Source organism: Castanea sativa, chromosome 1 (assembly GCF_040712315.1).
Source record: "Castanea sativa cultivar Marrone di Chiusa Pesio chromosome 1, ASM4071231v1".
Taxonomy (NCBI): Eukaryota; Viridiplantae; Streptophyta; class Magnoliopsida; order Fagales; family Fagaceae; genus Castanea; species Castanea sativa.
Genome location: NC_134013.1, coordinates 64,470,650 through 64,534,564, shown reverse-complemented (window position 1 = coordinate 64,534,564; position 63,915 = coordinate 64,470,650). Strand labels below are relative to the sequence as shown.

At 33.0% G+C, this 63,915-nt stretch overlaps 4 protein-coding genes across 9 annotated transcripts; 3 read left to right on the top strand and 1 right to left on the bottom strand.

Moving 5' to 3' along the window:
• Nucleotides 1–4,329: 4,329 nt before the first annotated feature.
• On the bottom strand, nt 4,330–12,144 carry LOC142621569 (AUGMIN subunit 6). Its single transcript, XM_075794860.1, has 13 exons — nt 11,830–12,144; nt 11,675–11,731; nt 11,475–11,569; nt 10,880–11,030; nt 10,154–10,279; nt 9,876–10,032; nt 8,909–8,969; nt 8,506–8,827; nt 7,546–7,671; nt 6,523–6,684; nt 6,159–6,411; nt 5,507–5,983; nt 4,330–4,989 (listed from the first exon to the last, which is right to left on the bottom strand). Exons 1-13 carry the CDS (start codon nt 12,049–12,051, stop codon nt 4,949–4,951), a joined length of 2,250 nt encoding a protein of 749 aa, XP_075650975.1. The 5' UTR covers nt 12,052–12,144; the 3' UTR covers nt 4,330–4,948.
• Nucleotides 12,145–16,885: 4,741 nt separating this feature from the next.
• On the top strand, nt 16,886–22,994 carry LOC142621533 (plant UBX domain-containing protein 1). 3 transcript variants are annotated; one of them, XM_075794810.1, is made up of 8 exons: nt 16,886–17,127; nt 19,263–19,359; nt 19,516–19,584; nt 20,056–20,123; nt 20,272–20,401; nt 20,544–20,648; nt 22,495–22,726; nt 22,830–22,994. In XM_075794810.1, exons 1-7 carry the CDS (start codon nt 17,044–17,046, stop codon nt 22,707–22,709), a joined length of 768 nt encoding a protein of 255 aa, XP_075650925.1. In that variant the 5' UTR covers nt 16,886–17,043; the 3' UTR covers nt 22,710–22,726; nt 22,830–22,994. The 3 variants fall into 3 exon arrangements, with proteins under 3 accessions (XP_075650925.1, XP_075650924.1, XP_075650923.1); XM_075794809.1 differs by having other exon boundaries at nt 22,815–22,994; XM_075794808.1 differs by having other exon boundaries at nt 22,495–22,994.
• Nucleotides 22,995–38,546: 15,552 nt separating this feature from the next.
• LOC142611608 (glucose-6-phosphate 1-dehydrogenase 6, cytoplasmic) lies at nt 38,547–47,672 on the top strand. 4 transcript variants are annotated; one of them, XM_075783699.1, is made up of 16 exons: nt 38,547–38,693; nt 39,411–39,637; nt 39,954–40,039; nt 40,429–40,495; nt 40,702–40,888; nt 42,335–42,492; nt 42,612–42,680; nt 42,945–43,003; nt 43,332–43,368; nt 43,798–43,869; nt 44,204–44,351; nt 44,551–44,646; nt 46,102–46,172; nt 46,893–47,008; nt 47,133–47,178; nt 47,261–47,672. In XM_075783699.1, exons 2-16 carry the CDS (start codon nt 39,464–39,466, stop codon nt 47,426–47,428), a joined length of 1,554 nt encoding a protein of 517 aa, XP_075639814.1. In that variant the 5' UTR covers nt 38,547–38,693; nt 39,411–39,463; the 3' UTR covers nt 47,429–47,672. The 4 variants fall into 4 exon arrangements, with proteins under 4 accessions (XP_075639814.1, XP_075639838.1, XP_075639830.1 ...); XM_075783723.1 differs by lacking the exon at nt 38,547–38,693 and adding an exon at nt 38,763–39,148; XM_075783715.1 differs by lacking the exon at nt 38,547–38,693 and adding an exon at nt 38,764–38,904.
• Nucleotides 47,673–53,751: 6,079 nt separating this feature from the next.
• On the top strand, nt 53,752–56,469 carry LOC142621601 (F-box protein SKIP14). Its single transcript, XM_075794897.1, is given in 3 exon segments — nt 53,752–54,730; nt 55,494–55,997; nt 55,999–56,469. Coding segments are annotated over 3 exon segments (1,428 nt in total). The 5' UTR covers nt 53,752–53,899; the 3' UTR covers nt 56,092–56,469.
• Nucleotides 56,470–63,915: the final 7,446 nt, after the last annotated feature.

The following is a 63,915-nucleotide window of genomic DNA, read 5'->3' as shown; positions in this document are numbered from 1 at the left end:
GCCCATATTCTTCTACTAAAGGAAGGCATGTCATGCCAATGAACTAATATACTCTTACCAATATAAATAAATAAATAAATATATATATATATATATATGTATGTTGCAATCTAACATCTCAAACTGGCAAGGCCACACCCTCTACCTCACCCAACTCGATGGCCAATAGCCTATAAATTTATAACAATATTAGAGATAAAAAAAATACTTTGTAATGGATTAAAATGTTAAATTGTAATTGATATAACATTATTTTATTACTTATAAAAAAAAACATTATTTTGCTATTTTTGCTATCCATGTATGTAACCCAATAATTACAAATGTTTTTGAAGAAGTAGTTTGTTTCCAACATAAAACCACACGCACGTGAGACTCCATCCATCTCTGATCTCTCTGTGTGAAAAGACAAAAAGAATGTTATGGGAATATTTATAATTAATTGCTTTAACATAATTTTTCTTTCCAGCTTGATAGCATACTTTAGAGACAAATTAGGACTAGTGAATCACGGAAAAGAAAATCAATATAATCTAGCAATGCATGTAACATTGTTACGAGGATATGAGGTGGAACATTAAAAAGATAACAAGGTATGAGGTGTAACAATGGGACGAGAGTTGTCGGGCATGATTTGGTAAACAAAAACCACTTGTATTCTCTGCAAATATATTCAACTCAATGACATTTTCTCATTAAAGATTATTACTCTTTTTGGAGAAAAGTAGATAACCAAAACCAACAGCCGGTTTACTTCACAATTAAGAATTTATTTGTTATGTCTAATCATACATATGGTCTTATATCATTAAAATAAAATTAATGATGTGATATTAGATACACATTTAAATAAGTCAATAGTCTTATAGATTAACTGGTTGACACTTTCTGATGTTTTTAACGAATAACATCTAAGGTTCAAATTATCTATCTCCCATTATAACTATTAAATTATCAAAAAGTGTATACCTTCAAATATGTAATATTGAAATGAAAATAGTCTTGTTATGCTGCGAACATGATATGTCAAAACATGCAATATAGTGTTTTTCATTTTTGGCAATGATGAACAATGAAATGTGTTTATCGTTTTTCTTTTTTCTGTGTGTAAATGACACGATTTAATTTTATATTTTATAATTTGATAGTTACAATAAAAATAAGGATTTGAATCCTAAATGTCTCTATTGAAAACATGATGAGATGTCAACCCTAAATGGACACTTATCTACAATTTAATTGTATATCGATACAGAGTTTGTTTATCGTTTTTTAATGTCCCTTAATTTAATTTTAGCTTCACTAGTAATGTGGTTCAATTTCACTAATACAAATAGGTCAATTTAGCAATTTTCACGTAATGTCATGTTGATTTACCTTTATGCAAAGTTATTTTTCATTCAAATTCATTTTATTTAACAATTAATTATGGTCAATTTAATTGTTCTCAATATTTTATCACATTTAATTATCATACCTAGATTATAACTATCTTGATTTAGACAATACTAAATCCTCGGTTTTTGATTCCTTGGCTTTACCTTCTTCAGCGAAGGATTTAGAGGCTCTAGCAGCATGAAGGGCAACTCAGTTATTGTTGAACTATGCTTGCAGCATTTGGTCTTTGAAGGGGGGATTCATAACTGGTCTACAAAGTTCTCTCAACTGGCCCCTCTCCTCGCTCGATTATTGGTCATATTGTTAAAAACACATTGTCTATTGTGAGTTACGAGTTCTCTTAAAACTCATTTATTTTTCATACTAGGAGGCATGGTAACGTTGTTGCCTATGCCTTAGTTAGGAAAGCTAGATTATATTTTCCTTTATTACACTAAATGGAGAATGTTCCTCCAAACAATTTTGATCTTGTAGTTTTTAATTTTCCTTCTAATTAATAATATTGCTTGTTTTTTTTTTCCCTCAAAAACAAAAAAAATCAATAACACATAATCAAAGCAGGAAAAGGAATATAGGTACTTTTTTTTTTTTGTTGAGAAGATCCTATGGAGTACATGACATCCTTGAAACATTATCTACATTATTAGGAGAATTTGGGCTCTAATTAAGCAGCTGATGTCTTCTAATCATCATTCCGAGGCAAAATAGAAATTACCTTAAGTATGAATAGAAATAGTTGAAAGAAATTACCCTAAGTAAAATCCATGTAGTTGTTGGGACGATCACATCATATAAGCACGCAACCAACTCGGGATTTGATGATCGATATGCTAGTCCAACCATTCAGTGGGCCATGGACCCATAAAAGTCAATTTCTCCATATCCAATGATCATAGTCAATTCTCAACACCTCCCTATATGTACGCTAAGCTAAGCAGAATTTTAGAGTCATAGTAAACAACAATTTCCACAGCGCACATGCAACTCTTTGGCTACCCCATATGGCCATGTTACTTCATGTTGGCTTTAGTGAAAAAAGATGGTCTAACAGTATAGAAGACAACAAAATGTCACAACATTTTTATCGACGTTTCTAATTTAAAAGTGTTATCAAGATTTTGTTGAGATTGTGATAAGCTCATGTATGAATCAACATAATAATTTAGGAATGTTATAGATTGTTGTAGTAAGATTGTGATGAGTCCATACATAAGTCAGCATATTGTTTTAAAAATGTTAAGAATTGTTATCGTGTGATCGTAAAGAGCTTACGTGTGAGTCAACACACTAATTTAAGAATGTTGCAAATTATTATCCCTCTTTTTATGTCATGTCTTAGCATTAACTTGAATGAAAAATCATACACATGCACACAATAAATTACTAAGGTTGCATTTGTTTCAGCTATAAAGGAAGTCGGGAAAATATTATACACAAGGAAAAATTAAATCATTTGACTGTAAAATAAGAGGGCTTCAAGTGTTAAATAATTTATACATTCAAATTACCTTCAAATAGAATTTTACAGACTGAAAACAGAAAAGGAGAGAGAGAGAGAGCGCAACGGTAGTCCAGCCTCCAATCCACCCAAACCCATTGCTAGTCAGATCGCGTTGCTCAAATCCATTGTCAATTTGATCACGCTACCTCAGCTCCTCCGTCGTGCTCAAACCTATCTTCAATGAACTCAGCTAAACCCACCCCGATTTCACCACATCCCAGTCCCCGACCCACGGCCTCGTCGTCGTGTCTGCAAGCCCCTCTGCCGGTGAAGGTAGTTTCTCATCTACTTCATTTTCATCCTCTCTTTCACTCATCAAACCCATCCTTCTTCCACCCATGTCGCCACTGCCTTAATTTTTTTTTTTTTTTTTAAATTGTAAAATAACATTTTTGCTTGGGTTTTGGAGGATTGGTGGTTGGGGTGATTCATGGGTTTCAATGATGGTGGGTTGGGGGTGAGTTTAAGCATTGATGGTGGTCGATTGGGGGTGGTGGATCGTTGGCTAAGGTGGTTTGTAGGTTTCAATGGTGGTAGATGATGGGTTTTGGTAGATGGTTTGGTATTGATTTTGAGATTAATGAGTTTTGATTTTGATTATGATTTTTCAAATTAATTGGTTATGTGCTAGTTGATGATGGTTGGGTTTGCAGTAACCGGTGGTGGCTGGGTTTATAGTGGTGATTGTGATTGTGATTGTTGAGTTTTCTGAAAATTGATTTTTACATGCAATACCAAACACTAAAAAATACTCTTCCAACAAATTTTCCAAACAAACAATTGAAAACATTTTCCTTCTCGTAAAATATTTTTAATATATTTTACAATTAAAAATATTTTACATATCCAAACGGGAGCCTAAATTTTCTTAAAGTCCGGTGAAGTGTGGATCACACACACAGTCAGACTTACACATTTTACCACACATACGCGCCCCACACACGCACAGAAAGTAAACGAAGGCTGTTTTGTACATTGTACCTACTAAACTTATTGAAGTGTAGAACAAAGTAACTTCAATTGGGCCAGGCCTCTGAGTCTAACAAGAAGTCTAGGAGACTAGGATCACGTTTTGTCATTCAATTTGACACGGCTTGCTTTTGTGTTAACCGTGATTGAATTAATTTTCACCAAGCACTGATAATGAACTCATATGTAAGTGACATAAGCCGATCATAAATTAGTGTCTATGCAAGTCCTGATCAAGCATATTGCAAAAGATTGTATCTTATAAGACCGTTTCATAAAGATAAAATATTCCCGTATAAGGTGAGCTTGACTTCTCTTGTGAAAAAATAAATTAAAAGAAATGGTAAAGTCAGTTGCGCCTGCTGGAAAACTGGGAGAAGAATTAATATTTAGAAGAATCAAGTGGAGTCTACATGGTTAAGCTTAATTAACGAAACATGGCCTTGCTCAACAAAATAAATAAAAGTAATCCAACTGTTACAGACAGTAACTTCTCATTCCTGATGAATCGCAAAATACATTATCAAATTCATGTGATACACATCTATCAAACACATAATAATCAGTCCATCAACAATCATTCTTGACAGTTAAAAACAGGATGCTAAGTGAATGTGGTATTGCTGCCAGAAACTTGTCAGGCTAGAAACCAACCTTCACGTTCTATTTCTAACCATGGGATGCCGCATTTCTCTTCTTGAGTAACATTTTATGAACCGGCTGTCAAGGGAAGTGTTCGAATTCGGACTCTATTGGTTGGCTGCAGATTTTGGCCTCTAACACCCAGGTCAGCATTCTGATATATTACAACCATCTCAAGTTCCAGGCATCTGTCAAGCATGTAAAAAGGTGCTGCCCAATGGCTCATAGTTCCCTCCACAATAGGATAAAAAATGTGCCGAATATGTGGGCAGAATATACAGAAGATGAAGAAGGAAAAGAGATATCCTACAAACACCGTGTCATACAAAAATAATGGGGAGGAGAGAGTATGCCCACTGAGGAATGAAAACAAAACCATCACAGCAACCAAATTATCTGGCTCAAGAACACAAGAGCAAGGTTGCCCAAACATCTGTTTCAATGCTCCATCAAGGCTGTTTCAGTTTCTGACAGTGGAGCTGCAAGACATGGGCAAAATATTTCAGAACGATACAATCTACCAATTGAGAAAAACATAAGGAAAAGTTAAGTTCTCAATAAGGTTGTTAGTAAAAGAAAGTTCTCAATAAAGTTAGGCAGTGGTACAGAAAAGGAATGCAGAATATGTTAATCGTGTATTTGTTGTGAAAGGGCAAAAGTATGTGATGCCAGCTTATATTGTTGGAGGAGAGAAACAGTGAGAGGAAAGCCCACTGAAGAGACAAGAATCTGGAACACAAGTTCTTAAACTTTAAATACCTTTCTCTTGGCCTTGATAAGATACACAAGATTGAGGCTAACTAATTAGGGTCCCAACTCCCAAGTAAGATCCACATGGTAAATCTTAAATGATTTGACTGTCTAAATTGTGACAGTACAATACAGATATATTACACACTAAAAGTAAAGCATTCAACAGGAATGAGATTATCTAATAACAAGAAACCAACATGCAAATGCGTACAACTGGAATAATTTGTGGCCAAACCAACATACCAAGTAAGTCTTCATAAGAATCTGCTAACAGGGATGTATCCATTAGCAAAGGAGGTGAGAAGACCTGCTCCTGAGATTCCTCAAAGTCATAAAACGATCTTTGAGCATCAGAAGCTGCACCATTTGAGCTGGTAGCCGAGAGAAACCCATTTACACTATCATACTCATGAAATGAATCCAAATCATTTAACATGTCTGGAAATTCATCAAACTTGCTCCTGACATGACCATCAGGGGCACAATTCTCAAGCAAAGAATTGTCTGATTGAGATACAAACAGCCTTTTGCTCCTTAAAGAAGGCACTTTGTTTTCTGGGCTAAGACGAGAAAACCCAGTAGTGGAAAGAGGTACAAAAAAGTGCTCTGAGCTTTCATCAGAATGACCGTCTCGTAATGTTCCTGGATTGCAGGATTGCATTGACAGAGCAGCTTCTCTTACAGATCTCTTCAAATTCTGAACATAAGAATTATCACTACCTGCAAAAACATCGATATTTAGAGTCAATACCTCCACAAAAATTTAAAAGTTGTTTATAGACCAAGGTCTGGTCCTAAACTCCTAATTGATAAAAATAGAACCCCTTTTATAAAGCCAACAAGCTTGTATTGTAGAGGGCATTAATTATGCAAAGAGCAGGGCAGACACAGCAACCTTGTGGTATGCTTTCAATTTGATTACTTGCAAGAGGCTGGTCAAAAGATTTTCTTTCAGAATAGTTTTCTATTTGGTTTGCTTGAGGAGCTGAAGTCTGTCGTTTTAGCATATTTCCTCCTTTTCCAGAAGAATTTGGCGTCAAGCTAAACAACTGTGGGAGCTTTAAAGCAGGAGGACTAGCTGAGACCTTGTCAAGCTGAACAGTAGACATTTTGCTGGTAACCTCAGCAACATCATCACTGCTGCTTTCCTAAATATTTCCAGAAGATAAAAGAAGATCAGTTCTATACGTTGATTAGCCAAGGTTGAGCATATCAAAGTAGGTATTGAGCTTTTCGTGATGTACTCGTTGAAGAATTACCAATGTCCTTCCAGTGCTCTGAGCCTGAACAGGTGAAGATGATTGACCTCGATGTCTGGTCATAGGAGGCAAAGTGGAGGATATACTCTGAACTTTATCTGTACACTCTGATATGGACTTTTGTATAGCCGGAGCAACTTCCTTCAGTTGGTTAATCAGCACCTGCATATGAAAGGTATTTGAATTAAGAAAATTTTTCAACATGGTATCCAGTGGTATGCAAACATACTGATATTTGATCACGTATACAAGTTTTTCCCCCTTTTTTTGGTGTTCTAGATACAATCTAGAATGAAAACAACAAATCAGGAGAGACATGTATCCCTCCATCCACGATTGTCTTTCTTTCATTAATTCTGTCTCATTATGATAGTTCATTATCAAAGACGTAAAGGAATTATAAAAATTTCACTTTCTTGCAATATGCTTTACTCTCAAACATTATCTAGAATGGTAACGATAAATCAGGAGAGATACATAAATCCCTCCATCCCATGGTTGCCTTTCCTTCATTAATTCTGTCCCATCATGCCAGTTCACTAAAAATAAAAGTAACAGCATTTTAGAAGTTCCCTTTCTCACATTACGCTTAACTCACAACATTAGTTACCAGTAAATAGGGAAATAAAGAAGCACTATGAAGCATCAATGATAGAAGAACAGTTCCTAATGAGCAAAACCCAAAATGGTGATGTGTCAGACACAAATTGCTACTCCCCAATAAGTGGCCCCACACAAAGAAAGCACTCTTTAGGCCACCCATATCTTTGTAATATAATGGGTTACTTTCAAGCTGATCCATAATTGATCATAGCAACCATTAGTCAGAATGTTTTGTGATTGGTCAAGGCAACTGAGTGGACACATACCTCTTCCAGATTCCTTAAATGGGCAAGGTTCAGAGTCTTTCCGGGAAAAAATTTATACATTTGTAAACCCAAGGGAGGGGAGGTTCCCAGCCACCGAAGGCTCTAAATGGCATTAGAAGGAGAATAGCATGAAGAATATGTGATTACACATTACCTGAAAGCTAGCTAAGTGCTGCTGATGCTCAGCAAGAGTGGCAGCTAAAGACTCAGCATGGCCACTTGTACTACCATCCTGTGTGTTTCGTAAAATTTCTGGACCTTCTCCATCGTTAGCTTTTGCCTATGAAACAACATAAAAATGACAATACTTCACTGAGACGAGCAAATCAATCCCTTATTTCAAAACCAAAAACAGTAACAAAACCACATTAAACAGGATGGGGTTCTCTAATTTTTGTTTTTAAATTGATGTAAATACCAAATCCATATTATATACAGAACAAAATCACTAAGTACGGTACAGCATGAAATGGAAGTGTTTAAACTTTAAAGCAAGAGGATTGTTGATCCATTCTGGAAAAACCAAAAAACCTAGGAGTCACTATAAATGAAGTTTCTAAGGCTATTCAAGCATGCAGGCTAACAAGGGTATGCCCATGTGCCAACAAGCTCTGGCTCAAGTGGCACTTCATCCTCCCACAAGAATGTCGACAGTGAAGTCGTGGGATCAAAGCCCACGGGGAATGTGTAACTTACCAATAAAAAAAAAGGTCTGCTCATGTTTCAAAATTAAATCAGCAAAAAAATTCCTTGGAGTAAATACCAAAAGCCATTTCCTTAACATAAAAGCAAAAGAGAAGGTAGCCGTATAGAGGCTGGTATGAGTGAAATACAATAGTGACCAAAGTACATCTTTTATGGTTGTCACCTCATTTATGAGCACAAAATCACCTATCAAACCAAACTTTGAAATAAAAACTAGAGAAACAGCAGAACAATAACATTTCAGGGATAACAATGGAGGTGTTAAATTCAATCAAGTTCCAGAACTAGTAATTTGAATCACTAAATTACTCTTGTCTCAACTGCAGCCAAAATCTCAAACAAGCCATTGCAACAATGACTAATAAAGAATTTTACATCTTAAAAAACAGCTTTAAAGAAAAGAGCATACCAGATGAAGTGACTGCTTATGAATACGCTGTAAAGCATGTGTCCAACGCCTGATGATTTCAGCTACATCAACAGTGGGCTGGACTCTTCCACTTCTATCATCTACTCGAGAAACTGTTTCATCATTTACTTGTGAATGGGATGAATCTAAGTTCTTCTTCAGCTTTTCCCTATTTACATTGACATGTGATCCATCACTCTGCTCTTTGTCATTCATATGTGTTGTAGGTAGGTCACTAGGCTGGACAGATAAGACATCTGAATAAGGAACCTGAGAACTCTGATCCATAGCTGCAAGCAAAGATGATCCAGAGATGCGGTACCTAAAAAGGAAATTTATGCATGAGTAGGTGTGTTGGAAAATGGCATCTATGATACTAGAAAGACATGGGATGCTAAATTACCTGTGTTCACGGTGAGCTATCAAGTCCTCAATAGGGCCTGAGGCAAGAACTTCATGTTGACCTGTACATTAAAATAATCGGCTTTAAGGTCATCAGAGTATAATCACAAGAAAGAAAAGAGGGAAAGTAAGCCAAAGAAGTACAAAAAATTCTCAGCTATTCTTGTTCATTTATAAACCAAAGCAACATCAATTATTTTCCAAGAAACATGTCAGCCTACAGAGAAAGACAGCTCAAGTATTTCTCAAAAATTTTCCTTGGTAATTACTGCAAAATCTCAATGATATAATCAATCTCAGAATTTCCCTTGACATAGAGGGCGTTTGGATTGGCGTCCATGTCCACGTCTGAGTTTTGTTTTTTTTTGTTTTTTCACGCGCGTCTGTCACTGTTCATTGTCCATGAACAGTGATTTTAGGCCAATGAACAGTGATTTTAGGCATGAACAGTATTTTTACATATTTAAAAATTATTTTGCTACAGTGTTTTCAGTTTTTAGCAATAAGTTCTATCCAAACAGACCCATAATATGACCTTAAAAAATAAAGTTACATCCAAAACTAAAAAAATAATAGCCTTAGAAGGAGACTACAATAATTAGGAGAGAAAGCCTTATGACCAAGCCACTTGCACATACTACCTCAACCATAGAATTGATGTATTGTACTAGTCTACACTCAAATTTTTATTTTTTGTTAAAAGAGACACACGACAAGATTTAAATTAAAGGAAAAGAACTAAATTTCTACTCTCCCAAGTGTAAAATGCCTAACCACTGTGCTAGAAAGAAGGGAACAAAATCATGGAAGGCATACAATCTTAAAAAAAAAAGCACTCATCCTTCCAAACTTGGTATTAATCCCTATATGATATAGATTACCAACCTCAATAAATCAAGGAGACTAAAATGAAATAATTTGGATTCTGTAAGAAAATTAGAAAAGAACCACAATGCTCCTACGCTTACTTTTACGAGCTAATATTGACTCCCACAAGCGAGTAGCCTTTGAAACTAAATGGGAATTCTGACTTGAACTAGATACAAGGTCATCCCAGAGCTCCCCTTCTGACTTCACTTTATTTCTCAAGTCATGCAGTTTTTCCAGCTCTTGCTGCAAATAAGCCTAAGTCCAAGTTTTCCAAGAAAAAGCATAAGAAAAATTACAAAGCCACGTGCAAGAACATAAATCTTCTAGTTATTTACCAAAAGCCCATCCCATGAAAGTTGATGAGTCTGCACAATACCTCTTCAGCACAAAGACCACGAAACTCTGCGGTCATTTCGTGAGCCAAATTTGACCACATAGCTTGCCGTTGTACTGCTGTTTCTGCATTCTTAAGAAATCTCCTCCGTTCGAGCGCTATTCTTGCCTGTTTAAGACATGAGGCTCATATCACTGCTACTGAATGTCAAGTAGATTTGAAAATTGATGCTAACAAGAAAACCAATTAAAAATGTTTTTTTTTTTTGATAAGTGAAAACCGATTAAAAATGTAAACAAAAAGGAGAGGAAGCAAGACAAGTCAAAACACACACTGACATGATTTAAAAAAATAAAAAAAACACGGTAGTAACTATTATTAGCATTACACTTTAACATTAAGTATTAGAGAACACCAAGTAGTAGTCAATACAGATCATATTAACATTGGTGCACCCAAGAAAATATGTGGCCTTGAAACAGCAATATTTGTATGCAAGGCTTTTTATATCAAAAGAAGACAATTCAACGTCAAAGGGAGCATCATATTAGAATCAAGAAACTTAGTTCTCTAAAAGAAAGAAAGCAGCGAAACTAGAGAACTATGACTGTCATTCAATATCAAGAATGTCAAACACCTCATTTTGACATAAACCCCAGTTCAGAAATTTACCATTTTTGGCACCTTCTATCACTAACTTCAAATAGTTACTTTGCTACTATTATTCAAAAGTGAAAGGGAAAAAAAAAATCATAAAAACAGTACTACCTTTGTTACAGGAAGTAATGTGGCTGCATGGGAAAAGGCTACATCGGTCAGTGATCCAGGCAGTGGATTAGAAGCAACATCAGCTGCAAAAGTCCGTCTATGAACCTCCCGCAAAGCATGCAAAGAAAGTTGCCACAAGAGTTCTACAAATCTGCAGTGAACATATAAAGCTTATAATCTACTTCAGTTACATCAACAACCACCATCCTAAAAATGCAACTTAAGGACTTTGAAGTTCATAAGTGTGGTCAGAAAAAAAAGAAGCACGAGTGTTTATTTGCTCGTTCGCTCCCACATTTCATGAATTAGAAAAATGGGGGCTTCTAACAAATACTATTCAAAATGCACCATTTCTTAAATCCTTAATACTCTAATCTTCCATAATTCCCAAAACTAAAGAAAGAAAGAAACTTAAAAATCATACAGTTTCCATCTGGGAACAATATAAAGAAACTTAACCAAACCCAACACCACCATTTTGGCTTTTACTCAAGATCAGATAATAAACTTCCATTTTCTTTTTTTTTAACTTTCCTCAGTTTTCTCACAAACCAAACACAATTGTACTAAACCCTCAATATATAGAACAACCAACCTGGGTCCACAACAGGTGGCGAGCGAGGAAACCCTGGAATTGCTTCTGGGAAGAGCTCCTTGTGATTCGAGCTCACTAATAATCCCTTGCACAACCTAAAACCAACCAAAATCCCACACAAAAATTTCAAATTTCAAACCCCCAAAAAACAAAAACCAAAAAAAAAACCCAAAATCCCAATATGAAAAATAAAATATCACCTTCCGAAAATCCCTCGATTGCGCCGAGTCGAAGATTGGCCAAACCTTGTCGAAATCCTGAAGATCCCCAAAAAAAACCAAATTACAGAAACTGAAAAGGAAAAAAAAAAAACACCAAACCAGATCAAAGCAAAAAGAGAGGGTAGAATGGGTACTTTGGAGGATTGAATGGGTCCACGGAGAGAAGAGAGAATGAAGTAGAGAAGCTGTTCGCCCAATTTAGGGTTAGAGTGGCGGAAGTTTCCGACCCGAGGAGGAGTTCCGTTGGAGCCTCCGACGACACCGAGAATTGTCGGATCCAGGCCCAATAGCAAACAGTTGGTGTACATTGCACTCTCTAGCTCTATCTCTCTCTCTTTCTCTCTGTCCATCGTCATCACCAAACCTGTGTGTGTGTGAGTGAGTGAGAGAGAGAGAGAGAGAGAGAGAGATTTGTTTCTGTTTTCTCTGTGTGTTGTTCTGGTTTGTGTTTTACTTGTTCAATTTTTTTTTAATTTTTAATTTGGATTTTTTTTTTTTTTGTTTTGAAACGAAGGTCCTTGGGGAAATATATAATTGTGGAAGTGGGTCTGGAAATTTGAACGGTTAGGGGTGAGTTTGTAAATTTGGGAAAGTTGTTATTATATTTTTTTCGGTTGTTGTTGCTTGCTTGCTTGTTGTTTGTTTGTTTATAATGCTGTGTGAGGAAAAGGGGTGTGTGGGGGCCCATGACGATGATAAAAGGAGTGATCGATTCGAAGAAGTCTCTCACGGTTAATTTGGGATTTTTGAAAAGTGGGGGCGCAGAGGGTGAGTGTGGGCCAATACTAACGTGCGCCGGAACAACTGTTACCGGCCACCTTTCATTTGGTCGTTACTAATCTTTTTTTTTTTTTTTTTTTTTTACACTCATGGTTGGAACTTTGGAAGATATAAATAATTATGACATGCTGTAGATTGAAAATTGATTTTTTAAAGTGAGTTTCAATTAGTTTAACTGGTAAAGTCTTTAATGGTTGAATAAGTGATTTAGAGTTCAATTCCTATCTACACCAAAAACTTATTGATGTCTTCGTCTGATGATAAAAGGCTATTATCAGAAGCAAATACCATAGATTAAAACTATCTCAAACAAATTTATTTTTAAAATAATATATTTTATTTACCACTTAGGTGTGTCTTTGTGACAGTTTGGATACCACGTTTTGCGTCTGCGTCCAAAGCTTTCTGCGTTTTGTTTTTTTTTGTTTTTTTTGTTTTTTTTTTTTTCTTCTGCTGGGGGGACAAGCGCGCACTGTTCATGTACGTTTTTAACAATTTTTTATTAAAAATAGGTCCCGCAGTACTATTTACACATTTAAAAATTATTTTACTACAGTGTTTTCAGTTTTCAGCAATAAATTCTATCCAAACGGACCCTTTGTAGTGGGAGTCTTTGTATCATTTTACATGATATTTAGAAAAAGTTGAGTGGTTCAGACAGTTTGGAAAAAAAAAATATTTTATTTATATTTTATTCTTTTGTGATGGTATTCATTTTGTTATTTTATTATTATGGACTAAGTGTCCATTTGACAATAGCTTATTTAGCTGAAACTGAATTTTTTTTACTGAATATACTATAGATAAAGGTAAAAATAGCTAAAATAATATAGTGGACCCATGAATAGTACAAAAAATAATAGAATAAGATGGTTTTTTAAGTCAATGCTAAACGCAACCTAAAAGTGAGATATAATTCATTAAATGGAAAGCATCATTAGGTTCTCTAATTGAATTCAAACATCTAGTTGTAATGATCAATAAAACACAAATATTGTTTTCATTCCTAAGAACAATAAAGTTCAAGGAGAAAGTTTAGATCTAAATCAATTTGATGCTATTTTCTCTAACTCACTATGTGGCGATTTATAAAACTTATTTAAATAATGTACATTGATAATCTTGTACATAAAATGCTACATATTGGGTTGAAGGAAGATAGTTGCAAACTAGTTTGGAATTAAACTTTTTCATAAATTCAATGCAACTAGATTATTGTGCCTAAGTTTTACCTTTATAAACTCTTCAACATAATGTAAAGGAAATCATGAGTTTCTTTTTTTGGTTTTATAATTTAGCTCTAAACCAATCTAGAGGAATCTCCTTTATTATATGATGATTTATAAGATTATTCATGTATATTATTTAAAAAAGTCATGTGACTAAAACTACACATTAATAGTTTTTTCAATCATCATGTATTAGGCTTAAAGAATATTCTCACTGGTTTGCAACTAAACTTGTTTGAAAAAAAATATCATTAATCTCTTTCTCATTTACCTTTGTCGAACACATTTGTGTCCCCCTCTTTTGAAACTCGCATGGTTATCTTTCATTTCCCTCCTACTCTCAGTCTCACTATCTTCAATGCCGCCACCACTCTATTAGAGATGGTAACATGTTATTATCCTAGCTTGAATTGACTTACTTTATCCTAACTAGGAGATAGGATATTTATCATTTTGCCCCAACCCACCTTGTTATCATCCCTAGTAATAAATAACGATCGCTAAGTTTTGTGAAGAAAAAATTATAAGGGAGGATAAGAAAAAAAAATACTTAAAAATTTTAATTCCATAAACTTTTTTTTGTTTTTTTGAGAAGATGATTCCATAAACCTTGTTTGTTGTAAAATTAAAATATCAGTAGACAATAGGCCAGTTTCATAGATAAGTTATAACTACAGAATTCTTTTCTGTATTTGCTATTTATTTATTTATTTGTAAGAGAAGAGAAATGAAAACACAATGGAAAGTCCTATTCCTATGGTACTCTTTTACCAAATTTGCTAAAACCTAAACTGGATCTCTCCAATGCTTTCGCAAAAAATCTAATGCTTCCAAAGCCAGTTACTGGGTTGTATTCGTTGCTTAGCTTGGTTGCCAATTATTTCTCAAAAGTTAATATAGCCAAATAGGTTCAAAGTGCAAAGAATGAGTAAAATAGAATGGTATATACGACACTATGATATGATTGGTTATTGATGGTGATATATATATAATTCAGTTTCCAATAGAAGCCATTGATTTTATCTCCCTTTCATTGCTTCATCCAGCACAATTATGGAAAAAGCTGATCAGCCAGCTTTACATGGCCTCTTCATATTATTTTCGTGTCTTTTTTTTTTTTTATTATTATAAAAAAACTGTCTTTTGTATTTATTATAACTATTTCTTTTGCGTGTGAGAAATAAATGGCTTTTTTTATTTTTCAATATGTGTGTGTAATATTTTTCCTGACATGTTCTTTATCTTTTCTTTCTTGTGAATGCACGTTGTTTCAATTATTATAATGACCGTCTCTCAAAAAAAAAAAGTTATAATGACCAAACTTGTTACACTAATGATTATATGATTAATAAATTCATAATTTATCATTAATTTTAGCTTTTAAGATTAGTGATGGATTATTTTGATATCATAACCACAAATGATACTAAGTACAAATATTGTTTCCACTTCATATCTCATCTATCAAGAAAGAGTCTAATCTGACACACGAGGGAGTCTTTGTGCCTAAAATTTTTGTATCAATAATAATCCATGATTAAGTTCAAGGAAGACATTCTTATCTATTTTTTATATATATAATTGGAGTAGAATGATTTTGTGTCTACTTTCCAATACTTCAGAAAATGACCATATTATTTAATTGAAAGTGATTTAACAAAGATGAATAAAGGACACAATAATGAATTGAAAAATACAAAACTCTCGTCAAAATTTACACTAACTAATTATTTCACATACATGCACACATTAAAAAAAAAAAAGTAATCTCAAAGCAAAAGATTAAATGAAAATAGGTATAAAAAGTAAATGTAAATGTAAAACATTAAAATTCATTAAATTAGGACATTTTTTTTTTTAGAGAGTTTCAACCTATAGTGTCCGCTCCTAATGATACCTCTTTATCATCAGACCAAGACATTAATCAGTTTTTGGTGTAGGCGGGGAATTAGAACATCCATTTTTATACTCAAACTATTAACTATTTGTCATCCCAACTTAAAATTGTCATATTTATAATTAAAAGGAAGAAGATACCCTAAACACGCTCATAGTCCACCTAAAATGTGGTTTCAGTTTCCATAACTTATCACTCAAAAATCAGAGAATTGAATGATGGAAACAAAAACTAGAAACAAAATCCAAACGGACTTCTCAGCCATGGGTCCCACCATTTTTGAGTTATGAGTTATTGAAACAGAGTTATGAATTATGGAAACAGCAAATCCAAACAGCCCCTTAGTGTTTTGATATTCTCAAAACATGATCTTGAATAAAATAGGGAATTTTTTTTTTTGATAAACAGAGAAATAGTATAACACTAAAACAAAGAAAGCTCAGAACAAAGCCTAGCTAGACACAGCCCATTGGTATCTTCCTCAACGAAGGCTACAATGTCCATGGGTGGACTATGGAAAACAGAAAAATCTAAAGATTGGCTAGCCCCTATCCTAGCAAGCTTGTCAGCACACCGATTTGCCTCTCGATAGCAATGCTTAAAGCAAATTCGTCTAAATCGAGAGACCAACGCCCTACAATCATCCAAAACAGGCGACACAAAATTAGTTGAACACCCAGGATTAAGAAACACATCTAAAGTTGCTTTAGCATCTATCTCTACTTCTATAGAATCAAGATTCCTATAGCAACATAATTTCAGCCCATCATGCAGCCCCCACAGCTCAGCAGTGAGGCTATTCGCAACACCAATCCTCCTGGAGAAACCTATAATCCACTACCCATGCTCATCTTTAATGATGTCTCCACAACCCGACCTGCCTGCACTTGTCCCAACTGCCCCATCAATATTAAGTTTACACCACCCAGCCTGAGGCCTTTCCTATCTAACTTGCTTCACCACCATGCACCTAGGATTAATAGGAGAAGCTTCACAAAAGGTAAATAAAATAGGGAATGTTTGACGCTTGAGTTATATGGGTTGTGAGGGCTTACATATTGAAGGGTCTAAAGTTTTAATGGTTACAAGGGCTTTGTTTGTTGGGCTAGTTGGGCTGGCTTTGGATGATCGAAAAGCCAATGTTGGTTTGGACTGATAGGCCCATTGTGAATGCAATAAATCTTGATCTGAGAGGCCCAAATTCTGTGTCCCTTTACAGAAAGTATGGCCCGGCCCAAAAAAGGGCCTTAATTGAGAAACTTACACACGTGTGATTCCCACGTGTAGTAAGAGTAACTTTGTAAGAAAAGGAAAGGAATAGAATTATTGACAAGTCCAAGAAGGAGCGAATGAAAGAAAGACCAATCCGGAGACTACAAAATTCACAAGAACATCAACAATAAGACATATTTACGTACGAATCGGTTTGCTTTTATTCTCTGATGGTTGTTGATGCTCCTTTTCCACTAACTTTGAAAAGAAGAAAGCTCACAAGCATTGATTCCATGGAGGCTGAAACTGCTAAGGTCTTGTTTTTTTTTTTCCAAGAACTTCACCCTTTGCAAGATTTTCTTGATTTTTAATATATGTACTTGTTCAAATCTTTGTTTTTGATATTGGGTCGATCTGGGTTTTGTCTAAGATGGTCTATTTGTGCTTTAATTCTTGGATATTGGAAGATTCTAGTTGTGGGTTTGATGCCAGTATTGTTTGTGGTTTTCAAATTGGTGTGGTTTTGTTTCTACTCTTCAGATTTCTGGAAAGTTCAACGTTGGCTTCTGAAACAGAATCGAGTGGTAGTTTTTTCTTTTCTTTTTAATAATTAAATTGAGTGGCAGAATATAGGAATTTGTGATGGTTCAAATTGGGGCAGACAATAATGGATAATATTGATTGAAAGTATTGCAAATTTAGTTTATGGATAATAAGCTTTATAGTGTATAGGGAATGTAGGAATTTGTGATGGTTTACATTGAGGCAGACAATAATAGATAGTTTAGATTGAAAGTATTGTAAATTTAATTTACGGATGATAAGCTTTGTAGTGTTTGGGTGGTATGAAAGGCTCTTTCCTTTTTTGCATATAAAGTTTACAATTTGTCATATTGTCTGGGACAATCTTTTATGGTTTCATTGGTTTGGCATATTAAGTATCGTTATTGTTGTTGTTGTTGTTTTTTTTTTTGCTGGCACACTCTTTTATGTTAATTCAGATTTTGTTTGTGTGCTCTCAAGCCTCATCAAGTTGCATCTATGTTCTTCAATTAGTCAATGCAATCTTATGTGCGTGCTAAATGAAAATCACATAACCTTGACTTTGAAAATATTTTGGGCTTTAGAAAGATCTCCAAACAAATATTATGAACAAAGAGAACCAACACAAAAGAAATATAGATGCAAACACACCAAGAATTACATGGTTCGGCAACAGCCTATGTCCACAAGCGACAACAAATAAATTTTACTAACAAATTTGGTGTAGAGATACTCTCACACAACCCAAATCCCAAATATGCCCAAGTAGCTCTCACACAAATAGCAAATAAATAGAGGAAATTCTATTCCTATTGTAATATTTTCTGTAGCACCACACTCTAAGAGAGAACTCTTTCAATTTGGCCGAAGGCCTGAAAGTAGCATATATATATAGAGAGGTAAAAGACTAATAAGTTGGATAAACAACTTCCTAAAAGTCAAAGTCAGCTGTTAATTGATTGCCCACATGAATCTCCAAGCCATGTTAACAACTGATGCTTATCTAGCTCTTTAATAGTTTGAATTGGCCAGTAGAACTAATATTTGCTACTTTGATTTCTCTCTATGTGCATTGCTTTCCCCAATATATGGTCATATATCTTGTTGAAATCTTGAAGAAAGTTGTTGAGTGTCTTCTCATCTGAAGGAAGCTAAATAGGTTTTTTTTCTTCTCTTTCCTGCTTTTGCGAAGGGGGGGGGGGGGTGGGGGGGTGGGGTTGGTAACTAATAACAATTTTATTGAAAGAAAGAACAATTAATTACACATGATCATCAAAATACATCCTCTCAAAATTTACAACTAAAAATTCAAAACAGCAATGAAATCCCAGAAAAACTAAATGGTTATTGAAAGGTTTTATAATTCTAGAAGAAGACATGAGTATTATGGCGGCTTGATATAAGAGGTTATGGAATTTAACTCCCAATTATGCTACTGCCAAATGACCTTTTGGTCAACTGGCACTTCCTAGTGTTTCCAACTAAGATGTCAAGGATTTGGATTTTTTTTATAAAAAAAAATCTCAATTAAGCTGCCTGTTCTTGTTACCAACCAATTTCTCTGTCAATGATGGTTCTTCCATGAGAGATCTATTAATGGAAGTTTTAAATATCATATTTCCACCATTGTGAGTCTTAAGGTATTCCAGGTAGCATTATAAATACATTATCATAGTGAGAATCACTGTATTTTTGTTTCTCTTTGTTTAGTTAGTATCTACTCTTTGTTGCCTCAAGTCACAGGTTGTCCAGTTTCTTGTACGATCTTGAATGGTGAAAGTTTAATTACCAATCTCAGACCAAGATTGTTTCCTTTTCAGTGTTGTATGGTTTGTAGTCTATTGTCCTGCTGTGACATTATGTTGATTTTTTTTTTTTTTTTTTACTTTGTTTGGAATGGTATCAGGCCAAGTTTGCAGCTATTCAAGGAAAATTAGGACGAGAAATTCGTGTGTTTGAAACATCAGCACTTTCTCCATCCTCAAATGAAGTGTCCAACAGTGGTATGAAGCATTTTAACTTTTGCATATTCCTACCCTATTCCATAATATGCACAAAGTCCTACAAGTTACCTGTCAGGCCTGTTATGTTTCAGAAGATTCATAAAACTAGTTTTTTGCATACTGTGATGATTATATCTTTTTGGATGTTTATCATAGAGGAGACAGATGACTTCTATGAGTTCACAGCAGAGGATTATTATCGCATTTTAGCAACGAAAAAGCAAGGTAATATGAATGATGACCCTATTTTACTAGTAGTAATGTTAAATGACAAGGCTCTTCTTGCACTGCACCATTTCTGAAGTTGCAGTTTTCAGAAAGAACTAAATGTAAGTCTTATTGATAAATATTATCTTATTGGCGGTCCTGTAAATGGTTTGATTTATGTTTGGCTTGCAGTTGTGGAATTTGGTACCTTATATTAGGACTCATGTCCATGGCTTGCTATGAATATTAGCAAGGAATGGAAAACCTCCTTTGCTCTTATTTCTTGAAAGTCGTGTCCCCATATATGTATTTTCTTGTTTTTTATGTTTCCCGAGTATGGACATAAAAATTGAACAATAGAAGTTGAACCCATTCAGCATGTTTAACACATCTTTATACACATGTAGATACAAGTGTGCAAGTGTGAGTGAATGTGCATGTGTGTGATGTTGGATACTTCTTCTAATGCGTTAATGGAATAAACAACAGATAAATATTTGAAAACACGAAAACTTCGAGAGGCAGAAGAGGCAACTCGTAGGTCAAGAATAACAAAGGTGCTCAATGGACCTTTTCTTTTTTAGACTTTTTTTTTTTTTTTTTTTAATCGTGCACATATAACTATGATCAAGAAAGCCCAACTTTGGATTGATTCAGTAGAGTATTAGCCTTTTCATTGAATTTTTTCTGACTCATGTATTGCAGGCTGTAATTAGGATTCGCTTTCCTGATAATCACACGTTAGAGGTCACATTTCACCCATCTGAAACAATTCAGAGCTTGATTGATCTTCTCGTGAAAGTTGTTGCTCGACCTGAACTACCATTCTATATATGTATGCCTATGGGAATCAAACTATTTACTTACCTCCATACACATGGGTTTTTTTTTTGGTTAATAGTTATCTTAAAGTAAGATGTAAATAGGGATTTCTAAAACTGAAGCAATTAAAGCATTAAATTTTGGTTATGTCGCAGATACTACTCCTCCTAAGAAGCAGATAAAAGACATGGCTCAGGATTTCTTCAGTGCTGGCTTTGTTCCTGGGGCAATTGTGTATTTTTCATATGATCTACCAAGAGGTTAGTAATTATTTTGAATGTCAAAATTCAATTAATATATTTCTGGCTGAATGTTCATGTCTAATTGTAACTGTTTCTTGACCATATTATTTGTATACCTACCATAAATCTAATTAGTTTTTTTTTTCTCTATGATAATGCCTTTGTCCTATATGTGCTCACTAGGCTGAGGATTTTATTCTTCTTGGTCCTTTACGATTACTTTCTTTTATGTGTTAGACAATGTGACTGATTTTACCTTGTTAATAGCATGCTTAACTTTCAACATGGCATTGATGTGTATGGTGGAGCAATTGTATAGTGAAGCACTTAATTACATTGACATCCAAAAGATGTATTTTTTTTTGGAACTATGTTAGCCAATAAAAGCTTTTTCCTAATCTAGGAGCAACTCTTGCTTGAATGAAACTGTTGACATCTAACTCTAAGAGTCTACCATGGAAATCACTGGATAATGGTACTCGTGCAGTGAACCCCTTAAGAACATTGTCTTCCAAAAGATGGACTTGTTTTTGAAACTTTGTTAGCCAGTAAATGCTTTTGACTATCTAGGAGGGCAAAGTTTGGCTACAAACTTTGCTGTAGCCAACTTTCCCCAAAAAAAAAAAAAAAGTTACATATTTTGAAAATCTAACTGTGGAATTGCATGTTTTTTATGTTCTTAACACGCATGTCAAAATTTGTTCCAATTGGATATTGTATATTATTTGATTCATAAACTTATTTTTTATGCATAATTTTAGACTATAAAAATTTAAAATTTAGACATTTGATTGATGACATAGCTATTGATCTTTGATTTTCTGAAAATTTTGTAAGCATGGAGGATATAAAAAGAAAATGTTATTTAATGGTGGATTTGTCAAAATTCACATCTAATAAAAAGATGATATTGAGTAGAGTTGTAGCTAAACTTTGTCCAATCTAGGAAGAATTTCCAATTTTCTGTTGACTATTGAGGTTTAGGATCTTGGGCTGGTTCCTCTGTTCACAACTACTTATGGTTCAGAAGAGGAAATCTATGTTCTTTTCCTTCATTTGGACATCTTAGTGGCTTGTCTTGGAGAGAAAGATAGAATTAACTTTCTTTTCAAAAAAAAAAAAAAGGAGAAGGATAGAGTTAACTGACCTATTTTTCTACCACAGGTTATTTGCCTGATCCATTAATCCCCTCTTCCTCTGAAAAAAATCACTTTGAAATTATTTGGTAGGCTGTTAATTATCATACGATTAACTTAGAAGACCATTTGGAGCTCAAAACTGAGACAGAGATCTTATAACGTCCTCTGAATTTTAGATCCTAGTTTTACTTTTTTGGGGTAGCTCTTGTGTACATCCCACATATTAGGGTTGCACCATTATACAATATTTCTTATTACAAAGAAAAAAGTTGGTCATATTAATTGAAGTAAATATTCTAAAATGCTAGGACATAAAGCAATGAATTTAGTCACCCAATGCACCTGGTAAGCCTGATGAGTGTGCCTGTTAATCAAACACAGAACAAGTGTATATCCACGAAACTGGAGTAATATGTAAATGACATATACTTCAACAGTTCAACTATCAGCTGTACAAACATAAAATCTAGAGTAATATGTAAATGAGATGCACTTCATTGTTGACTGCATGTGTATTTAATTACTCAATTTAGATCATGTAATACAATTTCATAGCTTGTACAAGTGAAAGAGTGATTTACTGTGAAAAAGTGTCCATGAAAAAGTACTTTTAAGTTAAAATCTAGGTGGTCCAATTCCAAAATTGTAATTTGTATCACTGACAAAGAATGCCAGCCTCTCTCACATACATTGTAGCAATAACTAATGTAATTTATCTTCTTCAGGTGATGGTGATGATACAACAGGTGCCAATTCAGGTCCCTTCCTACAAGAAGAGATCATGTCTTTGAAAGGGTTGGAACTCATTATTGAGCAGGGGCAGCAGGCAGAACCTGCTCAGTCTGTGCCGGAACCTGTAACAGCAGCACCCTCCCCCGTGGTGCAAGAACGGAAGCCTGCTGAGAAAAAACCTGTTAAGCCAAAGTGGCTGAAAATGTGATGTGGCTGACTCTGGAGGTCAGCTCCTTGTTCCTTTCTAGAACTTTTCTTTCATTTTCAAATGGGGTGATTTCTGTTCTTCTCATTATGCTGATTCTGGGTTTAGGTTTGGTTACTGCAGGCAAGCTTCAACATGTGACCTTGGTAGTAGTTGATGTAATTATCATCACCCTTGTCCTTTTGTTAAGGTTATTTATACTCATACAGTGGCAGTGTTGTTGGATAATGGATTTTCTTTTTTCGTTTTACTTGTATCTTTGAAATCAAGTTTCGTTTCGTTTGTCAATGCGGGCGAATCCCCTTCCCGCTTTCTTCTTCTTGAAAGCAATCCCCTTTCCTGCTACTACATACATTGTACATGAACAAATAAACTAAATAAGCTCTAAAAGAAACCAAACCAACAAGGATGTTGTTCAGTTGGATTACAGGTAGAGGCAAGTTTAGGAAAAAATATTTTATAAGACAATCTCATGAGAACTACCTCTCACGATATGTGTGAGTTCCGTGGTTTCCGCCACACACGAAGATCCCACATGTTCTGAGAGTGGTCTCGCGGGATAATTCTATGCCCTTTCTTGACTTATTCAGCCCTCTCATACTGGGTTTACCTTTTAGAGATTACCCTCTAGACCGTGTCCTATAAAAACCAGAAATTTTCTATATTAAATAGTCATGATATTGAGGAATCAACCCTCAAGTTAAAAGGTCCTCAACTCAACTTGCTGCAGGGATGGGGTTCAATGGTCGGATTAGGGTCATTTTATCAGAGTTAAGAAATTGTATTCTCATTTAATTATTTAAGTCCATTAGTCAATAAATGATTGCAAGTTGTATGTTTGGGCATTGGAATGACACGAGGAAAGAGTTAAGGATCGGACATATTAACTAGTGTTAGTAAAAAATAAATAAGATATATATATATGGGTTGGTCTACTCATGTTCAAATCTTTGTCAATCCCAAACAGTCCCAATCCAAGCTTTAAAAACAGATTAGGATCAAAGTCAACCATTAGCCCATAAAAGACCAATCCAAGAGTTTAGATTGGATCAAGTTAGGCTAAGTTTATGGGCTGAATACACACCCCTGTCCTTGAGGTTCGGTGGCACAGTTTAATTAATCATATTCTTGCTTTATACCCTCCTCATATTTTAAACATGCATTACAATCGACTGCTAGTGCGAGGCCATGGAAGGTCCTTCAACCAAATTTAAGGATAAAACACGGATTATTTGGGGAATGAACAATGAAGACTAGTGAGTTTGTGGAAGAAAAAAGACTTGATCTCCAGTTGATTGTGCTGCCCGTTGATGTTAAAAAGAAAATTGAAAATAAAAATTTGGCCTTTTATTTTAGAACATAGCCAGTTTTATTAAAATTCTTACTCTTCTCCTCTAGTTTTTTTTTTTTTTTTTTTTAAATTTTATTTTCTAATGATTGCCGATGTGAAGGGAATAATAAATATGAATCCAAGTTGCTAAATCGTGTTTGATATATAGCCTTGCAATCTCTACAAATCTTTAAAAAAAAAAAAAAATACAAACTAACCTTAAACACTCTTAAAGGTAGTATATAGTCTACTTCACACTTAATTTACAAAATTCTCAAAAATAGTAGATTTTTATTATTTAGATAAGTAGTTAGGAAGCCCTAATACCAATAACATAAACACAAATAGATATCTAAAAGAGAAGCTATGGAAGAAGCAAGAAATCTATATTTTTTATTGCCTCTTTTATATGGTTAAAGTAGATGCAAGATTACAAAAACTAAAGAATCACGTAACATAATAAGTGTCTTAGATGAATAGTTACAAGCTAAGAATGAATCAGACTATATACATATGTGTCTAGATTCATGATAGAATAAAATAAAAGTTTATACATTAGGTAATTTAGGTGGCATGGGTAAATAGTTACATACATACATGGATGTATATTTTTTGTTTGCAAAGGTTCAAAGTGCTTCTCATATGCTTATCTTATCCAATTATCTCTCCATCTAGTTAATAAGGTTGTGATATTCTTCCTCGTCTAATGATGGCAAAAAAATAGGATTCTGACTGTCGTCAATTTGACGTAGTACTTCAATGTTTACCAATAAAGACAACTTGTATGACTCATGGATTTTTTTTTTTTTTTTTTCCTGGTAGCTAGCTCTACCATATAGGCCATTTAGGAAAATTGCCTTTGGCCTCTTAAGTTTAAAAGAGTTCCCTAATTTTGGTGACAATATTATATTCTTATAAGATATTAAAATAGAATATATCTCATATATATCCTTTTTTTTAAGTGATCAATGTCTAATCTAACTAAAATGGGAAGAAACCCATATATTCTTTTTGATCTCTCTATGTAGATGTATTTTTTTAGAATCATTCACCATTAGACCCACTTTTTTTCTTTCTTTCTTTTACCTCTAAACTGATTCTCACGAGTCACATTTAAAATAAATAAGTTTAGTTTATTTATATACAACTCTTTATAAAAAATTCATGCAAAAAATTTTAGAAATGATTATTTGATATAAGAAAAAAATATTACTTGAATTATCGTCTGAGGCCTTAAATTTATCAATTTTGGCAAAAACTGTATCCATGTCTTCTGGCAGCTTTTCTAGTTGATTTGTGAGATGAACTGAATAATTCAAGTGATCGGTTGGAGTTAGAGCAGAAGAGCTTTCACGAACGGATTCAGATCTTCTAGAGTTCTTAGGGTACCCTATCAAATAGAGTTCTTTTAATCTTGACCTCTCATTTAAAATTCAATGGTTCAGATTACGCCATGTCATTAATTCTTAAACAAAACCTTAAAAATAAATTTCACGTCAGCTATTACAATGGACATGTCACATTTTGAATTTATTTTTAGTTTAAAACAATTCTAAAAGTCAGATCTGAATCCAATCTCTCGGCCATGCCAATACCAACGACACCAAACTTTTCTCCGGTGAAGAATGACAGATGAGGAGATTTTGTTCTTTAAGGAGGCACGAATAGCAGAAGAAGAGGCAACCGATCTCAAAGGGAATATACTGAGAAAATGTGGAGGTTCACGTCTGGCAATTCTCAAATTGCAGAAACTTCAATCTCTCTGCCATGCCAATTTCACCCAGTTCTCTATTCATTCCGGCGCTCAGATCTCGCCGGAGAAAAGTTTGGTGTCCTTGGCTCTTCTTCTGCTTACATCTTCACGTCATTCTTCGTAAGCTGTGGTGGTTATGTATTCTTGAAAGAATCCAGTTCATGTTTTAATAAATAAAAAAAATCTTTGATTATTTCATTCTGATTGATTTATTGATGGAGAGGTTTTCAAGGCGTTGGTGGTTGGGTTTTGGTTGGTGGAGCTTTTGGTACTCTTGTTCAGATTTGACTTTTAAAATTTTTTTAAGTTAAAAATAAATTTAAAATGTGACATGTCTATTTTAATAGCTGATGTGAAATTTATTTTTAAGGTTTTGTTTAAGAATTAATGATATGGTGTGATCTGAACCATTGAATTTTAAATGAGAGGCCAAGATTAAAAAAACTCAATTTAATAGAGTACCCTAAGAACTCTACAAGATCTGAATCCGAACAAAACCTTATCCACCATGTCTTAATTGCTCTTACATCACCTCCCTAATATGTTAGGTCATTGTCATTAAATTCATTTAGTTCCACTTCTGTGATGGAGTGGACATTAATCATATAACATTGATACGTTGCCCTCAATTGTTTAACTCAGACTTCACCAGCGTGTCTACTCTTGATTGGGATATATATATATATATATATATATATATATATATATATATATTTATATCATTCCATTAAAACAAGGATATACTCAAAAGGTTCCTTTTTCAGTAGGTGAGAGAGATTCGGTCAATATCAAATTGCAAAATGGGATATATAATTGAAAACTTTGTTAATATTATCCACACCAAACCCAGCACCTGGTTCCAAATCTACGATGCCTGTTTTATGGATAGGACAAAACAGTGACCCTGTAGGATTTTATTATTGGCTGAATATGTCATAAAATTAGATGAAATTTTGATGCGTGTACCGAGACTAGCCAGGTAGACAATAATGTAGTTATTATGTTTAATTATTAAGTTTGATGGAGGTTGAAATAGTATGGTAAAGTGTGCACCCGTGACAGAAAGGAAGTTACAGGCATGAGTAATTTTAGTATTATAAAAAAAAGTCACAATTTTTACAACAATTATTCTATGTGACAAGTTGTGATTGACTACATATCACTTTCACATGACCCACCACTTTTTCTCTATTAATCACAGTCTCTCGCATAGACATTTGTGACCAAGTTGTGGTTTATTATGTGATTTTAGAATTTTTGTATACATAGGTGGTGACCCGTATTTAGCCATGCAATAAGTCAAATGGTAGGATTAGACATAGTACAAGCTTTAATGCTAAATTTAGCACTAAAAATAGCCCATACAAAGTTATTTGGTGATAGAATATTGCTTAAAATTATATTAGATATATATTTTGATCCTAATTTTATATATCTATGAAGAGTGATGAAAGCTTATACGTTGAAGAACCAGAGTCTTAAAATTCTACACCCTACATGCCTTCCCTCAAATGAATCGAGCCATAATCTGACCTCAATCCCACTTAAAAATTAGAATACGATAATTTCGGATTCAAGCGATGAAAGTAAATATTTTTTGAGCTGAACCAGCATCATGTGCCATCACTCTTAAATGTTCAAACTCAATTTTTATTTCATATCAACGCCCCCAACCAACTATTAGACAATGACCCTAAATGGTATATAAAAATTCATTTGTAGTCTTTTGGTATTGTTTAGTTTCATTGGTTTAATTTGCTTTATATATATATATATATATATATATATATATATATAATATGGGAAATATACAGTTAAACCTAGAAATGTGATAAGCTTATGTCATGGGTTGACAACGATTTCGACAAATTCCTTCCCCAAATCCAGATCCTAGAAACAAAAAAGTTGCTAATTCCATCATCTCCAAATTGGTCTAGACTCGTGAAGTTTTTTGGGAGAAAATTCAACTTTGATGCAGCTTTTATCAGTTGGGAAGGCTTGTATGGTAGTTTTTCCTAGAGACCATAATAATAATGGTTCACTCATATTAAGGCTTGGACCAAAATTCTATAGTAGTTAAAAGCCTATTCTGCTTGTTGAGCTATAATCTTAGCGTTGAATGTAAAGTGAGCTATGATTGAAGGTGATGCATCAGAAGTTGTTGACCCCTTAAAACTCCTGCCAAAAGACTTATTAGAGACGATATGAAGTTGTCATCAAGTTACTCCAACTTTAGGAGAAAATTTATCATGTATATGATATATGTATTTACTCTCTTATATGGAGTAAATGAATGTATCGAATACATATAATGATATAATATCATTTTCAACTTTAGAGTGTGAGTTCCTTTAATCGGATTAATTACGTAGAATTGTAATAATGTTGTTCATATTTTAGGAGCATTCCACCATGGTGATTTGGGACTCTCCTCCCTGGGAATTTCCCTGAGGTCTGAATTTCTGTTGCCAATTGAACTTTTGTATGATTTTGTTGTTCAATGATGTATTCCCTTTTAGCAAAAAGAAAAAATAAATAATTAAAGAGCAAAGTAAATAAACGTAGTTAAAAAAAATTTCCAAATAGTTTTTAAAGTACGAAGATACAAGAAAAAAGTTTTGACCTTGAAAATTGAATGCGGCTTGAATAATGATTTAGAAACAACTTTTAAGGGAAGACTTTAATGACGTGTATTTTAACAAGCTCTTTTTTTTTTTTTTTATAAGATAAAAATTATATTCGAGTATAATCTATGTGTATATGTGTGTGAAGCTCTCTCCTAGAGACTTGAACCCCGTCCTTTACCCCACACTCCACAATCACTTATATTTATAGAGTGACCATCACATTAAAGATGTGCACCAAAAATGTGCGGTGGTGTATTTTAACAACCTTTGTCCTGAAAGAGTTGTAGTTTGTTAGTTTGTTTTAATGAATCATCCTTTTAACCCCAAAAAGAAAAAGAAAAAAAAAAGAAACAACTTTTATAGTGGAAAAACTTGTATATGACCTTTCTCCTTTTTTAAAGTCCCATTTTTCAAGCTGGGCTTTGACTTCTACGGTTCTATGTTGGTATGCTAATCTGAAATACACTTTTCACCCTTGAAACTTTGAATGGAAGGAGAAGACAAACAAACAAGTGAACAAAACAACTTGAAAATATCTCCATAAATTTTATTGCAAAAAGTTTTTAATTTTGAAGTATCATTTTTATTTTAAATATTTTTTTAATAAATAAAGTTAAGACTAAAATGCTATGTTTGTATTATCTAATTTAATGTCTAAGAAACTTGTAGATCAACTCATTGGCACCTTTTGATGTTTCCATTGGAAAGAATAGCTCAAATCTCCTTTCTCCAACTATCAAGGGCCCCTTTTAGTACATGTATTTAAACAACAGTTTTCAGTCTTTTTTAAAATATGAGTGAGTGAAAAAATGTGTGAAAATACATGTAATGTTGTTTAAAAACTGACAACATGTGTTTAAATATATGTACCAAACAGCCCTGAGTTATTAAAACAAAATACAAAAAAAATCCTTAACATAAGTATTCACATCAGATGACATGTTTTTATTGTGTAAGCGTAACAAACTATTTACACATTAATTGTATTAACATAGTTTGATCTACGTGAAATTGTATTTAAAAAGTGTTTAGAAATTTAAAATATTAATTAAATTAAAAATCAATTATCAAAAGTCTCAAGAAATTTTAAATAAATTTAATTTTTTATTTTAAATTATTTTAATGGTTTAATACATTTTTAGTTTTTTTTTTATATAAAAAAATCATATACATTGTGAATTGCCACATAACTTAAAGTTTTTTTTCTTTTATTATTTATTTTATTATTTCACTTTCAATTATTGCTATGTCCATTTGATTTAAAATGTTTTTCTACATAAAATATTTATAGTGAAACATGTTTTATGGTCTTTAAAATCGTAAGATGTTTTCTATCATTTTTTATCTAATTTTATGTTGACTGCAAAATCATTTTTCATTTACTAAAATTTTCAATTGCACCAAATACAAAGAAGAAAAAAATTTATCATTTTTCAAAAATATTTTGCACAGAAATAAAATAGGGCCATATTATTGAATTATATATCTTTTATTCACAAAAAAAAAAAATTATTCTTTGGTTTACATATGATTCCTATTAACATGTTTATAACACCGACAAATGTTGTTATTTTTTAAATGAGTTAGGGGTAATTTTTCTTTTTTACAATTTTAACACAACAGTAAGTTGTTAGCAACAAATCACAATTTGTTGCTTCAATAATTAAGATTATATATATATATATATATATATATATATATATAGAGAGAGAGAGAGAGAGAGAGAGAGAGAGAGAGAGAGAGAGAGAGAGAGAGAGAGAGAGCTTGTGGAACACATTAATTACCTGCGACAATGCTACGTGTCTTCACAATAAGGAAGACCAGCCAAAATGTTATCTCAGCCAAAATGTTATCTTCGCAATCATTATTAGTTAACTAGAATTTAACCCATGCAAAAGCATAGATGCATTTAAAACTAAACACATTTTTTATTATAAAAATATAAATAATTAGTAAAATTATTGAAAGACTAGCATGTAACACATGCATATATATAGATACATTTAAATTTAAACACAATTTTTATCATAAAAATATAAATAATTAGTCAAATTAATTTTTTTAAAGTAAATGTTGTGGGGGTTAAAGGTGCTTGAATATACGTTTGGGCTTTGAGCCTAATTAGTTGGTACAAATCTGTTCAATCAGGGTCTTTAGGCCCATAGGTCAGTCCGCACTATAGTGGTCCGATGAGTTGTCCGAGGAGGAGTATCTCCTCGGACAGGCCCAGCAAAGGTCCTGGGACTTGCTAAATGGTTTAAATACAGAGTTCTGGAAGATCTATTGGGTAAATGTGTGATCCAAGCACCCTTTAGAAGCAGAAACGTGTGAGAAATATCTAAGAAAAAAGCTGCTACTACCGCATTAAAGGCCCTGCATCTACCTCACTGTCTGCATTAATGGAGAAATGACATCTGAATAGTAAAATTCAGCATTCCAGCTATTATTTGAAGACTTTGAGAAGGTGATGGATGGAACAAGTATCTGAGAGGAAGATTTGTGTTACACGTGAATGAAACATGGAAGAAGAAGAAGGATATAAGAAGACGAGAGAGGAAAGAAGAAAGGGGCTTCTGCTGGATGAAAAACTAAAAATTGTAATCTTTTGCTGAGAAAAAGAAAGACTATACAAATTGTCCTCGGCTTACGTCCGAGGAGGGTTTTCTTGTCATATTCATCTATCACTTGCCTAGATTGCGACATTCTAGCCTGTTGATCAATTTCCAACATCCCAAACCTAGGTTTCAAACCCATACTCTACAAATTTCATTATATAAGGCTCTTTGGGCCTGAGCCCATCACTTGTTTTTGAGCCCGGGTACAAATTGTACACTTACAAATGTAATTAGTCACATATTAAAATTCCTACATAAATTTAATAGTACTTATGATTTTTTTAAGAATGTGTGGTGATCTTTATTGCGTGTTAATTTTTATCGAGTATATGTGATTTTTTTTTATATTTAATTTTATAGTTTATTAATATTAGATTCTTCGTATTTTGCACTCACTAACTCACTTGGCACAAAAATTAAAAAATTTAAGTAGACACATGAAACAAACTTAAGTGGATAATTATGGTATGGTTCTTACATAAATTTAGACATATGGTACAAAATTAGATTTTAATTTCAAATTCTAATAGAATTTTGTCTAAGTTTTGGCTATTAACACACACACACACACACATATATATATATATAACTAGCCTCTAAACATGCGCATGAGGCATGAGGCATGAGGCATGAGGCTCTTCTATTTTTTTTTGGTAAAAATTTAATAATTTGTAACAATTATAATTTGGAATTACTACATTTTTGGGTAAAGGTTTTTTTTTTTTCTTTTACACAATTTGATACTTATCCAAATTGCACAATTTGTGTTCTAAATTCAGTCTGTGTTCTACTGTAATAGTAATCAAAGAAAAGCATCGTACTATAGTAATCAAAGAAAAGCGACGGGTAAAGCTTTAACCAACAAACACATTAAAAAAAAGGGAAATCATGGAAAAATAAAGAAATGAAGAAGAACCAAAATCCAAAGAATTAGAAGGCTGTTGATTTCTTAATAAAAACAAAATAAAAAATTAGTATATTTTTTCCTTCAAAATCAAAACAAAGAGATTTGAGGGGGGAAAAAAAGCCAAATGTGAGATGAGATTAAGGAGCAAGGGAAACTGAATATTTAAAAAAAAGTTGTCTTTTTTTTTTTTTTTTAATCCAAAAAAGAGAGTTAAGTCTTGATAAAGGAAAAAAGGGGGGAAAAAATAGAAGAAGAAAAAAAGCAATATTGTGGAGTAATGCTTAGTTTGAAAATCAACTAGAGTTAAACGTGGGAATTAAACATTACCTATTTTGTAGGCATGGTTATACATGGAAGTTAAAAATATATTTTTACTATGTTATCTTTAAATTTTATTCTTACTTAAATAAATATAGAGTGTATGGATATTTTGAAAAAAAAAAAATGAATAATAATAATATAATAACATTTTTTTTTTTGACAGGACATTAGTACAGTACATCTAATCTGAATATGAATCAGTTTTTCCTCCAAAAAAAGAAAAAGTCTGACTTTGTGGATCCCACCTAACCATAAGTAATAATTGTAGATTTGTAGTTGAAACATGCGTTTAACTAACACTCATTCCTATCCCAAAAAAAAAAAACTAACACTCATTCATTTCTTAAATAAAAAAAAAAACACTATTTCAAATCTGGTTGAATTAAAAAATAAAACATGAACTATATATGTTTCTAGGAGTACAAAGTACAAACAACGATTGGCCCCCCCACTTACACATGAAGTAATACGTTATTAAATTGAGAAATGGATTTACATTTCTAATTCTTAAGAATAACATAATACTCAGTTTATTAACGTCAAATGCAGAAAATGAAATTGGTTTTTGGATTAAAATGTAAGCAACTAATAAAGCTTTTTCCCTGATCCAAAACGAGGTCAAAAGAACCAAACTACACCAAACACGTAGTACCAACCACTGAACCACATCATCATACCTAGAAAGTTTCAAAAATAAGCCAATTCCTGAGATCACATGTGACCTCACCATCAAAGTGTTCCACAGTTTTGTGATAGATAAAGTCTCCATAGCCATTGCTCTATCCTCTTTGAGATATTATACTCCGCTTGGATCCATCCTCTCTTTGGTTTCTTGTTTGCCGACTACATAATATCAATTACTTATTTACAAAAAAACTTGGTTTCTTTTTTCTAGTCATTAATATAGTATTTTAAAAATAGAAAATGTTAACGGATGTCATAAGGTATTGATTTAGGATATTTTTTTTAAAATGTTTTATAGAGAAAAGAAAAAAGTAAGTAATTTTTTTGACAGTTTTTATATTTCTCATTAACGTGGTGTCAAAATTTTCCTATAATAATTTATTAATAATTATCCTAAATGCACCCGTTAACGTAACTCTTTTAAATGAGTAATTATAAATACTCTCAGAATACCATTAATGTATACTTTCTCCTTTCACATAATAATGGATCTAACTAATTAAGTTCATGTTTTTCAAAAAAAAAAAAAATTAAGTTCATAATGGGCCAACAATTTTTATGTGAAGAGGGAGTACGAATTTATAATACACCCGAAGTATTCATAATTTTTCATTTTAAATTGGAGTATTCAAGAAATAAAGTGGGGTTTCTAAAAATAATAATAATAAATTTTCATTTTAAATTTATAATGTTTGCTCTACGCTGATTACTATTTATTATCAAGCTAAAATATCTTTCGATCTTTAGTGTAAACAGGTGAAAATTGAATTTTATATCTTTTATTTGAAAGATAATAAATTTTTTTAATTGAGTTAATTAGAACCGACAAATTAACATACATTTTAAATATAATCATATAACCTCTTAAAAAATATATATGTAATAAGACAAAACTTGTGTATAATCTAGTGGACCCCAAGTGAATCTTTTGCAATGTCCGGAAAGTCCAGACTGGTGACGTGGCCATATGGTGAGGGAGCATGAGACTCTATATATATATGTCTCTATCAATAATTAAACGTGGTCCAAACAATCGTGTCAAACGCTGACTTTCCTTTGGAAGATCAAAAAAATATGATTCGATGAGACCAGCCATTTTCTATGGTCTTCGAAGCACCAAATCAACAGTTTAGAGAGCCGGGAGTCTTTTTCGCGGTTTCCATTCGTTATTCGTAGTAATTCAACAAGCAAATTGTAGTTTGTATATGGCAATTTGTATAGCACATCGTAATTCCACGCTAACCACTCACTTAAATTGGCCTTAAATAGCTTAATTGAATCTCGTCTTCACTTAATCCATGCCGTTGGCCAACAAAAAAAAAATTGGGTGGAGTGAAAAACCAAAAACCCAAAAAAAAAAAATGTGAAGATTTTATATTTTTGAAAGAGAAAAACAAAAAAAGAGTTTAAAAAAATTAGGATCGTAAACGAGCTGATAAATATTAAAAGTTTATATTTGTTCATTTAATTTAATTTAATTGAGTTTGAGTTCATCACCAAACAGAATTACATGTTCAAACTTGGTTTATTTTACTATTAAAAACTTGTATGTACCTTGAAATTGAAGGAATCTCCTATATTTATAGAGGGAGAGAAGCCTTGAGTTTAGAGAGTTGGAATGAGTTTAAAACTCTTCAAAGCTTTCATTTCACTAAATTAGTCCAAAGAATTTGGAGTTGTGGGCTGGGAAATTGAAAAAAGTTGGAGAGAGGTTAAAAACTGAAAATTATTATTTGAAAATATTTGTGGAAATGCGTGTGGATAAAAAAATGTGTAGAAATACGTGAAATATTGTTTAAAAACTGAAAATGGTTGTTTGAAAACATCAACCAAACACCCCCTAAGTTTTGGAGACTTTGAGTTTGAGTGCCAATTCGGCACTTGGACTCAGTTCCCCATTTGTGTTATGTTTTGATTTTAGACTACTTCTCAAATTTACATTTTTAATAATTTCTAAGAGTTTGAGTACATTAGAGAAATGCTAAATTTTGGAAACTCTAAGTGTTTGTTTAAAAACAGTTTATTTAGTTTTTTATTGATTTTTTTTTTTTGCTAAAAATGTGTTAAAGTATACTTATACCTTAAAAATGTGAGAAAAAATAGGAAAAATAGTTTAGAGATGAAATTAAAGGACAAGGACGGCTAGGGTTTCAAGTGATATTGATAAATGGAGGGCGAGGGCAATAAGAGCTTGGCATCACAATGACAAAAGGGTGACAGTGGCTAAGAAAATAAGGTAAGGTGAAGTGAGGTGAGATGAAGGTATGATTTACATGAGTGAGAGGTAGCCATGGGGCTCAGGAGCAGGGACGGAGCCAGACTTGGAGTTAACAGGGCTGGCTTTATTGTTCGTTGTGTGCGGCGGCTTTGACCTTTAATTCTACTGCTTAAGCACTGCAGATTTTTGTTTAAAACTTTTTGAATGGTCAGGTTGTTTGTTTTGGATAAAATAGGTTAATTAGGCTTAATTTTTTAGCTTTATTATTGGTAAAATTTTTTTGTTGGCCTAATTTTTTTGGGCTTGTATATTTTGTTTTAAATTTAATCTATTAATTTTTTATAGCATTTAAAAGGTGAAAAATGCTAAAACTACAAAAATTTTACAAATTGTTAATGTAGTGAGTAGATATTGGTAAGTAAAAAGTGATGCAAGTGTGCGAACCAATAAAAATTGCTACTTCAATAGTTTGTAAAAATATTGTAAAAAAGTTTGTAACTGTAACATTACTCTTAAAAGAATTGATAGCTTTGTTAAGAGGGGCAAAATGTAATTTTATTGAAAAAATTGCTAAAATTAGTACCTATTAATATACTAATATTTATAAAAAAAATTGGGGGAGAGGGGTGGGGGCACTGCCCCTCAAGTCCATACGTAACTCTGTCCATGCTACTAGGAAATAAAATAAGTTTATATATTTAGGATTTTAAAGGGTATATTAATAAAATAACATTTAGTTAAACAAATTAGATGAGTCAAACGAATTTTGTGAATTGAATATAAATACAACACATTTATTAAATGAATTAGTCAACCCTAATATGATATAAACTCGTTAAGCCTTAATCTATAATCCGCTAACTTTTTTTTTTATAAAGAATCCATCCTGACGTTATTAAGAATCACGCTAGAAAATTGACAATTACAAAAGAAGAAAATTCTGGAGTAACAAACTCCATCTAAACAATTAAAGGGAAATAAAGTCTAACTCTCCTAGCTAAAGAATAGGCTACAAAATTACCTTGCTTTATTATATGAAAGAAGGAGTGAGCTCTAAAAGAGTTCAAGATAGATTGAATGTCTTTAACAAAATGATCATGAAGAGAGGGATGGGGAATAGCCAACGATAATGCCTTAAACACAATTTCAGAGTCCCCTTCAAAGCAAACTTGATGAAAGCCAAGTTTAGCTGTGAAATGTACTACTTTCCTTGCTGCCAGCAGTTCAACCAATTCCACCGAGCAAGGTATAGGGATTTTCTCCGACAGTGCAGCCATGACCAAACCACTATCATTTCTAATCACCACCCCCAATCTTGCCTTGTATGAGTCCGTGAACATCACGCCATTGTAATTCACCTTCACCCACTCATGGTCGTTTCAGATTTAATGTCTGTTTGAGATCCTCTTATTTTACTAAAATTGAAAACTTTTTGTTAAAAATGTTATAAATAAATGTAGAAGTTAGCTGAAATAGTATAGTGAAACCCATGAATAGTACCAAAAAGAGCAGTGAGACCCATGAATAGTAGCAAAAATAAGCCAAGTAGTAAAATGAGCTGACTTTTTAATTTGGAGCCACACGCACTACACTTTTTTGTACTATTTATGATTCTCACTACATTTTTTGATACTATTCATGAATCTCACTGTATTATTTAAGCCAACCTTAACATTTATCTACAGTATTTTCAGCAAAAAAATTTCAGTTTCAGTAAAATAAGTAAATCACAAATAAACTCTTAGAGTAAATATATATATTTTTAGCAACCCCTTAGAGTAAATACTAGTAATAAAATTCGGTGCAAGAGCCGTCCAAATCAATATCAGTTCCCCTGTCTTGGTTTCCATTTTCGAACGTTTTAAATAAAAGTCAATAGGGGATTGTAAAAAAAATCCCCCATCCCCCACTTGAATGGGGTTGATATTTCATGTCTTGTCGTATCACCCATTTGTATCTCTTTTTTCTTTTTCTTTTTTATCTTTTTATCTTTTATCTTTTTTAAATATACATCCCATGGTCTCTATCTTTAATAAATAAATAAAATCCCAAGTGGAATTCGGATGGTAGACTTATTGGTTCAAAGTGTGATATAAATCTCTAATTATATCTTAATCTTGAAAAAATAAAGGAAAAAAAGAAAAGAAGAAGCCAAATAATTATAGGCTCCTATATATATATATATATTTTTTTTTTTTTAATTCAAGAAAATGGCAAAAATGCAATTTACACCAACTAATTTGACCTAAAAATCATATTAGTTATAGAGTTTGAAGTTTGTCATTTTAGTTTAGTAACTTTACCGAAATATCATTTTAGTCATTTAAGTTTAAAATTAGTAATTTTAATCCGGTAACTTTTCTAATTCAACTGAAAATGATGTTATGTCAACGTATTAAGAATTAAAATATTATTTTATTAATTCATCAATATAAAAAGCAGAGAAATTGGAACAAATTGTTCTAAGGATGTCTTCTATCTACTTTGAGTAACATAACAAAACAAAACCCTTAAAAAAAAAAATAGAAATGCTATGCTCATAATATTTTTGCAACACTTTTACAACAAATCTTAAGTGGTAAGTTGTTATTGATGTACTAAAAAATGAGTTTGGTGATGAGTTTAAATTAGTTACAATAGCAACTTAACATTAAAAAAAAATTTTCCTAGCATAGCAAAGCTAAAATCTCCAATTTTTTCCCCTAGCCACAATTTTTGGTGAAAATTATTTTTTGAGCAAAGTTACCAAACTAAAATAACGGATTGAAACTCAAAACAATGCAAAATCAATATATTAAGAATTAAAATATTATTTTATTAATTCATCAAAATAAAATAAAATAAAAAATAGAAAATTCTTTTTATCTCAAAATTTTTTTTCCTTTCCCATTTTTAGCAAAAATTCTTTTTTTTTAACAAAGTTACCAAACTAAAATAACCGAACTCATACTTAGTATGTATTTGACAAAAATTAAAAAATCAGTTTATTTTACTATTCAACTTATTTTTGCTATTATTCATGAGTCGTCTCACTGCATTTTTGGTACTATTCATTGTATTTATGGGTTTCACTATACCGGTTAACTTTTACCTGTACTTTCAACAAATTTTTTTTCAATTTTAATAAAATAAACGGATTCTAAACCCAACTTAAAAGCATTAAAATGACTTTTTGACAAAAGTTTCACAAAACATAGTTGCATTTTTGGAAAAAAGAAAATAGAAAAAAAATTAAAGGAGGAGTTTGGCGTGCAGTGAGAAAGTCTATTACGGTGTCATATATCTGAATGTGATAGTATTTCCTATACGTCGGTAGGTAATAGAGTATAAATCAAGTACGACCCGAGAGAGTTTCCAAAAAAAAAAAAAGAAAAAAAAGTACGACCCGAGAGTCTGTGAGAGAGAGAGAGAGAGTTGGTGGAGAAGTTGAAGTTGAACAACACAAAACTGTAAGATAAAAAATCACAAAAAATAAAAAGCCCACCATTTCTGCCTCAATATTTTCCAAAGCTCTGCATCAAATAATAAAAAGGTACTACTTTCATTTAATACAATTATTAACACGTACGTGAACACACACACACACACTGACACACACACCACCACTTTCTCTCTTTTTCTGGAGCTGTCATTTCTTATTATAGAATTTGCAAATTCTTGGCAAATCAGCCAAAACTTTTTTTTTTTTTTTTTGCTGTGGCATCTGATTCTGGTACTTGTCTTGATACCATTTTCACGATCCGGTTCGTGATTCTTGATTTTCTTTTCATTCTGTTGTACTGCTTTTGAATTCCATTTTCATTGATTTCGAATTCCCAGCTTGGATCTGTCAGTTCATGCGTTTTTTGGAGTTTGGGATCCGTTTCTTGAGTGAAATTCTTTAGTTTTTTTTGTGTGGGATTTTTAGTTTTTATTTTCTTTTGTCTTTTGGCTGTCGAGAAATCCGAGGAGGAATAAAAAATGTTGAATTGTCCACTGTTAAAAGCTGTAAGTTTGGTTGTTCCAACGGTCAGGTAGGTAAATCACATTTTTTTTTGGGGGGGTTCTGATTCTATATTTTCTGAGAAACCAAACTGAAAACTAGTGGGGTTTGAGTTTGACATTCAGTTTATATATATATATTTCTGAATTTTGAGAGTCTGATGGATCTGAGTGGTTAAAAAAGTAGTTGGGCGTGAATTAAAAATGGGCAATTTCAGTAGCTCTGTTTCATAGTTCATGCTTGTATTTATTTATTTATTTGTTGCAGATTACAAGCAATTGTTAAGGTAGCTGTGAGAATTTTCTGTTCAGCTTAAAAAGATGGAATCAGGACGTTGGCACGTTGAGAAAAGAGCTGGTTTAAAAAGCGATGGGTCCCCGAAAGTCAATGAGTATGTCCTTGAAACTGGGTGTCTCTCTATAGTTGTGCTTGGTGCTTCTGGCGATCTTGCCAAGAAGAAGACTTTTCCGGCACTCTTCAACCTTTTTCGACAGGTTTGGCTGGACCCCTTTGTAGCATTTTGTATATGGTTTTCTAGGATTATGGTTATTGGAGGTTGTTAATCAGTTTTAGAATCAAAGATTGAAAATTTAATGTTTTACTTGTTCTATTGGAATTTTAATATAGTTGGTCATGAAAGTGTATAAACGGAACGATTTCTAGTGTTCTCATTTGATGGATTTCTCTTGCAACTCTGATAGACAACTGAGAATTCTGTTTGTTAAGACTGTTTAGGAACTAGAGTTCATGGTTTTTCTTAGGAGCTGTGAACTGTTATACTCACTTTGAAATGCACTGGGTTGTCCCCAGGGATTTCTACACCCTGATGAGGTTCACATTTTTGGCTACGCAAGGACGAAGATTTCAGATGATGAGTTAAGAAACCGCATACGGGGGTGAGTTATGTTTCTGTTGTCTGTTTCTAAATATTATATCCTAATCAAAATGAATATAACGAGTAGAACAACAATGTTTGATGTCATCATCCATAATTTGTTCCCTGCTTGCAATAATTTCAATAAATTAATAAATATAATAAAGCTTATTTTCTTACTCAATACTTAGAAGGAAGAACAGAAATGCACCTGCTAATTTTTCCTTGTTTTGTTTACTTTCATGTTTCTTTGATTGTTATCTTATGTCTGTTCACTTCTTTTTCTTTATTTATTTCTAAAAATATTGTGCTATTTTTTCTAACACAAATTGTTTCTTCAAAATTTTATTTTAATTGTTTATAAGAATAGCAAATGTTGAGGATTGATTGAGATATGATTAATAACTGCAGATATCTTATTAATGATAAAAATGCTTCACCAGAGCACGTGGAGAAATTATCCAAGTTTCTAGAACTGGTTAGTACAAAACTTATCCTGCATCAACCTCAAGGGGTGAACAAATGGCTATGAAGTGGAGGCCGCTAGTTCGAATCTCTCCTTCCTCTGCTCCTTGGAGCTAAAACTTACTTATAAAATAAAAAACCCCCTTTTTATGCATCATTTTGGAATCATTTCTGTGGTGCACCCAAGTAACATGTAATTGCTTTAATTTATTTTTGTAGATCAAATATGTAAGTGGTTCTTATGATTCTGAGGAGGGCTTCCGGCTGCTGGATAAGGAAATTTCAGAGCATGAATTATCAAAAAATAGTGTGGAGGGAACATCTCGGAGACTCTTTTATCTTGCACTTCCTCCATCAGTTTATCCATCTGTCTGCAAGATGATAAGGAGTTTCTGCATGAATAGATGTTAGTTTTTCTAACCCATCTTTGGTTTGTGGCTGGAAGTATTAATAAACACTGGCTACTATTGTTTGGTCATTTATTTTTAGTAGGTGCATTTTTCATTCATATTGTTGTTCAAAAATATTTCATGAAGGTTGTTGTGCAGAAATAGCCAATGAAGTTGTCTTCCCATATACATTCCTAAATTTTCTTTGACATGCTTCTTAATAGGAGCTTAAAGATTAAAAATAGGAAACATATGTATGCATCTGAGGAGCCATTGGTTGAAGAAGACAGGGCACTATGTTTTAGTCTGGCAATGCTTTAGAAGTTTCACTTTAGGTGACGTAGGACAAGGGGGAACAAGATAATCTGATTTAGAACTGTTGGGGCAGATCTGGTATTACCTCTGTTTTGGGGGTTTAGGATTAGGTTTTGGTGGGGAATAGGCTAGAAGATAATAGGGTTTCCAAAGGGACAAGGATTAGTAGGGTTTGGGGATGAAACAAAGGAAATCAACCAAGGTTTGGGTGGCTGTTCCTGTGTTGTGAACAGTGATCCGTGAACAGTAAAATTAAAGAAAGAAAATAAATAAATTCTAGGAATCACACCCCTAGAGTTCCTTGGCATCACACCTCGGAGAAGGTTGCATCACACAAACCATAAAAGAAAGCTTCATAGCTCTTAAATTCTGAAAACATTCATTAATAATCCCCTTAATAGAAAGTACTACAACTCTTTAAATAGAAGACTAATATCTAATCCTAGTTGAACTAGGATTTCTTAAAACCCTAATAAGACTTGGACTTAAGACTCCTTGAGCTTTATTACTAAACCCAAACTAAATAACCAAACTTAAAATAAAGCCCAAAATAAGATCTAATGGACTGTTAGCACAGCCCATTCCAGAATATTATGAAATTACAAAACTGCCCTTGATACATAAAATCAAATAAAATATAATAAATATGTCTTCCCATTGCCTCCTACATCATTAGGCTTCTTTTATGCTTCTTTATGTAAAGTAAAAAAATTTATAAGTGAGTTTCGGCCCCAACTAGAGGGGGAAGGTGAGATTAAAAGTAATGTAGTGTATACAAGGTGCCTGTTCTTTTCATTCATGCTTCATATCTCACTGTGTACATAGAAATTGATTCTGCCATTAAGTGTGACTTTAGAAACTTGAATTCTGTCATTGGATTTACAAAGATGTTATTGCTAGTAGCATTGAGTTCTTTCTAGCATTGCTCTGATGGTGAGGGGAAATTCTGAAAGATATATATATATATATATATATATTTTTTTTTTGTCGATTGTCTGCATCCTGTGTTTGCATAAAGAGGTATATTGACAATTTGGCAATTTTAGATAGTTGAATCTGGCATGATGGCATAGCGGTTCCTGAATAAGATGCATACTTAGAATATCTGATACAGAAATTTTTGAATGATTTCATCTAATAATTTCCAGCTGATCTTGGTGGATGGACACGGATTGTTGTTGAGAAACCTTTTGGCAAAGATTTGGAATCTGCAGAACAACTCAGCACCCAGATTGGAGAGTTGTTTGAAGAACCACAAATTTACCGTATTGATCACTATCTGGGAAAGGAATTGGTGCAGAATCTGGTAATATATGTATAAAATATATACTTATTTTGGCCAAATATCTGTATAACTAGATCTTAGTTATTATTCATTTAGTTTCATGGACTCTGCTTGATTCTATTCTTATATTACATATGCAGTTGGTTCTTCGTTTTGCAAATCGCTTCTTCTTGCCCCTTTGGAATCGTGACAACATTGACAATGTACAGGTGAGAATCCTTTTTTCACTGATAATTTTTGAAACTTGAAAGTTACTCACCTGAGGTGAGGCTGTGAAAGTACATAAATGGTGATAAAAGTAACAGCAAACTATTAGTTCAAGTGATAATCTTGTGGTTTCCTTACTTACATGTATAGTCTTGTCAATTATAAATATTGTGACTTTCATTATCACCTACTGTAGCTGTAATATTATGAAGCATTAATAAGCCACAAATTTTAATTTATATCTTGCCTTTATTTTTCTCTGGCAGATTGTGTTTAGGGAGGATTTTGGGACTGATGGTCGTGGTGGATATTTTGATGAATATGGGTATGCTCAGTACATGCTTGTGTCTCAGTTGTTTGTTGAGCAGGACTCAAACAAGCATTCATTCCTTTGCCTTCTTTAAAAATTTCTTTTTACTATTCAATTTTCTTGTATTTTAAAACTTGCAATGTTTAATTCTATAAATTTGGTATTATTTTTCATTATTAATTCAATTTCTATATTCTGCTGATATGGAAAAGAAACTTTAAAAATTTCAGTTCTAAATGGCTTAACATTTTTGAGAATCTGTTGTGTTTGCTTACCTGGTTTTATATAATAATGAATCTTGATTAGCAAAGAGAACTAACTAATTAATTTATTTTCTGTGCAGAATTATTCGCGATATCATTCAAAATCATCTCTTGCAGGTAACACCTCGGTATTAAGATGAAGTAGATTCATATGCTTAATGCTGTCATCTTTGCATGATTGATTATGTCTTTATTCTGGATTAATTATTTCAGCTTGAGCATTTAGGAAGCAACAGTGCCATCTTGTGTCTTGAATTGTAGTGTTTGAGTTCTTTTTGGTCATTCATGTTTGACATTTGCTTGGGATAGGATACTTTATAGGAACTTGGTGGACCTTGTTTCTGTAGTGTCAACATCTCCAATTGTTATCTATCAGGAAAAAAAAAAGAAAAAAACCTCCAACTGTAACCTTCTTTTCTCAGACTTTTATTACCCAACCTTTCCTTGCAACCCATTACCATACAAACTCCTGACATATCACATGAAAAGAAAGGTGTTATAATTTTGATGTATTTATATTATTCATTAATTATCTACCAACTGCAGGTTTTTTGCCTGGTTGCTATGGAAAAGCCTGTTTCTCTCAAACCTGAGCACATCCGGGATGAGAAAGTGAAGGTAGGCATCTTCACTACTTGTTGCAGGGAAGTCATTTCAGCTATTATCTACTGATATTTATGCTCTAAAGCAAGAAACCAAAATATCATTATGAAAGCGAGATTTATTGATGAAAATATACTTTCTAAATGAATAAAAGGAGCATATATATTTTTATTTTTTTATTGATTTTGAGGAGCATAAGGGCTTTCCAAAGACGTTTTTTTAATTTTAAAATTCATGTTTTACCATTTGCATAAAGCTCTTTTCTCTATAAAATCTTTTCTTCTTATTACGTGCTTTGAGTTCTAGACATGCTTCCTTACATTGATTGCTCTTATTACCTGAATCTCAGGTTCTTCAATCAGTTCTTCCAATTAAAGATGAAGAGGTTGTTCTTGGGCAATATGAAGGCTATAGGGATGATCCAACAGTTCCTGATCAGTCAAACACTCCAACTTTTGCAACTTTAGTTCTGAGAATACATAATGAAAGATGGGAAGGTACTATCTATATTACAAATTTTTTTATTTTTCTTTTGGATCTCATTTATATTTTAGTGAAAAATAATCTCTGAACCTTTACCTTGGGGTATCTGTATATATCTTAAAGTTGTGATACACACACACACACACACACACACACAGTTATGCATTAATTAATGAAATTGAAAGCTCAATTTTGTTTTCAATATCTTCTCAGGTGTCCCGTTTGTACTTAAGGCTGGGAAAGCATTGAATTCGAGAAAGGCAGAAATAAGAGTTCAATTTAAGGATGTTCCTGGTGATATATACAAATGTATGGCACCAGAACTTAATAATTCTCAGTGACTAATCTTCAACATTTTGCTTGGTTCCATTAGTTTTGTATGTTAAGTGATATGCAGAAAGGAGCTTTCTGATCTGGCTTAATTTGTGTAGACAATCACTTTCAATAGATTTAGCATATTCAATGGATGTTGGTTTACAATTTTTTTTAGGGAGGAGGGGGGTTCCTTTTTACAAGCAGTGCCTTATGTCTTGTAGTTATGATCAAACTGGGGCATGAATGATTTATGATTGTATGGTAACAATTTTCTAAGGGTGTGTTTGTTTGGAGGTGGAATAGGGTGGATGGAAAACTTTGGAGAGAAAATAGGAAGGGAAACTTTTTTAGATTGTGTTTGGTTGGGATTCATCAAAAAAGATTGTGTTTGGTTGGGTGGGGAGGATGGAAAATAAATGGTGGGATCTAGATTTTTTTTTCCTGGCCCACTAAAAAGTTTTCTCCCCAAAATGGAGAGAAAACTGGGGAGGGAAAACTCATGAAATGAGCTTCCAAAAATACCCTTGGAATTCAACTCCAAGTCTCCAACGTGTTGGCTTTTTTTTTTTTTTTTTTTTTCCTTTCTGTGCATTGGCTTCCTTCTTTCCTTTTTTTTTTTTCTTTCTCTGGTACTAATGTTTGGCTTTTTTTTTGCTTTGCTTTTGTCTGGACATGTTGCCTTTTTATTTTTTTTTTCCTTGATTTTTTTCTGGACTTGTAGCTTTCTTCTTCTAATTTTTTTTTGGGTGCTCATATGTTTATTTTCTCATCAATTTTGGTTGGTTTTTGTTTTTGTTCTTTTTTTTTTTAGAAAACAATTTTGGGTTTTTTTTAAACTGAAGTGTCCATCTATATACAATATTTTTTTTTACAGTATAATGTGTTACTTTTTGTTTTATCTAATAGAGACATGATGGTAAATTTATACAAACTTTATTTTCAACTAAACAAAAAAGTTATCAATTTCTCCACTTTTCCACCTCTCCAACCAAACGTAAATGAGGTAAACTAAAATCTTTTCTACTTTCCCACTTTTCCATCTTCTCTCCATTTTTTATCCTCACTTTTTCATCCTTCCAATTAAACGTATCCTAAGGTATTTCTTGTACTATAGTTTTGGTATTAAAAGTGAATAGTCACAATTATTAGCTAAGTGAAACATTTTTTGTGAAGATTATTGCACTGGGGAATAAGAAGAATCGCTCATTGTCTATTTCTGAAATAAGATTGTTTTTTACTACTATTATTTTGATAAGTACTCTTCTTGCTTATTATACAATACCATATAATTACTACTCTTCGCGCTGCCACATAACTACTTGATTTCTATATTCATTGTCTGTACTTTTTAAGACCATAAATGCTGCTTTTGTATTATGCTTGGCCTGTCACATGTTTGGTTGCAAGTTTTTGATTTATTTGTTGATTGAACATCATGTCATTGTTTAGGTAAAAAACAAGGGAGAAATGAGTTTGTAATACGCCTTCAACCCTCAGAAGCCATGTACATGAAGCTTACGGTATGTTAGTGATTCTAATTACGTCATTACAAGAATTATTTTTCCCACAATGTTTGAGCTGGTACCTGCTTTATGGTTTCGTGTGTGTGTGTGTGTTGTTGAAGACTTGGTGGGGCATCATGTAAAGTAACGAACATTACACTTCTGCTTGTCTGTAAAATTATATGGGTTGCAGATTTTTCCTGGACTATCTTTCAAAATCACATTTTAGTGCATATCTGAAATTTGGTTCTGATCTGAAAATAGGTCCCAATTTGTATGGCTTGGAAAGTAAGTTTTCTTTGTGGTTATCCAATGTAAAGCTCTGAACCCTGTATGCCAGTGTACTTGTTCATGTTTCACCTATCTTGGATCGGGGATGGCTCTTCTCCACTGGTTCAGTGTATCTTAATTTTTTACTTGTGATCATTTAAGCATGCCAAATTGGGGATACCCACTAGCTTCATGTATGCATTGATCAGTGAAAATAATGATACAAGCACTTGGATTGCAATAACTTTAGTAGCATCATACTATATCATCCTTTTATGGCTATTGTTCTGTGCGTGTGTGTGTATATATATATATATATATATATTTGTTCACTGCTCATATTATCAGCTTTTATAATTACAAAATAAAAATAATATAAATTTTAATTTTACTGAAATCCTCTCGTAAGGGTCACTAAAATTGTTCTATTTTGCTCTGAAAACCCATTGCTTAATGTGTCTTGTGCAGGTCAAGCAGCCTGGACTGGAGATGTCTACCGCGCAAAGTGAATTAGACTTGTCATATGTGCAACGTTATCAAGGGGTTACAATCCCAGAAGCTTATGAGCGTTTAATTCTTGACACGTATGACCTTGCCCTTCCATATGCAATTCTAGTGAATATTAATATGGGACAAGGGATTTGAGGATTAATATTTTAGCAATGCATTGAATTCTTAATTATTGAAAATGGGAATTTTGTTTTGCAGAATAAGAGGTGATCAGCAGCATTTTGTTCGCAGAGATGAGTTGAAGGTATGAACATTGTACACTGCATAACATATAGTTGCATGTAGTGATAGTTCCCACTCTGATGGTAATATTCTGTCAATCACAGGCGGCCTGGGAGATCTTCACACCTCTTCTGCACAGAATTGATGATGGTGAAATGAAGCCACTTCCATACCAACCAGGCAGCCGAGGTCCTGCAGAAGCAGATGAACTTCTAGCAAAAGCTGGTTATGTTCAAACACATGGTTATGTATGGATCCCTCCCACCTTGTAGAATGCAGCTTGCTTCCTTTTGTTATGTATCTATGATGTGGCCTGCACTTGGTATTGTATGTCATAAAAATTTGCTTTTACATACTGTTTATTCAGAATAAGAATCTGGTATTGTCTGTATTGAGAAATACTTGCATTATGCTAGCAGCTCGATGCATTTGTATGACCATTATAAATAAATTGTTGATGTTCATGGCTTCAGGCACGGTCTACCTTTCAGAAATAAAGGAGAGATATTGAGCAAATACTGTTCCGCACTTTTTAAGCTCCATTTTTCTTGTTTACTATGTCTACATCAAAAAAATGAAATGAAAAATGAGTATATAAGAAGAGCCACTTGTCCACTACATAATTGAACTACTGTCTTTTGTGGTAATTGTGACTCCCGAAACATAAATGAGGAAAATGTTTTATGTTAATACCAATATTAATACAAAATACTTACAAACTAATATGATAAAGAATGTGATTGGTCTTTACGACAACAACCAAACAAGCAAATGTTTGAATTGTTTTTTTGTGATTGATAACACATTAGATTTTGTAAAGTTTATGTAGTAAAGGGGTATATTCATGTCTCACTCACAGGTTGGGCAAAATCGTAAATTTAATAGTCGTGTCGGAGATGGGTTCAAGTTATATTGGTATAATGTTGTAAGAGTTACACTTTTTGGACTATTGATTTGCAAAAAATGTAGTGGTTAAAAATTCACTAATAATTATGTCATTATTAAATATTTAATGCTGTGAAAATATTATACAAGTGGCGGACTCTCTATTTTCAAACTCTCGAATTTTTTCAAGTCTCTCAAGTCTTTCAAATCTGCCGAACTAAGGAAACAAGAGGCCTCTTTATAGGCAAATAATTTACAAAAAGACAAAATATTTTACAGTCAAGAGATGTGAATGCCGACTTTCTTCTTTACAGTTGTCCAAAATGTGTGAGGGTTCTGTGCCAGTTGTCTTCTGGATGTGCAGAAAATATTCGCTTCCGAATTCATTGCTGACAATGGACATAATGAAACTGAGGAAAAAGACGAAACTATCATGCAATGCAATAGTTGGTAGCTTGAAGAAAGAGTGACGGCATTATTAAATATTTAATGCTGTGAAAGAGTCAGCTCACTCATTTAATACTAGCATTTTATTCTCTCCTTTTATATTAGAAGTTTAGATATTTTAGAACTCTTAAACCATTACAGCGAAATAAATCAAGGAAAAAAAATTTGCAGAAGAAGAAGACGAAGACAACTTCGAATCCACAACAAGCCACTAGACAGGAATGCGCATCTGCATAGCCATTAACTCAGACAGGAATTGACTATTTGGATGGATTACGCATGTCAATTGCAATCGTAGTTGGACATGAACATCCCAGTATTTCTTTTTTTATTGTACTTATCTTTCAAAATACCTTCTTTTCTCTAAATTTCTAGTGGCATGGAAATCCTTATAAAAGACATCTAATTTTATTTAGTGAAATTTGTATATAAAAACCTTACATCAATTCACTTGTACAGGTGTGTTGTTTCCAACCCACTCATGTCGAGACTCAAATCTCAATATCATATATTGTAAAGCTCTTGGTTTTTCTTTTCTTCAAACACATAATAAGAGCTTTCGTAGAGGTCCGGGCATATGAGAGAGAGAGGTAGAAGAAGAAGACAACGGTGGAGTGTGAAGGAGTTTAATGACTTTTTGTTTATTTTTAGAGGAGAATTTAATGACTTAATGACATTATTTTGGACATGTCACTAGTTTTTTTTTTAGTCTTAGTTCTAATGGAAATTAATGGTTTAGAAAATATGTAACTTGAACTCATCTCTCTCTCTCTCTCTATATATATATATATATATATATATATATATATATTTGTTATGTTTTTCACAACTTGCTGAAGTGGTAAGCTGTGATTGGTACATCTCTTTCGTACAGTTTATTGATGATTTTATTTTTATTGTAAACTAATCATAACATATCACCTCATTAAATATAATAAAATGATGAAAATTGTGAAATGTTGTATTACTAGACAGATAAGTCAGGCCCTCAACTATGTATTTGGATGGTTTGAGGCTCTCTCTTATGTATTTGACCCAGACTTTAAAGTATTGGAACCTTTTTCAATCATTGGATGAGTCATTGCATCACTTTCTCAATGAAAATCAAAACAAGTGTGTTTTTTTCCCCCAACTTTCTCCTACAAAAGAGTACCTTGGTATTATTACCTTCTAATCTTCTATGGTTATTTTTTACTAATATATTTAAAATAGGCAATAATAGTTGAGAGGAAATATTTTGTGTAACTGTTATATATAGCATCTCTTTCACATGAGTTGGACCCTATAAACATGAGGAGGAGGTATACGGTGTTTGTTACGGTAAGGGTATATGAGTCTTCTCTCTAACCAGTTGTGAGAGAGAGGACTCATATATCCAGGTATATTTTTTCCAAATATGAGACTCACCTTATGTGAGAATAGAGATAGAAGTCACAAATCTCCATCACTCCAAATACCGCTTGGTGGACTGGAACCTAAACCTTTGAAGGCATGAAGCTGTAGTAAAAAGTTCACTTAACTATCTTTTCCTAGGGACTTTCGTATATTTCCTTTCAAATGAAAGTACTTACAAAATTTGATTTGGTCTTGGCCTTCTAAATATAGCACCTAGACTTTAGGCGTTGTTTCCAACTTCCAAGTTGATATTCATATAACATCTGTTGTATCAAGGTAATGTCCAGCGAGAAACAAAAGCCTAACTTTTGATGGAGCTGGAGGGAGATGAGACAAAGGAGAATAATATGTGCGAGTATATATATATATATAAATTAGCATATTCTGATTATCCTCCTCTTTCTTCTCCTTTTTTTTTAGTTGAGTGTTTAAAACTTTTGAATATCTAATTATTTCCTTGCTATGTCTAGTTCCCCCCCCCCCCCCCCCTCCCTGTTTCTTGCATTGTACTGTTTCAATCTCCTCAAAGTATATAATGTGTCACTTTTATTTCCTCCAATAAAATTTGGTTAAAAAACACCACTCATATCTTTGAAAATAAATTAAATATGCAAGCCAGTAGGACTTTTAAAAATTGAACAGGGTCCTAATAACCTGCACAAAATCGAAGGAAAAATACCGATTAGGGTAGGATTTTTTGGACATGCAAAAACGAATCAACTAAATTAGGCCTGTCCACAGGTCTTGTCGAGGGCGGACAAACCCAAAATTGACAGTCAGTATCAATCAACCGTTTTAGTTTCAGAGAGGGTAAGTGTCGGTAGACAGTTGGTCGCAGGAATCTGAAAAACGTTGCCGAAATTTGCAAAAACATCGCCAGAATCAACATTTTTTTCACTCAAATCCACATTTTTTAGCTAAAAAATGCTGGGATTTAGCCGAATCTAGTCGGGATCTTGTTAGATCTAGTCCAAATCTCGTTGGATCTAGCTTGTTTTTGTTAGATTTGGCCAGATTTTTTATATAGCTCCTTTCGGGTTTGGGTTGCTCAGATTTTGGAGAAGTAAACCCGCCACTTGACCCGCCGACGTCGGTTCTTGGAATTGGAAACCCGCCGCCAATTAATTGGAGCTTCGGTTAGGGCTGAAATCGGGCAGGTTGGTCGGTTTTTCGAGCCATGGTTGGGTCTAGACACCCTTAAACTCAATCGGACTTTTTTATTTTCAAGTGGATTTTTTCTTCACTTTGTTTGTTTGTTTGTTTTTTTAGGATTTCTAACTATTAGTAAGCATGTTTTGCAGTTTTAATTGTTGCTCTTTTCTTTTGTGAGTTTTTCCCTCTCACTAATACTCATAGATTCTTTCTTAATGTGGTGGATACTTGAAGGTTTCAATTTAGTGAATCTTGAACTGTGTTGTTTAAATTTTACTTTTTAGTGTTTTTGTTTATTTGTTGTCTTATTTGTATTGAAAAGAAGAGAAAGAAATATTATCAAGTTTTTTTTTTTTTTCATTATTATTTTTTTTCAAGGAAAAATTATGGGTCATATTGGATTGATCAACCCGTTTTGTAACCCATTTAGAATGAGTTGTTTCTTACAATCGAGTTGACTCATTTGCTAGGTAGGATAACCGATGAAGGAAAAAGACATGACAAATTACACTCCTTCAAGTTAAATGCTTTATTGATTTTTTAGGGTGGGAGGAAATAATTTGAGAGGATTTGGCATTTTTAAAAATGCCTTTGAATTATGAAAATTTGGAGGGAGATTATTTTATGATACCTTATTCACTGATTTTGTTTTAAAATTTTCTTATTCAGTGTTTTCCTTGGACAATTTGTCAAAATTTAAATAATTTCTAAACAAACCTATTATCAACCGTCTCACTCCATTGTCAAATATATATATATATATATATATATATATATATATTTTTTTTTTTTCTTCTTCTTCGTTCCACCTAACAACTAAAGAACGATAGACTCATAATAAAAAAAATAAAAAAGACCGATAGAGATATCCATTCCTGTCTCTTTTAATTGAAAAGATATATAAACAAAGAAATGGATAACTTTTCTTTCTTTTCAACCTTTCATCTATTTTTCACCATTGCATACTTTTAAACAAAGGATAATATAAAGAGAGATCCAATGAGGTTTTGGGGGTGGTAATAGTATTTAATCCAATAGGTTGATTTGCAATTGCATCTGAATCCCTCTTAAAAAAAAAAAAGATTCTACTTCTCGTTTTTGTTAAAGTAAGTGGACCCATTGGGCCCACATCCAACAACTCTTTGTTATAAATATTTTTGAGAAAAAAAAAATCAAAATAGATAAGCTTTTAGTGTTACCTTTGTTATTATTATTATCAAGTCCTAATATTACCATGCTAAAAAAAATCTCTAATATTGTGAAGAGTTTTATTGTTTAACTAGTTATTTCTTTGTATTTTTAATGATGATATCCAAATTCAAATCCCATTCCATTGTTGTTACCATCAAACTGTAACAAAATAAAAAGCCCTAATATTACCACATATCATGTACATCATTAATTAACCAACAATAGCAAATATGGTAATTCTAACTATATTTTTTATTATTTTTTTAATTTTTTTTTATCAACAACATTTTTTGGGGTAATTATTCTATAGGTTAAGGATAGCTTAATTTCATTGACTTATTTAGCTTAGAATATAAGTTAGAAAAAAGTACAGTTATACTAAAAAAAACAAAACTGGAAGAAGTTGTACATAAACCGAATAAACGGTAAAAAGATAGATAAGAGGGTTAGGAAGATTCGATATTCAGACATTCTCCACTTAAAGAGGAAGACGTGCCAATTGGCCTACAAGACATTGGCAATAGCCTTAACCTTGTTCGCTAATCGTAATTTTTTTTCCCTTTCCACATTATTACAAGATATTTGATATTAAGAGTTTCCTTTTTTTATCATTTTTTTTGTTTAAAAAATTACATTTTTTTTCTTACAAAGAATATTATAATTGTAGGGATAAGAACACAATATAGAGCAAAAGATAAAGAGAGAAGGAAAATCAAAAACCAAAAGAGAAGGAAAACTAAAAAAATAAAGACAAAAAAAAAAAATCAGAAAAAGGAAAAAAGCAAAACTAAAATAATAGTAATAAAGTTGTTAGTTTACAACTTACAAGTCATTTTATCACCAAAAAAAAAAAAAAACTTATAAGTCATTGAACCAAACCAAGACATATCCAATCCCCGAAAGCGAAGTCCCACATTCTAATTGGTCAAGGATCTGGGGTTTTTGATTCCTCACCGCCTCCTTCTCTCTCTCTCTCTCTCTCTCTCTCCCTCGCTGTCTCTGTCTCTGTCTCTCTCTTTCTCTCTGTGTGTTTCCTATTACATTTTGTCATCCTTGTTTCTCTCTCTACATTGGTGTTGGTGTTTGTGTTTGTTGCTGTTGCATGGGTGGGTCACTAGACGCTTGAATTTGTCTCTCACCTTTCTCCTCTTCACTAACCCCCATTCCCCACATACACACAACTTCCCAGTTCTAGCCCATATCTCATAAGCTTCCCTCTGTTTCTCTCTGTACCTGGTTTTGTTAAAAAAGAAAAAAAAACCCCAAACACATACACCCGAATACCCCCAAAAAAAAAAAAACCTTTCTTTCTTCTCAGTTCTCACTTGGGTCTTCCTTTAATTTCCTTGTTTTTGGTATGTTAATTTGATCTGCTTCATCCTCCTCAAAAGGGTCTGTTTTGAACTTTCATTTACTCCCTGATTACTTTAATTCTTCAATCTGATTTCTAGAGCTGTTTTTGTTTTCTTTGCCCCAGGAATCAAGGGTTTTCTCTTCCTTTTTTGTTCTTTTGGGGTTTGTTTCCAGGGTTTCCTTTAGATTAATTAGGCTCCTTTTCTATCTTTTTCAGGGGGAGAAAAAAAAATTTATGGGTATGATTGGGTTTGTTGTTTCGGACTAGGTCTCTTTGGCATAGGGTTTTTGTTCTTTCTCTTGGCCCCCAAGACTCTAGAATGCCTCTAGATTTTTCTTGCAGGTCAATCAAGAATTTGTCTGAATTGGAGGCCTCTTATTGCCAAGGAATGGATGGGTCTGAATTGGCTTGTGGTGATCCGGTTGGTGATGATGTTATTGACAAGTTGCCTATTGATCCTTTTGGAATGGATATAAAGTCTAGGATTAGGATCACGGGTTGGTTTCAAAACTTGGGAGAGAAACCTGATTTGGGTTCTATTGGTTTTGGGGTTGATGAGGCTGAGAAAAAGATGGGTGATTATCATCAGCTAGTCACAGGGCTGAATTGGGTGTGGAATGGTTCTATGAGGTTTGAACCAGAATTGGGTAACATGAAGATTGGTGGGTTATCAATTCCATGTGATGAGTATAATGGTTGTGGTGGGGTTGAGACTGGATTGCTTGAGGGTATTTTTGGATTGGATGGAAATGTGGATGAGTTTATGAGTATTAGCCATTTGGGCAACTGGTTTCGTAACAAAGGAGCTCAGGAATTGAAGGATTTTGGGAATGGGAAAACTAGTTTTGATAGTGAAGGAGGGGCACCTCATGATGCCATGATTTTTTCTTTGGGCTATTTGGGTGTGCAGGACCTTCTGAATGTAGAAAGGGTTTGCAAATCTCTGCGTGTTATGGTTAGGAGTGATCCTCTTCTATGGAGGAGTATTAACATCGATCATCCGTTGAGTGGGAGGATCACTGATGATACTCTTCTGAAGTTAGCTGAAAGGGCTCAAGGCACTCTTCAGTGCTTGAATTTATTGGGGTGCATAAGAATCACAGATAGTGGTTTGAAACGTGTGCTTGAAACCAATCCTAGACTGACAAAGGTTTGTATTTGTGACTTAATTGGTATGCTTTGAGAAATAGGTTTTATGCTTATCATATGTTGTTTATATCTCTGATATAGTTGTTGGGACTTCTTATGTTTTTTAACAAATGCGCTTTTATTTTGATTTTTAGGTTGTGAATATATATAATCCTTGAAACTACTTTCATTTTTAAGTTACTATGGCTAGTGTGGTCTATTCTTCCATTCTAGGTAGTATTTTTACATGTAGCAAAGAATACATCAATATTTATATATTGTTTTCTCTCATATGCGTGACTCGATATAGTATTTTGCCTTTTTGTATGTCAATCAAATCATATAGAGTATTTGGACATCCCATACAACTTGAGGAGTATATTGTATTTTAGATTTCTTTTGAAAGATTTCTTGTGTTTCTGATGGCAATTAATTATCTGAAAAAAAAGGCATGTGTAAAACATAGGCCTCTTAAGGATTGCATATGGTGATCCGATTCTATTTATGTTGGTAATTGTGTGGCACAAAATTTGACATCTTTTGCAGCTCTTGATGCTGCACATGTACCATATTGATGGTAATTTTCTTTATTGGTTTTAATTTAAAATTGTAGCTTACCAAACTAATAACTTCTGACTGTTGTAATTGTTGTTAGAGATTTCCTTGTTCTTTGTGCTCATCATGTCTATCTGGAACTTTATGTTGACTCATTATTGGTATGTTTCTATATTGTTTTTGTTATTTCAAGGTTAATAAACTTACAAATTTTCTCTTCTTGCCTACAGCTAAGTGTGCCAGGATGTGTCAGACTTAGTGCCGATGGCATGTTGAATAACTTGAGGGCCTTCAAGTCTGTTGGCTCACCTGGAATAAAGCACTTAAGAATCGCTGGTGTCCGTGGTGTAACAGAAGAGCAGTTCAAAGAATTGCTATTCTTGCTGAATGTAGATAACTGTGCGCAGCTGAATGCCCACAAACCACAGATTTATTGTGGGGGGAATTCATATCTCTCTTGTGATGATGATCGTGCCATTGATATTGAGGTCTGCCCCAAGTGCCAGGAATTGAGAGTAGTTTTTGATTGTCCAGCAGAGAGTTGCCAGGGGAAACATCAGGCTGCTCAGTTGTGCAGGGCTTGCATACTCTGCATAGCACGTTGTATCAATTGTGGACGCTGCATTAAGGACCATGATTATGAGGAAACATTCTGTCTAGACTTACTTTGTTTGGATTGTTTGAATCAGCTACTTGACTGCCAAGATGGGCCAGGTAAAGAAGGTTCTTCCAAGTGCACTATCATTCATCAAGCCAGCTACCAGTTTTGCGTTTATGGCTGATGGAGAAGATATTGTATATTGTCAGTTAGTGTTGGTTTTGGAGTAGAATATGCAAGCATTTGCTGTCCATTGAGTGATTTAAAAGCCACTTGCTCAAATGCCGAAGGTGGAATCTGCTGTTACCATGAAGAACATGCAGCTTTGGAATGCAGAGAAGAAAAAGAACTTGTAGCAGACCTGTAACTGCAAGTTCATGCCTTGTTAACACCTAGGAAGCACATACACTTTTATCGTACTTGTGTCGTATCTGTGTTGTACCAATGTCATACCAGTGTCGTACCAGCCGTTTCATGTTATAACTTTTCAGAAATTGCTCGTGTCATACCCAATCTGGTGTCCGTGTCCGTGCTTTCTAGGTTAACACTATCTTATATAGGAATCTAGCTTAGGATGTTGTTAGGAGAAGATTTTAAAAGGAAATAAATAGGACAAAGAAGAAGAAGAGATTTAAAATAAAGAGGAAAAAAGATGGATGAAAGAATGGGAATAAAAGGGAAAAAAAGAAAGGAGAAAAAAGAGAAGGGGTGTGGGGATTCTGGTATAAGCAAAAGTAGGTTTTTGGTTTCTAATTTTTATTTCTAGGAAGGGAAATTTCATGCATCAGTGGCTCCTATCCTCCATATTTTAATTGTCCGAGGACAATGAAGATGTTATTTTGTATGCGTTGCTGTGGAAGTGAGGTAGCATCTGTTACTGTTAATGGTTGCTGAAGTGACTGTTGTCAAAAAAGTTGGAATTCATTTGATTGATGCAGATGAGGAGTCATATTGTCAACAGTGAGTACTGGAAGTGGTAGGGCATTCGTGTTCTGTGTTAACTTTGTGATATAATCCAGTAATGTAGGCAGTTGTTGCAGCTGGACTGATCTTTTATTTTTTTCATAGGATCTTTTTGTTGCAAAGCTGTACAGTATCAATTTTTAGTCTAGTATGCCAGTTTGTTTTATGTTTTGTTCTTACTTCTGGGCAACCTCGTTGTCTTACACTTGACCAGAAAATGACGGATGATCATGCATCCGTTTTTGTATGTAGTATCTCATTCTTGATAATGTAACCTTAGTCCTTTTTGCATTAGTTTCACAATGAATAATGATAATTGTTATTTACTTTTGCAACTAATTTACATTAATCTTTTCCCTCACAAACAGTTATCACTTTTGCTTTTACCAGACGTGATTCTCTTTGCCTACTCTTTTGCATGGTGTATGCTATGAATGATCGCGAAGAATGGGTTGAATGGGTCTAAGTCCTCTTGTACTATAACTATTTTGATTCGTCAGTGGTTGAAAAGACATTTTTTAAGTAACTATATATTTACTACCAACAGTCTATAAAAAGTAGTATGGTATGTTTCTTGTCTATACCGAATTTTACTCCAACCACTATACACCTGTATTTTCAATCATACTTATAATTTAAATTATCATCTAATTTGATACAAGTAAATAGTTTTATGAACTGCCATGAGTTCATGAAAGGTTATCCCATTGTCTTGAAATAGGAGAATGAAGTATCTTCATGTTAAAACTAAAACTGTTCTCACACCATTCTTTATGAGTATCACAGGCAAGCATGGGTGATAAAAAGGAAATTTTAATGAATGCAATTCCTTAATATAGAATGTCAGATAATGTATCGCAGAATTTTATGATTGACTGATCATGAAGTGGTATTAGTTGTGACCTCCGATTTCTGCTAATTTGTTTAGTCATGAAATGTATATGTTGGTGAGAAAAACTCGTCCTGAAGAAGTGGGCAGTTAAAAGTTGATTTAGGACATGCTAATTTTGCATTTGGCATAATCTTTGATTCCTTGTCTATGAAATGACAACTATGATATCATGCGCTACGTAATGGCATGAGTTTCCACAATTAACGTCTAAAAATAAAATATCAATTTTTCCTTAGCTTAAAAACAAAAACATAAGAAAAGGTTCAGGTCCCATTTTTAAGTTACTATATATCTTGCTTGAAGCTGAAGCAATAGTTTTTCTCCAAGAATTTTGTCACGAGGAAAGCTGAAAAATCTGGTTAAAACCGAAAGTGTCACTAGCTTTTTCATCGAAATGGAATATCTTTTTTGGGTTGTGGCGGGTTTTATGGATTTTTTTTTTTTGTTTTTGATAGGGGGTTTTATGGTATTGATATATCAAAATGAAAATTGACTTTTTAAACATTGAAATCATCTATGATTAATTTTGTATTAAATTGGCAACAATTTCCTTTTTAATATACAAAATCAAAGGGTTTATTAGAATATTATCTTTCGTTTTGTTGCGAAATCTAGTTTTGATAATATTTATAATTGAAAATACTTATTACATAGTTAAAATAGAAATTAAAAAAGTAGTTATAAGTACAACCACTTTATACCACAAATTGGTAGGCAATTGATTTTCTAGTCCTTACTAGCCATTGGTACCATTAAGAAATATTAACAAATTTTTGAAGTCCTTATGTCAAAATTCTTTATGCGTATGTTCACTAAAAGTCTAAACCAATGATTTAAATCTTGTAATTGAGAATTTATCATACCATAAAATAGGTAATCAATAATGGCTTAATAATATTCAATTGTAAAGTCATCTAATTGATGGTTAAAAAGAGAGAAAAAGAGAGAGAGCAATCTTTAGGTGGAACTAAACAGTTTTTAATTTTGGAGGATCATGTACGAATTGTCTGAACTTTTTTTTAAATATATATTTTATATATACATTTACAAATCTGTTTTTAGAAAAATTTTATCGAGAATTGAAATTTGTTTAAATTTTATCGAGAATTAAAAAAACTGTCAAAACTTTTTTAATTCTTGATAAATTTTTTCTCAAAAATAATATATTATTATGTGTTCTTAATGCATACGTTAGTAAATTCCATACTATTATTTAAAGAAATTTCAATAGACTAGGGGCCATGGCCCCCTTATCTATTGATAATAATTATTTTTTCACAATTAAGGTGGTAAAATGTTTTTGGGGATATTTTTATTATTTTCATATGAATTTAGCATGAGTTATGACACTTTATTATGCCTTATGAGTTATTGATTTGTTATATATTTTTAAAAGTCAAATTGGTGTTTTCTCTTACTGTTTCCTTCATGGCTGTGTTGTCGTCAGGGGTGACCGATAATAAGTGCTTTTTAAGCGTTTGGTATAGAATATATTTAGCCCAAATACTTTCAGACAAATACTTGTCCTACGGGTCTAGATATTTCTCCACTAGATTCAATGATAGGAACTTTTACCCTGGGGGCTTGACTTTGATTAATTTAAGGAATTTTTTTTTTTTTTGGGCTTAAAAAAAAAGACGGTATACCAGCCTTAGGTTATTTACTTCTTTTACTTAAACCAAATAAATAAATAAATAAATAAAGGAGCCAAGGACGATACAAGTTAAAGAATTTTGATTTGTTTAGATTTTTTTTTTTTTAGAGATAGTTTTAATTTATGATATCTCATGATGATAGCCATTTATCACATGAATAAGTTTTTAGTGTAGGCAGTGATTGAATCTCAAATTTTATATTTAACTATCAGAGACTTTACCAATTGATACAATTTTTTTTTACTTTTTATTAATAAATATTTTTAATTGGATAGTAGGCACAATTTGGTGGTGAAAAGAATAATAAAGGGAATAAACCATGGAAACGATTTGTTCTATGCATATTAAGCATGATTTGGTTTTGTTGAATCTATTGATACCAAAAAATATATATTAATAGTGGAGATATATTTTTCTTCTATAAAATTTGTCTCAAAATCAATTTTCATCCTCAAATTTAAAAATTTTCAGTTTCATCCTTAAAACATTTATAAGGTATACCATAAAATATAAATTAATAGTGGAAATATATTTTTCTTCCATAAAATTTGTTTCAAAATCAATTTTCATCCTCAAATTTCAAAAATTTTAGTTTCATCCTTAAAATGTTTATAAGGTATACCATAAAATATAAACTAATAGTGGAAATATATATTTTAAAATGTTTATCAATTTCATCCTTGAAACGTTTTTAAGGTATCAATTTCGTTCTTCTTTCTATTTGTTGTTGTTGTGTGTGTTTCAGTTCTTAAGTTTTAAAATTTTTTGATGAATTGTTTTGTGTTAGTTGATACAGATTACTAGATTAGAACTCATACATTTTCTATTTGGTTTTTAATTTCAGAGTTATAAAAGAGTATTAAATTGTTTTAGGTCCATAAAGACCGAATAGAACTCATCATTTTGTTAGGGCTTTGTTAGAAATAAGTTAATTTTATTGTCTTGTTTGGCTTAAAAATAAGGTGAACAAAATTATTTTGAATTTAGAAAACACATAAAAAAGAGATTTTAAATTGCGCCTAACCAAAAAAGCTAGCCGGTGAACTCTAGATGAAACAACACCTCTTTCAGTAAGAAATGATGAAATATGGGTTCAAATTCACTAAATTTGTGTAAATTTATCAAAAGAGAAATAAAAAAGAGGAATAAATTTTAATTCACACCTTTAAAGTTTGGAGTAATTGTGTTTTTGTTCCCTAAAGTTTCAAAATTTGGATGCATATCTCTAACATAAGGTTTCATTACAATTTAAGTTCTTCGGTCAATGCACTGTGATGATGTGTTCGTTAAGTACCAACTAAGCTTAAAATGACATCATTTTTTTCTTCTCAATAACCACATCATGTTGAACTTATTAAATCCATTTCAAATATTATTTTTGAGTAAATTGTAAATTATACTTGTGGGGTCAGAAACACAAAACAAAGTAAATTTTGTATATGTGCTTGGGCTTCTAATCAACCCAACTAATTTCTAACTAAAAGGGGATTTGATTCCACAATGGGAAGATCAGATAGGAGATTGAAGTCAAAGACAACACAAAAAGATACTTTGTTTGACAAAAATGGGTATCTTGAGGTACAAATGGTTGTTATAGGGGAAAATACAAGTTCTTGCTCTCACTATTTCTCTCTCTTGTTCTTCCTTCTCAAATTTTCTAGATCCCCTTTCCTATTGGTGGTTTCCTTCTTTTTATACTCCCTCTATCCTTTCTAGTTGTTCCTCTCTTAGCAAGATTTGTGAAGGTATTTGTTCCATTAGACTCCCATTCTGCCATTTCTTTATCATGGAGGCAGACTTTTTTGAGGTATTCTTACTATTTAGGCCAGTCATTCAGCATTTATTGAGGTTGACACTAGGTAGGGAGAGCTCATTAATGTAGAGGTGACTGCTATATTGAATTCTACATCTTCTTCTTCGTGTTCCTTAGGAAGATAGCCGAAGCAATAATCTTGGTGAGAGAGCTGATCGCTTCTTGGTTGGATCACTTTTACCTCGGGACGACTATGTTCCTCGGATTACCTTGGTAACATGCGCAGAGGGTTTCTCTTCTTCTAGGCTTGGTTATCCCATGTTTACATATGGGCTAGGCCATTGCCATGGAAGGGGATCTTTAGAATATTCTTCTTGGCCCAAAATCCATGGGGTGGCCACACCTGGAGCCCCCACAATACTCTTTAAAGTTTGGGGTAATTTTAATTCCCCCCCTCCTCCTCCTCCTCCTCCTCCTCCAAAGTTTCAAATTTTGAATCTATAAAATTACATCGTTTTAAGTTGAGGTAGTATTTAATGAATATCATGGTAAATGGATGGAAAGATTTAAATCTGAATAATGTATATGTAATTGTGTAATGTTAGGGGTATGTGTCCAAAACTTGAAATTTTAAGGGGGCAAAATCAAACTAAACCCAAATTTTAAGGGCATAAGTTGTAATTTAGTAATAACATAAATAATCAATTTCATAATATGAATTATATATAATTATTTTGTTTAGAATTGAATTATATATAATTTTAACAATACAAGATTGAAAAATATAATTTTTATAAGTTTATAAAAGAAAATCGTTCTATATATATAATTTCAACAATAATATATTGTAGGGGTATTGGGCCCAGTAATTTATCAAGGATGGCCCAACGAAGTCTTTTGGGCTAGAAACCCAAATCCGAAGACATCAAAATGATCTTGGAGCATCTAAATGTCCAAATACGTCCGAGGAGTAGATTTGTCCTCGGATTGTTAAACCGAGGACATAGGAAGAGAAGTTTAGTGTCCCCGGGTTATGTTATAAAGAATCCTACGACTACGGGAATACACAGTACACGTGGAGGACAATAGAAAGAGCGGTGAAATATCTAAAGTAAAGCTGCTACCACCGCCCATACATTAAAAGCTCTGTAATTGATACGCTGACTGCATAGATGGAAGGATGGGACCTGAGCATGGAGCTTGGAACTTGGTCCCTAACCCCAGCGGGCTTTAGGGAAGAATGGATGGGACAAGTATCCGGAATCAGGATTGCAACCATGAAGTGGAAGATGATGAAGAGAAGGAAAGGAGTATAAATAGAAGGGAAGACATACGAGGAAGGGAGAGACTTTTTCAGGAAGAAAAAGAGCCAATAGTATATGATAATCAATATTTGTATCCAAACTTAAGGAAATACTATTATAAACTATCCTCGAATTTCGTCCGAGGAGGAATTCTCAGTCTTACTTTTGCAAACAACTCTTTAATTTGTCCAATTGGGCCCAAAGCCCGTTCTTTCCTTTATTGTCTAAACCATCCTTGAAATCTAGATTACAAACCCATCCTCTACAAATTTATTGTAAAGAAAGGTCTTTCAAGATATATAATTTCAACAATAATATATAATCTTGTACGGGACACTGTTCTTTTGTAGGCCCAATTCTCACAAAACCCATCACAATAATGCCACGTATACAAGGCCCAAGACTTGTTGGGCCTTGAGTCCTAAAATATCATGTACAAAATCACATACTCTATCAGTTCCATGAACATGGTCCGGATGGTCCTCGACACCCAGCTCAAATCCGGAAAATGCTACGAAGCTAGTTATGATATAAACCATGAAAGCAAGATCTTGCTTGTTCGGGGAATGTAATTTCCCGAAAAAATGAGTCCCTGCAAGCTCAGTGAAGCCTAGGGAGTATCGCTGCCAGACAGTCCATCCAATGGTGGAACTAGTTCCAATGCCACTTTCACCTCCTCCTGCTCCCAACTAAACACCCACTCAAGGGTAATGGCATTGGATCTCTCCTCCCACTCACCATGAAAACAAGCATAATCCTTCCACTAACCTTAGGCTATAAATAAGATATGAGAATTTGAGAATGGGGGTGGCAATTTTAGAGAGAAAATACTGATGAAAGAGGGTGATCATTCTAGGAAAATAGGGAGAATAATTCTGAGAACATAGGAGATAAGGGTATTGGGGTTGCCGAACATAGGGCCACCCGTTGTAGGAAATACAAAAGCCCATAAAGTAAATAATTTGTGAGCCCAAATAGAGTTTAAGTCCAATAACCACATTTTGGGTATACAAAAATCTAATTTAATATGTATAAAATTGAAGACATATGGCTTTTGGTTGATCTTATTATATCATGTCACATAAGATTTTGAAGCCTCATAATTTTACACATCACTATTCTAATATAAATCTTAATTAAATTTATATTTTCTTTAAATAGTAAAATATATAATTCTATATATATACACAATTATAATAAATGCTTGATGTTAGAACTTAGAATATATACTATATAGTTTCATATACAAATACACTCATAATAAATATCTATTAATTATCATAAAATTTCATATATAGGCAAAAAAGAAAAAAGAAGAGAAAAAATCATATTATTTTAAAATTTTCCCATGGCTGTCAACTAGTTTATTTATTATTTAGCAAAAAAACTATAATTTATTTATTAATTACTAGCATGGATTTGTGAAGTAAAAAAAAAAAAATAGCCGATGATGTTTATATGAGAGAATATCAAGTTAATCAAGTTGT

Bases quoted from the DNA above. Each gene is read 5' to 3' on its own strand.
- LOC142621569 (XM_075794860.1), bottom strand. From the start codon at position 12,051: ATGACGATGGACAGAGAGAAAGAGAGAGAGATAGAGCTAGAGAGTGCA. The intron at 8,970-9,875 runs GTAAGCGTAGGA...TTTAATGTACAG, and splicing joins GTCAATATTAGCTCGTAAAA to GTCAACATGAAGTTCTTGCC. The intron at 6,685-7,545 runs GTAATGTGTAAT...TTTCATATGCAG, and splicing joins AGCACTTAGCTAGCTTTCAG to GTGCTGATTAACCAACTGAA.
- LOC142621533 (XM_075794810.1), top strand. From the start codon at position 17,044: ATGGTTGTTGATGCTCCTTTTCCACTAACTTTGAAAAGAAGAAAGCTC. The intron at 17,128-19,262 runs GTCTTGTTTTTT...GAATGGTATCAG, and splicing joins TGGAGGCTGAAACTGCTAAG to GCCAAGTTTGCAGCTATTCA. The intron at 20,649-22,494 runs GTTAGTAATTAT...TATCTTCTTCAG, and splicing joins TTCATATGATCTACCAAGAG to GTGATGGTGATGATACAACA.
- LOC142611608 (XM_075783699.1), top strand. From the start codon at position 39,464: ATGGAATCAGGACGTTGGCACGTTGAGAAAAGAGCTGGTTTAAAAAGC. The intron at 40,889-42,334 runs GTTAGTTTTTCT...AATAATTTCCAG, and splicing joins GAGTTTCTGCATGAATAGAT to CTGATCTTGGTGGATGGACA. The intron at 43,004-43,331 runs GTATGCTCAGTA...TTTTCTGTGCAG, and splicing joins GGATATTTTGATGAATATGG to AATTATTCGCGATATCATTC.